General features: G+C 46.7%; 1 protein-coding gene across 2 annotated transcripts; it reads left to right on the top strand.

Annotated features, from left to right (window-relative positions):
* Nucleotides 1-49,094: 49,094 nt before the first annotated feature.
* On the top strand, nt 49,095-70,228 carry DHDH (dihydrodiol dehydrogenase). 2 transcript variants are annotated; one of them, XM_078858779.1, is made up of 7 exons: nt 49,095-49,204; nt 59,908-60,019; nt 61,895-62,058; nt 63,875-64,127; nt 66,684-66,808; nt 67,329-67,479; nt 69,520-70,228. In XM_078858779.1, the coding sequence occupies exons 1-7, from the start codon at nt 49,109-49,111 to the stop codon at nt 69,609-69,611; spliced, it is 993 nt and encodes a 330-aa protein (XP_078714905.1). In that variant the 5' UTR covers nt 49,095-49,108; the 3' UTR covers nt 69,612-70,228. The 2 variants fall into 2 exon arrangements, with proteins under 2 accessions (XP_078714905.1, XP_078714906.1); XM_078858780.1 differs by having other exon boundaries at nt 69,515-70,228.
* The last annotated feature ends 1,861 nt before the right edge of the window (nt 70,229-72,089 follow it).

Below are 72,089 nucleotides of genomic sequence, written 5' to 3'. Positions count from 1 at the left end.
CTATTCAAATGAGCTTTGAGGCAGTGCTAATCTCGTGTTTACAGCCGTGAATCAAAATTTACACAGCACAGGCATGTTGACTTCAACGAAATCTGCGACTCATTTTATCGAACCCATAGGAATTATGGGCTGAGTGAACCCTCAACCAGGATTTGAATTCGCAACCGTCTGATTGCGAGCCGCTCACTCTACCACTGTGCCCTCTGGTGGAAATCAATGTTATAACTATTAAATAAACTACAGCCATCATGGGACTGGTGGCAAAACACAAGCGTAGTTAATACTGTGTAGTCTGTATCGCACTTAATGGTTGGTGCCAGTTTCTATGCCGCTGGACACACTTTCCCAGGACAGAGTGCTGAGCTAGCATCTGCCTGTAATTAAACTGGGTCCTCAAGTGGTGTGAATTTATATTCCGCGCCCTGCCACCAATTCACGAACAATTTGATTTTCTGTAAATGTCACCAGTGGTTCATTTTTTAAAAAATGCTGTTCATCCTAAATTTATGAAGACAACTGGCTGCCAATTTGCCAGGAGGAGTGGCTGCGGTGCCATCTCGGCACCAAGTCCTGCAGTCATCTGCCAGGCAAGGAGCAAGGGTGATCTGGCATTAACAGCATCACGATGTTAGGCCCAGACACGGACTGAGCCCTCAGTCTCACACCTCTTGTATATGCATGAACAAATGTTGTTTCGGTGGCTTTTTCACCTTTGGAGATTTAGGAAACAAAGCACGAAGCCGTAGACTTGTGCACGAACAATGACAAAGATGATGATGAGATGTGCACTTAAAAGGCTCGATTCATGCTTTTGTGAAACATGGATGTTTCACAAAAGCGATTCGTCCACGTTAATTTACCGCCAGGTGGAACGGGTGAAGCTCCATTCCTCACAAAATCCCACAGCCAATCAGCAAAAGATAAAATATGCAGCTACGTTGACCACGACTCGATTTTAACGCATGACCTCGTAATTAGCTGTAATACTACCAAATGAGCTACCTAGCCATAAATTGCAACCACATTGAGGTAGAGCAGCATCAATTGCAGCGCAATACTACTGTATGATGGATTCATTTCCTATTTGCCTATAGTACAGTAGAGCGTGAGCATAGAAAACAGTAATTAACTGAGAGTCGGGCTGATATAATTCCAGAGCCAGGAGTGCAGTCAAGAGAACACCCTCACACAGGGGATGGGAAGTGTTGAAGAAAGCCCGTCCCATACAACTCGAAAGCATCGAAGAGACTTGGCAGCGATGTGATGAAGAAGGGAACCACAGTCATGTGAATACGGCCAGAATGCAATAAAGACAAAGGGGAGTGATGACTGTAATTTGGAGTGGTGCAGGACTTGTTATTGACTTAGGACATCTGGCCCAGCACTGAGGCTCGCTGCCAGAACGTTCAGCTGGTGAGAATTGACAAGGCAAAAAAATGGGTAAGTAAACGGCCACTGCTGCAGGCTCTGCTAATTAATCCATTGGGTCAATTTGCTTAATCTAATAACATAGCTCGGGCTGGCTCTTCAGACTTTCTCTTTACCGTGCATTCTGTTGAGTGCTCTACAGTTTTTTTGTACGAAATACATAACATGCCAGGAGGCACGATTGATTCGATATTATTTGTAATATACGTTACACACTGCATGAATACATCAGTGTTAAATATTCCATATTCGTGGTTTCTTATTGTTCCCTGTTTATTATTTATACAATTATTTACTCCTTGTACAGAGCACGGCGTCGAGACAATTTGAGGGCACCCTCTAGTGGGAGCTATTTCGTAATTGCAGGGAGAATTTTGGGAAAAAATATGCTCACGACACCGGTTGACTGCCTAATGCGTCGAACATTGTGGGATTTCCTTCGTCCAAACGCCAGCGGCTGAACAAACAACACTAAATGTGGACACGTGAAAATGATAAGGGTTGGGAACGCACGCTCACCATACGGATGTTCAGTAGAGGAAGGACTGGAAACACCTCCCGCGTGGAATGGAGCAACATTGACAAAGCACTATCCTGAGAACCCACAGCTGCGGGATTTCATGAACCTTGGCCATGAAAGGTTAGGTTAGCAAAGCAGACGTAAAACTCCACATCCCTCAGCCCACCCGTGCTTTTAGAATTTTATAGCTACCAATCACAAGTGATACAGTATTTGCGATCGAACACTCTACAGCGTGAATGTATATAATTGTTGAAGACCTGAAGCTGTATTTAATTTTGTGTGCTTAAGATTGAGATCTTCTGGGTTAGCACAAAGAGTAGCTGGTGAATAATTCAAGTGTCATGTTTTTGTTCCACTTATCCAGTCCCACAAGATGCAAGCATTTCAGTGGTGGGGGGGGGGGGCAGTGGGGGGGGGAGGTATTTTTTTTACAAGTGAAAATGTGTTGTGGCGTGTTTGTAGTTCATGAGCAGGTCTACATTTCACTTTTAAATGACCAATATAGTAGATGAATGTGCCCACTGGTCAATTACTCTATCGGTGAGTGCAAGGCCACGTCTGACTGATTTGCTATACTTCAATGATGAGGTCAAGACCCTTTCACCTACACTCTCGCTAATAAAGGGCTGAAATTGAATTACACCAAGGGAAGCCTTGCCCTTGCAGCAGGTATGTGGCCTGCAGCAACAATTACTGTCTTAGCACGCAGCTCTTGCTAGGAGCAGGACACATTTGCCTTGCAGTGCTCGAACGCATTGCATCTCAATGGCCCACACACGTGATAAGGGGCAAGCGGCTTGCAATATATCGCCACAAGAGAAAAAAAGGCTGGAACTGAGATGTGGGTTGCTGCCACTTATTGGATACAGATTGTGCATGCTATAATGCAAACACCTCAATGATAAATAATATTGAAGCATGTACAATCTATATTTGAGTGATAGTTCATTCCAAAACATTAGTGTCACGTGATTATGGGTATACATTTTGGAAAATCAAAGATATCCATCACATGACCATATTAAACAATCAATCATTGATAATACTATACATTTCCATTCCATAAAAGTCAATTGATATATACTCCCTTAGCACATATATTACAAATGCCTATTTCAACAGTATGTACCTGTAGAGCAGAGCATGCCTTTTTAACGCGTTGGTATCCATTAACCCATGACTGACTCCTGTACCACTTGCATCAGGTTGCAAACATAAAGCATCTTTAACATCGAGTCCGATCAGTGGTGGATCCGTGAGAGGGGAGGGGGGGATAGGAAACGACCATTACCCTTGAGACGGCGATAATTGGTATTGTATTAGTATTTTACCTGTTTGTTTATCATTAATGTAGAGCCCTATTACAAGGTTTGACGTTTCAGGACTTTCTACTCCCTTGAGAAGTTTATAGAACATTAATGTGTTCATATACAGGTCACATGAGGGCTACTCCTTAATAAAACACCATAAACAATAACAGTAGCAGGATAGCCACCACCAATTACCAGAAAGTAATCGTGATGTCACTCTGACGCCCCTGCCTGGCTTCACTCTTGAGAGCACGTGAAGTGGCAAAAAGCTCCCTGACATGAGGTCATGGAACAGACCGAGCGAGGTTTATGACTTTAGCAGGCTACAGTGCCTGGTAATTGTACCCCCCACCTACCCCCCTAACCCCCGCTGTCCTAATTTGCTGTGTTTTTCGTGCCCCGCGCTGTGCTCGTTAACGTGTCCCGCCTTCACCCCTCACGTCGTTGCTGGAGGATTGCGCTTCAACACTTCACAGAAGCATTGTTCAGGAACACAGCAGCAAAGTTTCGTGCCAATGAGTGGTAAATCAACTGCACTCCCAAGCCCTTACTTGCGCCCTGCTGCTGACTTCCCACAAAGTTATCGACCCTGCAGGGATGAACGGTTGACTCAACTGGGTTTTAAATGATTATTAAGTGCTCTTCTGCAATGTATTATAACGTATTATTTGAACGGTAGCAAAATCATTGTTCATGAACCCGCCTCCACAGTAACTGATCCTGACAAAGTGGAGTGCCAATTAGTGGTAAATCAACTACACCCCCAAGTCCTTACTGTGCCACAGAGGGTCGCGTCTCCTCTCTACTATGTACCACATATGTATGGCTCACCTATGGCTCGATATAAGCGACCGTACTTGGACAGGCGGATCAGCCGTCGATGCCTGGGAAGCCCAGTCAAGGGTTTTGCCAAAGTCTAACAATAAAGGTAGAGCAAGGCCATAATGTAGGGCCAGCACAGAGAGGTCTGCATCGAGTCATAGATTGATAATGATGGTGTGATCTTGGGATCCAGAGAGCATAACTGATTGTACTTACTTACTATCTCCTCTTTGCTCCCTGTGGAGCATAAGGCCGCAACAAGCCCACGCCATGCCGGATGGTCTTTGGCAGCTTTCTCTGCTTCTGTGGGGGCTGACATCCACCCCACCGCCCTCGCCGGGCAGGTGGGGGTGCAACGTTTGCCCCCTCCACTCCCTCCTCCGCTCCCTCCTCCACCGCGTCGATCGGTCCCCACCAGGACCCCGCCGACTGGGTGATCGGCCCCCCGTGTTAGCGCCCCCTTGAGGGACATCGCTAAATCGCTGGTTCACCGCCACGCGGGGTTATTCCACACACGCACACACGCTAACGCTAATGCTACGGCTGCAGCGAGCACGCGCGCGCCCCTGCCAGCGATCAATTTAACACACACGCACGAGCTTTGGCGAGCGGTTTTAACGCACCCCGCCCCCGCCCTAATATTCGCGTGGCACGACTGCACGGATGCGCAAGCGTCGGCAGCCATTTATGTTTTTAATACACGTGCGCCTCACACACACACACTCAAATTACCAACACCACGCCGACGTTCCACCCACACAGAAATCACACTGCACCGATATTCTGTACTAAAGTTTATTAACGGCACAAATACACACTACCTGGGGGGAATATTTCACGAGAAAAGCTTAGCCTAACTCTGCCTACGAACCCAGTCACTCAAACGTCCTACCACGTACCTCGAAGCTGTACTCACAGCGTCGCACAGATGTTGTGAGAGTCGGAGAGAGAAGGACGAGAGAAAACTTCACCTATCACTGCCTCGTAGCAGCACTCGCTGGCATCACACGGATGCTGCGAGCGGCTCGAGGAGGCAGGACGGCAGGGAGTGGGTCTTGACGGCCCGGAGGTTGAAGACAAGAGACCAAAATCGTTCCGGGCTACTTTTTTTATTCCCTTAACTTCAAAGGCCCGGGGTGCCATTGTACCGCGCGGCCAATCGTGTGCTTACCTGTGGTTACCGCCCCCCTCCCTGTTACCGTGTCCTCCCTCGAGTGCTGCGCGGCGACAGTGGCCACCCATTGTCCCTCGTTGCCCATTGTCTCGAAGGGCTCTTGTGCTTTTGCTTGTTTAATATTCTGCCCTCTGTCCTTCCCCCAATGCTGTGAGTAACTCATTGCGGTTGGCCCAGGGAACCTTTTCTTTCTGCGCCCATACAATTTTAAACCAATTTTAAGGGCATCGCAATGTAACCTGTCCTGCAAGGGTCGGCCAATCTCCTGGCACCGGGAAACTTTGGGACTTTCCCTCTAGGGGTCCTTCGGATTAAAACCCGATGTGCCAGGAAATCCCCCGCGAGGACACTACGTGGGTGCAAGTGCTACGTGTGTGCGTGTGCTTAGGGTGGGGGATAGTGGACAATCGCAGCACTTGCAGAGTTTCCCCATGGTCGTGGCACCACACTTCACCCCAAGACAGGCCCATGGTTTTTAGTTGGTTTTGAACCGTGCTTCACCAGGTGGCCTTCGGCCTGCCCCGTGGTCTTTTCCCTTGTGGTGTTCACTCTAGGGCAGTTTTCGCTATGGACTTGGGTTCCATTCTCAGCACATGTCCCAGCCACCTGAGTCTTCTCTCAGTTATGTCCCGCATTATGCATCTTGAATTAGTCTTGATGTACAGGTCCCGGTTTGAAATCTCGTTTGGCCAGAAGATGTGACAGATTTTCCTCAGGTATCGGGAGTTCATGTCTATCTTGGTGGTTCTCCAACTTTCACTATTGTACAGTGACACTGATTTTACATTGTCTTTCAACTGTATTGGCCAGACTTCCAGATGTTTCTCAGTTTGGAAGGTGTGTCTTGCCTTGTTTAGCCTGGACGTGTGGTGGAGTTTTCTTTGCTTATTACACTGCCAAGGTATGCAAAACTATCGACCTATTCCAGTGGTTTTCCCTTGATTGTTGTATTTAATGTTGTTGCTGTGTTTCTACATTTATCTGCAGACCTAGTTGGTCAGCAAACTGGCTCAACCAAGTTGTTTTCTCCTGCACATGGGTTTGTTTAGAAGAGAGCAGAGCTATGTCATCTTCAAAATCAAGATCTTTGAGCACTGAGAAGGGGGTCTACTGGATTCCCCTTGGGAAGTCTCTTGCAATGCCTCTTATAACCCAGTCATTGGCAACCAGGAAGAGAATTGGTAAAAGGATGTATCCTTGACGTACCCATGACGTGACGGGGATCCAGTCGGGGGTAATGTTGTTGACCAGGAAGGCACATTCAAATTCTTCATTTTAGCTCTTGATTAGCTCAATGAGTTTTAGAGGTATGCCATATTGTTGGTAGGATCTTCCAAATACTGTCTCTGTGTGTGTATGCTATCAAAAGCTTTCTTAAAGTCGATGAAATTGAGGTATAGTGGGGCTTTCCATTCCAGACACTGTTCTATGATATTGCGTAGAGTGAATATGTGATCCATGCAGCCTCTCCCATTTCTAAAGCGAGCTTGCTCTTTCCACATGGTCTGGTCAAGGGCACTGTTAATCCTTTTGAACAGGATTTTGCAGACGACCTTGCTAAGAAGTTAAAGGCGTGTAATTCCTCACCAGTTGTCACAATTTCCAAGATCTCCCTTTTTGGGAAGTCTCACGATTAGGCCTTTTGTCTGCTTATTGGGAATGTTGTTAATCTCCCATATGCATTGGAACAGGTCTATAAGTGCATTTGCCGCGGTCTCTGAATCAGCTTTGAACATCTCAGCATGATAGTGTAAATACATGGAGCCTTTCCTAATTTCATTGTGGATATGGCCTTGCTGACCTCTTCTTTGATTGGTGGGTCTGAATAAATCTGTAGTGGTGGTCCATTTATAACATCTTTTGATGAAGAAGTTGGTTGAGGTCTGCTTAAGACAGTGTTAAAATGCTCAACCCATATTTCTGCCTAGGCTTTCTCAGTGGTGATGGTCTTGCCTTCCTTGTCTTTGACTGGTGGAGTTTTACTTCTTGTTCTGCAAAGTTATTTAATGATGTTTTAGACTGTGCTGATTTCCCCTACAGCCTTTGCTCCTCAGGGAGTTTAGCTTTGCATTCAAGGTAAGCTCTTTTATTGGCTCTGGCTTTCTTTTTGACTGCATTGTCCAATGATTTGTATGCAAGTTTCATTTAACCGAGCAGTTTGAGTGTTGAACAGGTTTCCCTTTGCCTTAGATCTTTCTTGGATTTTATTCCAGGTGGAGTCGGTCAACCATGGCTTTGAGTTATTTTTGTAACCTATAATTTTCTTGCTTGCTAGTTTGTAGGCTTTCTTGATAATTTCCCATTTACCATCCACTAGGTTTTCTTCTGTGGCATTGAGATCTTGAAGTGCTTTGAACCGGTTCCTGAGGTCTAGCTTGAACTTCTGTTTTAGTTCCGGGTTTTTTTTATTATTCGATGTCCAATCTCTTTCGTCCTGGTTTTTGGTTTTGTGTTTTCCTCAGCTTAAGTCTGATCCTTGCGATGATGAGATGGTGGTCGCTATACACGTCTGCCCCCCCCCCCCCCCCCATGTGCTCTCATATCTAAAAGTGACTTCCTCCACTTGCCATTTATGAGAATGTGATCCATTTGATTTTGATCTCTTATATTTGGAGATGTCCATGTTAACTTGTGTATGTTTTTATGTGGAAAAATAGTCCCTCCAATCACAAGGACGTTTACTGAGCAGAAGTTGGCAAGTCTTTCGCCATTTTCATTAATTTCTCCATATACGTGTTTGCCCATCATCTGTTTATGGTTTGAGTTGCCATTCTCCACTTTGACATTTTGGTCTCCAGTAATAAGTAGCATGTCATGTTGTGGTATCCGGGAGAGCAATATTTGCAAGGTTTCATAATGTGTCCTTTGTTTGTTCTTCTGCGTCATTTGTTGGTGCATAGCACTGAATGATTGTTAGTTTGCAGAATTTAGAGTTGAAGCGTGCTCTGATGAGTCTCACGCTAACTGGTTCGCATTCTATGAGTGATTTTGCATGGTTCTTGGATATTACAATAGTCACTTCCTCTTTGTGTTTGTCGTCCTTCTTGCCAGAGTGAATGATGGTGTATCCCTCTGATGAAATTATCCTACCTCATCCAGTCCAGCGACACTCGATCACTCCTAATATGTAAATTTTGGAGCGTTTCATCTCATGGACAACTTAGGTCGTCTTGTATGTCTGGTACATAGAACGTACGTTCCAGGCTCCAACCTTGATTTTGTGCTTTGGATCCAGGAGGCCCCTTTTCACCTTTCCAACGTCCCTCTGAGGGCTTTGATTGGAGAGCGTCATCCTGCCAGTTCCGTGGCTAGGTGCCTCCTGGTGGTCTGGTATTAAATGTGTTCTGGTTGCAGTTTCCATAACAAATTAGTTTTTTTCCGGGGTGGGGTTGTTAGCCCCACGCCCAACCCTCAACCTGGAGGACCACGGGTTGTCCATTTCGTCTGTCCATTTCGTCTGTCCATTTCGTCTGTCCTCTATCTTTTGACCAGTCGGGCATGGTGGGATCTGCTGGGAGCCTAAGATTCCCGCCAACTTTGCTCTCTAGGTCATGGAGGTACACAAGCTTCTCTACCAGGACAAGGCGGCAACCCATGAGATTGTACGACTATGATAAAAAAAAAATAGTTTTTCTCGCCCATTTCCTCCGTCCCCAAGTAAAACAAATATTGTGAAAGAAAGAAATAAATACAATTAACGCATTAGGTCCAATCCCGACCCTGACCCCTAATTATTTGGAGTTTTAATGTTCTTTCCATGGTCACGTGGATTGTTTTCCGGGTCCTCCGGTTTGTCCCTCCACATTTGGAAACATGTGTTTAGAGTATTTGGCTGCTATTAATTTCCATATCATAAGCCACTTCGTTGGGCTATCATTTGTGGCAAAGTCACTTTTGAAAAAGAGCTACAGTGAGGGAAAAAGTATTTGATCCCCTGCTGAATTTGTACGTTTGCCCACTGACAAAGAAATGATCAGTCTATACTTTTAATGGTAGGTTTATTTGAACAGTGAGAGACAGAATAACAACAGCAAAATCCAGAAAAACGCATGTCAAAAATGTTATAAATTGATTTGCATTTCAATGAGGGAAATAAGTATTTGACCCCCTCGCAATCAGAAAAAAGGGAGTGCTCCTAATCTCAACTTGTTACCTGCATAAAAGACACCTGTTCACAGAAGCAATCAATCAATCAGATTCCAAACTCTCCACCATGGCCAAGACCAAAGAGCTCTCCAAGGATGTCAGGGACAAGATTGTAGACCTACACAGGGTTGGAATGGGCTACAAGACCATCGCCAAGCTTCTTAGTGAGAAGGTGACAACAGTTGGTGCGATTATTCGCAAATAGAAGACACACAAAAGAACTGTCAATCTCCCTCGGCCTGGGGCTACATGCAAGATCTCACCTCGTGGAGTTGCAATGATCATGAGGACAGTGAGGAATCAGCCCAGAACTACACGGGAGGATCTTGTCAATGATCTCAAGGCAGCTGGGACCATAGTCACCAAGAAAACAGTTGGTAACACACTACGCCGTGAAGGACTGAAATCCTGCAGCGCCCTCAAGGTCCCCCTGCTCAAGAAAGCACATATACATGCCCGTCTGAAGTTTGCCAATGAACATCTGAATGATTCAGAGGACAACTGGGTGAAAGTGTTGTGGTCAGATGAGACCAAAATGGAGCTCTTTGGCATCAACTCAAATCGCCGTGTTTGGAGGAGGAGGAATGCTGCCTATGACCCCAAGAACACCATCCCCACAGTTAAACATGGAGGTGGAAACATTATGCTTTGGGGGTGTTTTTCTGCTAAGGGGACAGGACAACTTCACCGCATCAAAGGGACGATGGACGGGGCCATGTACCGTCAAATATTGGGTGAGAACCTCCTTCCCTCATCCAGGGCATTGAAAATGGGTCGTGGATGGGTATTCCAGCATGAAAATGACCCAAAACACACGGCCAAGGCAACAAAGGAGTGGCACAAGAAGAAGCACATTAACGTCCTGGAGTGGCCTAGCCAGTCTCCAGAGCTTAATCCCATAGAAAATCTGTGGAGGGAGCTGAAGGTTCGAGTTGCCAAATGTCAGCCTCGAAATCTTAATGACTTGGAGAAGATCTGCAAAGAGGAGTGGGACAAAATCCCTCCTGAGATGTGTGCAAACCTGGTGGCCAACTACAAGAAACGTCTCACCTCTGTGGTTGCCAACAAGGGTTTTGCCATCAAGTACTAAGTCATGTTTTTCAGAGGGGTCAAATACTTATTTCCCTCATTAAAATGCAAATCAATTTATAACATTTTTGACATGCGTTTTTCTGGATTTTGTTGTTGTTATTCTGTCTCTCACTGTTCAAATAAACCTACCATTAAAATTATAGACTGATCATTTCTTTGTCAGTGGGCAAACGTACAAAATCAGCAGGGGATCAAATTCTTTTTTCCCTCACTGTATATAGCTCAGTGGGCCTTACTTGGCAAAATATTTATATATAGTTTTTTATTGTATTGAAGAAATTTGCACCTTTGTTTAAATTGCCACTCCAGAAGATGGAATCGAACCGGCGACCTCGCGATTGCTAAAGTCCAGTGCGCACTTAACCATTACACCGTGAAAGCTCCCGCAGCGTGTAACGTGTGTTTAAATGTACGTGGTTTTCCGCGGGGAGAGGCTTACGGCCTTCGCATGCACAATTTGTTCGCGCTGGCAGACACGTGTAATCACAGAGCGAGATACCATGCGCGCAATTTGTCCCAGCCCAGGGCAGCCCTATGAGCATCGCGGGTGAGGAAACATTCCATAGCTCCCCCTCTGTGTGCGCCTGGCTCAAAATGCTTTATTGGAGTCATTGCGATTGACATGTAGAATTGCAGACATTGCCTACAACGGGAGGAAAAACACTATATTCTCATGGGGACAATGGGAACAACCAATTATATATTGTGAAAGTACCACTGGTAAGGATTGGAAAATGTTTTTTTATCATAAAGCTGCAGCATCCATGTGAAGAAAAATATAAGCGCACATGCATTGCACCATGTGCGGTAAAGTGTAGTGGAATGAGAATTGGATTGTGTTTATCTCCATTGGTGGTCCACAGCAAGTGGTGAATGTTCACAATGGTATGGTGGGTAGTTGTGCATATGTGCACTGTATGCTCCATCATTTATAACAATGTTGTAATGTGGATATGCATTGTAATTCATATGGAGTTCATATTCTATGGTTCTTTCGGTAAAGTCACGTAGATAGAAAAATAATAACAATTTAATAATAAAAACAAAAATGAAGTGAATAAAAATAATAAAATAAAATGTTGTTCCTGATGATGGCCACTTGTGTTGCGATCGAAAAGTCGTGATATTTTATTCTTTTTTATTCACTTAATTTTCATTTTTATTATTTTAATCGCAGGAAGTACCCGGTGTTGCCCGGGTCTTAAAAATCTTTCAAAACTACTCTTAAAAATGTAACAGCAGTGCGTACTGACTGTGGTGGTACCTGCTATGATTACAGCAGTGCATACTGTGGTGGTACCTGCTTTCACTGCAGCAGTGCATACTGTGGTGGTACCTGCTATGATTACAGCAGTGCATACCGACTGTGGTGGTACCTGCTATGATTACAGCAGTGCATACTGACTGTGGTGGTACCTGCTATAATTACAGCAGTGCATACCGACTGTGGTGGTACCTGCTATCACTACAGTAGTACATGCTGACTCTATAGCAGTATTTATCGACTCTATTGCACAAAGTACTTACCTGACAGAGTGGCATGGTGAGGCCTAGTCCCGTGCGGTGATACCTGCTATGATTACAGCAGTGAAAACTTACTGTGGTGGTACCTGCTATGATTACAGCAGTGCATACCGACTGTGATGGTACCTGCTACATCTAGCGACTGTATAGTAGTAATAACTGCACGCATCGGGGTGGGGGGGACATGACACAGTGAAGAATTTACGTCAGCGTTTAGTGGATTTTTATAGTGTTTTTAACGCGAAAGAAAATGTCCCCCTGACTCCCACCGAAGACTTGCGACTTGGCATGGGCCGTTCCCCCGACCAAAGGCGCGTGAGTTGGTAGGGTCGTGCACGCGTCATAAAAAAATAAAAAAATAGTGAAGCGCATAAAAATTGCACTAAATCGCTAATTAAACTAATTTAGAGTTGACAAATGTGAAAAAGTATTAGCGCTTGCTGACCGCGGGGCTTAAGGCGTGGTACCTGGCTATATTTTTTTTACATAAACCCCACCATTGGAGAGCCAAGCGAGCGACCACACAAAAACCCACACACAAACACACAATCCCACAATTTTAGATTTATATATATATAAATTGTTATTATTTTTCTATCTACGTGACTTTACCGACAGAACCATAGAATATGATTTCCTGCAGTTACTAAAGTTTTAAGTAAAAATTTAATATGGAGTGTTTTTAAAATGACCCCAAATTGTGTTGGCTCGTAATAATGGCATCCAGGCAACGGGCAATTATGCAGCCAACTACTGTCTGCCTTGCTGATAGAAACTAAGCATTGACATCTGTCCAAGGGTGAAGTCTTACACAATTGGCATATACTGGAGTAAATACCTCCTTTGTTTTTTTAAAAAGAAATCACACTTGTTGCCTCTACATTATGTAATAACAAGTTAAACTACCGTATTTTTGCTCCACGGACAAATCATGATAGAATACCGTCCTGTATACATTTCCAATGAACCTCTATCCACTGCAATGTGAAGAGATTCATCAAATCTAACTCGTGTTTAAGATCCTCATTGTTATCAACTGGGTGGTTGTTGCGCACGCCTATAACCCTTCACTATGGAGGCAGCGAGGGTTGGTGGATCGCACAGATATTGCGATACTGTCGAACTGTCATACCCTGGCTTGCCAGGAGAAGAGAGTAACAGCAAAACATTGAGATTTAGTAGCGAAACTCGCGTGGGGGGTATGGGGTGCCTTGGCGCCCTCCCCCCTGGTGGCCAAAGCTACGAGTTGGGGCCGCCTGGACAACCACTGTGTGATCTAGATTTGAAGTGTTCGTGACTGCAGGGATCCATATTCTTTGGTTCTTTCGGTAAAGTCACGTAGGTATAAAATAAAATAAATTAAATAACCACTGTGAGAGCTGTAGTGGCTGCATTTTGCGAGGACGGAGCAACCGAACAGTGTTAAATGTTCGAGATCGTGAGCATAACGATGCGATTAGGCAAGAGGAGCCACGAAATAATAGCCTAGGTGTGTCCGTGAAAGACAAATGAAATATTGGGGCCCCACCTGACTGATTGCCACACCCCCTGAGCTGATAATCTATATCCACTACGCCACTGTGTAGACTCAATATCTATGCGATAATGTTTACCCTTCTCACACGTGGGTTTTGTCAGGGTGCTCCGTTTTCCTCCCACACGGAGCATTTATGAATTGGCCGATAACAACTGAATTGCCCGATAACAACTTTACTGGCCGATAATAACGTTATGTAAGAGGTTATGTAAGAGGACAACAGAGCTTGGGCTTGTCTGTACAACTCCATGCCTTTGAGTAATTCTCACTTTTTGAGAGTAATTGAATACAGTGCACGTTACAAGTTGAAATTATGTCCCCTTCATTTATCCTATCATGTATGCTTTGTCCATATACGTTTTTTACGTTTCTGGGACTAGGGCATAGGTGCCTGATGCTTATGGACAGTAGCAAATTCATTGTAATTTTTAAAAACTTGTACTACACGTTATCAACATTCGAAAGCCGAGTGAACATTTTCAAACTTAAATGGCTTTCAAGGCTGTGTTCTGCATTTGTGTGTCGTGTTATATTAACAACGTACGGATTTCCGCCTTAGGATAAAGCTCAAATTCAGTGAACCTTGCAAGAAACCTGCAGGAAACAACGGAGTTCCCTTGTAACAAATAAGCCTCGCCAACACAATGTTGTTCAGTGCATAAAAAGTAGGAGCCATGGCATTTTAGTTTACATATCTTTCCGTGGTCTCGCCCCAACGTGTTCTTGCTTCCCTCATTTCATTCTATGCTCCATCTGACCCTCTTCGTTTACAATCCCAGCTGGCTATGGCTGTGCCCAATGACGAGTCGGGTCGTTTTAGCTTCTGGCCCCCTTACACTGGAACAAACACGTCAAACAATCAGCCTCGCTGTCCATTTTTCATTCTTCCTTTAAAACTCACTTCTTTTCCCTCGCTTACCCAAACTGCCCTTCCCCCTCCCTTCCCCATCATTAACACCATCCCCTATCCCAACTTCCCGACCCTATCGTCACACCCACTCATCACTAACCACTCTTTGTCACTTTCATCATAGTTTATTTCACTCATAATCATATTCATCATGTACTACCATCCTTCTCATCGACTCATCTCATCTTATCACACTGATGCTATACAAATAGCTCATTTTTTGTTCAGCGACTTGGTCAAATAAAAGTTGAGATAAGACATTTCACTTTGGTGCGTGGCGTAAAGTTACAGACACCTGCCCTGTGTGAGTGGAAGGTGGTTCCGTTATTGTTGTTACCGGGTCACATTGCAAGTGGAGCAACCGTCACTCTTGTTGCGTGACATAGAGCGTCTGAGCATTTGTTTTTCACATGCCTTGTGATCACTTTGCAAGATGCAAAGAAATGCATTGTAATTCACAAAATAGGTTACAACAGGTATCACACATCTCTAGTAGGATGGAGGAAGGCAGTTTTCCGAGACGTGTATTTGAGTGGCCTGCAGCGGTTGGTGACCAAGTGAAAGACCAAAAGTCAGACAGTGGTGTGTCGACCTTACAATTAATGGGATCTAGCGGAAATAATTATTGGCAAGGCATGGAATCAATTCAATTTACATTCACTTATTTGGCCTTGAATTTGTACTAATTTATCACCAAGTTGACATAGGGGATGGCCAGGCCAAGTTCGGATACTCATTGTCACTTATCGTACAAGGCTTGGGGTCAAAACCAGCTTGGATTGATTGTAGCCCAGCATGCTCAACACAACATACAAAGGTCCTATTCTTAGGTTTTTTCAGTAAAGTCACGTAGGTAAACATTTTTTTATTAATATAAAAAAAATCACGACGTTTCGGAGGCAACACAAGCTTCCGTCCATAATAATAGGCTCAGTCAACCATTCTACACAACAAAGACTCATTTCCTGGTAGCGATTTAAGCCGCACCACCTCTACATAATAATAGGCTCAGTCAACCATTCTACACAACAAAGACTCATTTCCTGACAGCTATTTAAGCCGCACCACCTCTACATAATAATAGGCTCAGTCAACCATTCTACACAATAAAGACTTAGTTCCTGACAGCGATTTCAGCCGCATCATCTCTACATAACAACAAGGCTCAGTCCCTTTTACACGCACCTTTACATCATCCGCACCTAGTTTACACAACAAAGGCTCATTCCTAACAGCGTGCTTCAGCCGCATCGAACCTCACAAAAATAATATCCAGGGCCTACCTTGGCTCCTCCCACCCTCAACCAGTATATATACAAATACTGTGTTCTTGGAATTTCTCTCACTTGATACAGCTATCGTGCTGTGACAGTTCCACCTGAAGACGGAAGCTTGCGTTGCCTCCGAAACGTCGTGATTTTTATTTAATTTTTTATTTTACTTTTATTAATTTTAATTTTTTACCTACGTGACGTTACCGAAAAAATCTAAGAATATGAATCCTTGCAGTCACGAAAGCTTCAAATCTAGAACCAAAGGTCCTCATATACTCTCCATCCAAGCACACACAACTATATAACGAATGATAAGCATGCATCTCTTGCATACACGTAACTCAAATACATCATTGACACAACCCCAACTAGCAAACACAACGGGTGTACGAATAACATATAAGACTAAACACTGATAGGATAGACGTATTTGCTGCACATTGAGTTACACTGGTGCGCCAAGTAAACATACTGTGCAACATACCTGTTAACCGTATTCTTGTACAGGGAAATTGAGTTTTCAGGTCCATACAGCGTCCAGTCGTTTCAATACGGGAATTTTTTTGTCTATTTGTTTGTGTTTCTCCCTTGTGATGGGACTTTGTAGAATGAACGTTGTAATTTATTAGGGCACGGGGTGACCAATAATATCTGAATTGGTCTGGGGTTGACAGGTATGCAATGTCATGGTGTTTTTTTTATGTATTTAAACAAATATTAACCAAAGGTAATCCCTTGGTATAGAACATCTCGTTTGAAAGGGTGTATGAGGGGCTGTTCATCTCCAGTTTACAGTCCTAAGCCAGAGGTGGAAATTCCACATTCCTATAGAGTATGGATTCTTATAGTGGTGGGTGAATCTCTATCGAATAACTGCTGCTAACTTCCCACAAAGTTGTACCTATTTTATCGCTCCAGCAGCGATGAAGGGTTGAGTCGACTTACCATTATTAAGTGCTCCACTGTAATGTGTTATAATGCGTCCGTTGATCTTTAGTGGGGCGGTTGTGGTGCATGCCTGTAATCCAGCACTGCGGGGGCGAGGGTTGGTGGATCGAACAAATGTTGTGAAACTCCCTTCCCGTGGGCGGGCGTCAAGGTGCCACCCAGCAGCTGCTCAAATAGAAATCCGTATTAATGAAGTGATCGTCCGATGGATAAACCGCCCACAGCCATAGAAATGTGAAAGGTACACCACTAGCTCTGGGTCTACAACAGAGATGACCAAGGGCCATTAGGCTCAATTGAGCACAAAAAACGGTTCGTCCTGAGAAAGCAGTCCAGCTATAAAGTGTGCGTGGAATAATTTCCCTTTGCGAGTCTTTTTCCGCGGGGTACTCCGGTCTGACCGTGGATCATTCCCTAAGAGGAAGGGTTCAGCACTGCTCTGCCAGAGATCCGAATTATTAGTCTATTGTCGTGACGACGAGAGCACGATCGTGAAAAACTGCCGGAACATTACAAGTATAAAACGGAATGAAAGATAACACAAAGTGATATCTCACATCCAAGCAGGGCTCTCCTGAAAGTCTTTAAGACGCATTGACGGGTTCTTGTATAGAGGACAATACTACATTTTAGGTGTCTTAAACGTTGATGCCATTTGCAAAAATTTAAGCCAAAATATCCTTTAATTATCCACGAAGCTGTACTGTAGGTTTTTTTTCATTTAAATAAAAATAGTGAGAATTAAAATACTGTATAAGTGATTAGTATTTACAATGCTGCACTCTTTATTAAACGCAGCAGCAACGACGGTTTATTAAACACAACAATTCCTGATGAGAACGCTGTGTGCCTACGGTGGATTAAAGGTCACGTATCGCCATCTTCTGGTAATAAACTTGAATAACGTCCAAGTCATGTTGCAGCTACGTGAACTGGAAACAATGGATTTAGCGCATTAACACGATACCTATTTAAACACTAGGTTGTTGGGGGAGCCTATGGCGCGATACCTATTTAAACACTATATTATGTTGTTGGGGGGCGCAATAATATGAGGCGCCCCCGCACAACCACAGCCTGTGGCGCCCCCCAACAACCACAGCCTGCGGCGCCCCCCAACAACCACAGCCTGCGGCGCCCCCCAACAACCACAGCCTGCGACGGCCCCGAACAGGCTGGTCAAGTAAATCCTTACGATCCACTCGCACAGCGTGCGGTGGGCCTTCATCCAGCAGTGGATTTAAGCACCCCAAAAACTACAGTACTAATCTAATTAGAACCGTGTGCATTGTTTGTCAGATTACATTTTTAAAGAACTCACCTTCAACTATTCGTTTAACTTAATGGCTTGAGAGATGATCGGATGCACGGCTGATAGTGAATTACGATTAAAAAACTCAAAAACAACGCGAACTGCTTTCGCTGTACTCGAGGACTTTTAATAAGTTGAATAAAAGCAGCTTTACACGGCTTTCACTTAAAACTGTCACTCTCCATACCTTTTTTGACAATCCCGCGATGTCACTTTAATGTGAATGAATGCAAATGTATCTAAACTTTAGTTGTGATATTGACATTAACTTCTAAGAACTACCACTTATTAATCAGTGAAATAACTGTTAGTATTATTTTGAAGCTCTTAAGGGGTCTTAGGTTTTAACTTTCATTGATTAGGTATAGCCCTGTGAGCCATGTGGCTCTTGAGTCGGGTGCAACCGCAACAAACAAAATATGAACACAGAACATCTTAAAGCGACGGAGCGCACCCTGGGAGCGCGAGCCTCAGGCGGCCATCAGTGGAGAGCACGGGGCTCCCTCAGGGTAGCAGTGGACAGAGCACGGCTCCACCTCAGGGCAGCAGTAGAGAGAGCACGGCTCTCCCTCAGGGCAGCAGCGGAGAGAGCGCGACTCTGCCCCAGGGCAGCAGTGGACATAGCACGGCTCTCCCTCAGGGCAGCAGTGGAGACCACGGGGGTCCCTCAGGGCAGCAATGGATGGAGCACAGCTCTGCCACGCGTCGGGCCTCCACGGGGGGAAACTTCGGGTGGGGCCGAGCCATCCACTATTGCGGCCTCTGCGAGGCTTCCCGCCCTTCCCGACACGCGGCAGGACGCCGCCATCTTGGGAGCGGCCACGACTGAACGGCGGGATGCCACCATCTTGTCACCGCCACGTGGGGCGCCCGCTTCGGATGACAGCAGCTCGGGGACTCGCAGCCACCGTCTGACGACTATTAAAGAATGCACAATTGGAGGGGATTGGAGCGCATTCGCTTGGGGTTTTGAGTCGGCTGTCCAATCCGCCAAGTGGACGAATGCGGAGGCCTTGGAAGTTCTGCCGACGCTCCTGGACGACAAGTCCTTGAAATTTTTCCGCTCCATCGCGGCTGCGAAGAAGGCAACACTGAAAGGGGCGTTCGACGAGATGGCGGAAGCATATGAGCCACCGGGCGACGCACACCGTAGATTTGTCCAAAGACAACGGGCGGCCGGAGGAATCACCAGTGGCCTTCCGCGGCCCTGTGGTTGAGCTGGCCATGGCCACGTATCCCGAGACCGAGCCCGACTTGTTGGAGCCCTTGATACTGGGTAAGATGTTGGAGCTGTCCAAGGACCTGGGCATCCCACTGCCCGTGTGCGGCCACGAGCAGCTGACCTCCCGGTTGGCTGCCAAGTGCCTCGACGCGCAGTTCAACTTGCACCGTTGGGCACAAATGGCCGCCTGGACGGGGGGTCCGACCGTGGAGGGAGACGCCATCGGGTGGACACCGTCGAAGGCCGTCTTTGTCCCGGACGAGAGGTGGCCTGGCGATCTCATTGCGGCGGTGGCTCAAGGGGGTTCCTCGAGGGGGAGCGGTGTCACGCTCGGGGCCACCATCGACGGATCGCCGGGACGCCGGGGGAGCCGGGCGGCGGGCCGACTTGGCGTGTTACCACTGCGGACGTCTTGGACATTTTGCGCGTGACTGCCAGAGTCGCCCTTGTCCACCTCCAGGCCCGGAGTCCCCGACCAGGGACGCGCCATCCACGTCGGAGAGTCACCCGTGTCAGGCAAGTCGGTACACATCAGACACTCGGCAAGGCCTGTCATCTCATTCATCACCGTCGGAGTGCGTTCCGGGGCCTGTTCTAACGGGGGGACTCTAAGGGATTCGCGTCGGTCGATGACACAGTGGCGGAAACTGGCTCGAAGGGTGGTCGCAGCCGCTACTGGGTCTTCGACCGTGCCGGGCTCAATACAGGGGATTGACGTGCGGATTTTGGTTGATTTGGGCGCGTCCGCCACTATCATCTCAAACGTTATATTCCATCTCTTGTCCATCCCGCCATCGCAGGTATGACCGGTTTTCGATTCATCTGTTGCTGCTAACGGGGGGAGTATGGGCATCGTGGGTCAGGTGGAGGCACGTATTTCTGTTGGGGATGTGTCGGCTTCGGGGACGGTGTTGATCTCCAGGTCCCTCGCTGTGCCTTGCTTATTGGGGACTGATTTCCTGGCAAAGATGCCGATTTAGATAAGGGTCGATCAGGGTTGTATTGAGTTACCGGTGGGCCAGAAGATTTTCTTTTTGCCATCGCCGTGGGGCCGGTCCGCCCCGGACCTCCAGGTGCAGGCGCTGTCCGACGTTTCGGTCGGAAGCCCATGCCTAGGGTTGAGGGGGCGGCGGGTGTGTTATTGTCGCCATCCAACACTGTTACGGGTGGTCTGGCGCTGGTCGCGGCACGGACGATTGTTCGGCCGGGTCAGCCTCCGTTTTTGCAAGTGTTAAACGGAGGTGCAGACAATGTTGTCGTGCCGGCCGGTACGGTCCTTGCCCATGCCACGACCGCCTTCACGGCCCATGATGATCCGAGTCACCAGGGCCTCGTGGGGGGGGTTTCAGCCTCGACGTCGCAGGACGATCGATGGATCGCCAGGTTGTGTCAGGAAAACGCGTCCCTGACTACGTACCAGCGGTCCGCGCTTCGCGTGCTGCTGTCTAAATATTCTGACGTCTTTAGCAAAAACGATTTCGATCTGGGACACACCTCATTGCTCTCCCATCACAGTGATACCGGGGATGCTAGTCCCATTCGGATGAATCCGCATCGGTTGAGCCCAGCAGAGAGGGATCATGTCCGCGGCGCAGTGGATGATATGCTGGCCGCCGACATTATTTCTCCGTCCAACAGCCCATGGGGCGCTCCAGTGGTCCTGGTAAAGAAAAAGGATGGTAATCTGTGGTTTTGTGTTGATTTTCGGAGGTTAAACAAAGTGTCGGTTGCAGACGCTTACCCCCTGCCGCGTATTGGAGATTCCCTCGATGCCTTATCTGGGGCAAATTTTTTTTCGACTCTTGACCTCTCTTCGGGGTTCTGGCAGCTCCTCCTGGACGAATCGTCGAGAAAAAAGACGGATTTCCGTACGCCGCAGGGCCTGTTTCAGTTTAATTGTCTCCCCATGGGGTTGAATGTCGCCCCTGCTACGTTCCAGAGGTTGATGGAACTCGTGTTGACCGGTCTGCAGTGGGAGACGTGCCTCATATATTTGGACGACGTTATTGTTTTCAGCCGTACGTTTGAGGAGCATCTTCAGAGATTGGATGCTGTCTTTGCTAGGGTGCGTTCCACCAATTTGAAATTTAAGCCCAAGAAGTGTCACCTTTTGCAACGATCCGTGCGCTATTTGGGTCACATTGTCAGCACTGATGGTGTGGCCACGGACCCGGACAAAACGGCGTGCATTCGGGACTGGCCGACTCCGGCCACGGTGGGAGACGTACGTCGATTTGTCGGGTTCGCTTCCTATTACCGCAGATTCGTTCCAAATTTTGCTATGATCGCTAGGCCGCTGCACCTCCTTACGGCAAAGAACCAGAGGTTCAGTTGGGGGCCAGCGTTTCAGGGCCTACGCGATCGCTTGACGTCAGCGCCGATGCTGGACTACCCTGATTTCACTCTGCCTTTTATTCTGGATACCGACGCTAGTGACACGGGTATTGGTGCCGTCCTATCGCAGTTTAAGGGGGGCGTCGAACGCATTGTGGCTTACGGGAGCCGCGTTCTCTCTCCGGCGGAGACCCGCTATTGCGTCACCCACCGGGAATTGTTGGCTATTGTGCATTTTGTCCGTCAATACCGCCCGTATTTGTATGGCCACAAATTCATTGTGCGCACGGACCATGCGGCTTTGCAGTATTCCCTGAAAGTTGACCAGCAGTCTGGCCAGCTGGCACGATGGCTGGAAACTTTGCAGGAGTTCTCGTTTGATGTTCAATACCTTAAGGGCACGCGTCATGCTAATGCGGACGCGCTCTCCCGATTGCCGCAGGGATCCACCTGCGCCTGTGTCTCTGGCACGAATAGGTGCACGCGGGTTCCACAGCCGCCGCGTCCTGTCGTGTCCGCTGTGGAGATGCCCGCGGCTTCCATGTGTCCGGAACCGGCCGACAGGGTTTTGAATTTGCCGCGTTCCATGTGGGTTCGGGAGCAATTGCTCGATGACTCGCTTGGGGCCTTGCGGAGTCAGGCTGCGAAGTCGAAAGGATATCCGTCGTCTGATGGGATTCCGGGAGCGGCTCTCTGTGATGGCTTGTTGATGTGGAGGAAAGGCTTGCACGATCGCTGGCGCCTTGTTGTGTCATCATCGTTGCGATACGAGTTGATTCGGATTCTGCACGCTGAGAAGTTGTTACATCTCGGGGTGCAGAAAACCTTGTTGACGTTGCAGCGTGATTATTTTTGGCACGGCATGACGACTGACGTCGTCGGGCATATTTGGGCGTGCTTCGACTGTGCCCGGCGGAAGCCGCCTAAGCAACCGTATGTTCCCCCAGTGCAGTCGATACAAGTGACGCGGGTTAACGAGTTGGTGGCATTGGATATTCTGCGGCCCTTTCCCCCGTCCACTCAGGGGAACAAATTTTTGCTGGTCAGGGTCGAATATCTTTCCCGCTGGCCGATGGCCTGGCCTTTGCCCGACCAGTCGGCGGTGTCTATCATGGATGCATTTCTGTTCGGGTACGTGATGGACAAGGGGGCGCCGGAGAGGCTGCTTACAGACCAAGGGCAAAATGTTTCTTCAAACCTATTGCGGGATGTGTGTGACGCACTGGGGACTAAGAAATTTCGGGCCTCTCCCTACCATCCACAAACTGATGGGATGGTTGAACGGTTGAACCGGACCCTGTCAGCCATGCTCTGCCATACGGTTAGCGAGAAGCAGGCCGATTGGGATTTGCATATCCCGGGAGTGCTCTCCGCTTACTGGATGGCACCACATGCGTCGACGGGGTACTCACCTTTCTTTTTGATGTACGGTCGCGAGAATGTGCCGCCTGTGGAGGTGAAACTTGGCACGTGGGCGAAGGGTCCTGTTAAACCCCTCCCCGAGTATATTCACGATGCCGCTCGGCGCGTGGTGGAGGCACGGGAGGCGGCCCACTTGGCTACGGCCAAGACCCAGGCCCGGAACAAACGGTGCACCCGGCGCTCTCATCGGGGGTCCCCTTGGCGATTGGGGGACATGGCCTGGCTCCATGCCCACAGGTGCCGGTGGGGACCTCCCCTAAGTTGCACAAACCCTGGCAGGGGCCGGTTTTGCTCATTGAGGTCTCTAGCCCACAGTCCGCACGCATTCGGGTCGGGTCGCGACGTTGGTACGTTCACACGTCCCGATTGAAACCCTACGTGGCCCCGCGTGTGGATGCGTCATCTCCTAACGTTGCCTTGCCGATGTCTGTCGCGTCCGACGCGCCACTGCCCTTGCCTGTTCAACCTGCAAGCGCGCCTGTCGTGCCTCCTGTAGGCGGCCCGGCGGTGATCCGGCCGGACATATGGATTCCTGCACCGGGTGGGCCTACCGCGGCGACGGGGACACCTGGCCCCGCTGCCCCTCCAACCCCGCCGTGGTTGCAGTTGCAGGGGGCCCCGATTACGGACTTCTCTGGGGAACGGGGTGCTGGGACGGACAGGCCTCTACCAGCGGCGGTTCCGCCACTCCTAAAACCCTGTTGGGACTGCGACCTTCGAAGGCGCCGCCTCTCGTGAAGGACGGGCCGGCGACCCACACTCGTTTCAAATCCCTTCCCTTTCGTTAATTGTGTTCATCGTGTTGTGCTCCCTTTAAGAGTGTGCTTCTAATCTCAGCTCGTTACCTGTATAAAAGACACCTGGGAGCCAGAAATCTTTCTGATTGAGAGGGGGTCAAATATTTATTTCCCTCATTAAAATGCAAATCAATTTATAACATTTTTGACATTCGTTTTTCTGGATTTTGTTGTTGTTATTCTGTCTCTCACTGTTCAAATAAACCTACCATTAAAATTATAGACTGATCATTTTTTTTGTCAGTGGGCAAACGTACAAAATCAGCAGGGGATCAAATACTTTTTTCCCTCACTGTATAAAGGGGAAGTGAGAGAGTTCGGGATGCTTGGAGTGAAGAGAATCCTTGAAGACCATGTCTCGTGCATAAGGACATAAAGACGGCTGTGATGGGTGTCACTACAGAAGTACACGTTTCAAGTGGTGAACACTATTGCCTCCAAGTGTAAATTCCACAGATTAAGACCGCACAGATTAGGATGGGGTCATTTCGGGACAGCTGTGGCAGTTGGCAGCGGGTTGATAGGAAAGAACAAAATGTTCCAAATGTTGAGAGAGGAAGATGGGGGGGGCATTAACTAAAGATACAAAAGATTTAACGCATTCAGGAATGACAAATTCGTTAAAAGGAATAATATATTATCGCCGACGTTTCGGGTAATGACCCTTAATAGCACGTACAAGAATGACCTTTGCCAGAAATATTGTCTATTATATATATTTAAATTTTAAGGTCACAGTATTATTAACGAATGTAAGCCTTGCTAATTGTGCACCACTGCCAAAGCAGCATCAACAAATATTTGTTTTTATTCTACAGATACAACTATAGCGAGGGTTTTTTGTGGAATTTACCAAGGAGACAGAGTGTAAGGGTTGAACTACAACCGACAAAGTTCTGTAAAAAGGCGGAGTCAGGAAAATGTATAAAAATAACAGGAAACGGTAAATAGGCTCTTTCTGGGTCGTTGTGTTTAAGATAGCCATGAAGATAGCCCAATCTGCGCAGTGGAAAGGTTCCTGCCAACTAGCAACAGTGTAGCAAGAGGGGAGATGCCTGCTCGGTAGATGAGTGTGTGCATTATCAGGACAGGTGTGCCAGATAGAGGACCCAAGGAAAGGTCATATTGGCCCGAGTGTGTGTGATGAGATAACGAGTAGGGCTGAGGATATAGCGACATGAATATGGTTTGTGGCACGGCTAAGTGAGTGTAAATAACCACACGACGATGTTTTTTTTAATTATTTCTCCTAGACACTCTCACTGTTGAAATAATTCTAAAACAACCTGTTAATGTTTCTCATGGATTTATTCACTTTACCTGGAAATTTAAATATAAACCATTACTGTACCTTTAAAATCAACATCCACAGAAATCACGCCACCAAGGCACACCTGATGAAATTTTGAAAACACGTGAAGCAGTTACAGTAACCAATTTACCTGAAACTTGATTTGAAGGAATCCATACTCTTTGGTTGTTTCGGTAAAGTCACGTAGGTAGAGAAAATAATAGCTCACGACGTTTCGATTGCAACAACAAGCGACCGTCTGTTGTTGCGATCGAAACGTCGTGATCTATTATTTTTTCTACCTATGTGACTTTACCGAAAGAACCAAAGAGTATGAATACCAATTGTGGTTATGAAAAAGGTAAATTCGAACTTTAAAATTAATATCCATTTAAACTACATTGTGTATTTTTTTATCCACTAGTTTCTTAACCACTTTTTATTTGCTACGTAACATTCATCGCATGTTAAGCATATAACAAATCTCCAGAGCTCGATGTATTTCCGACCATCACCTAGCCAGTGAACTGAAACACGTACACCAAGCTATCAAGATGAATGGATATTCAGACTACACAATCCATAAAGCTATCACCCAACTGTTAGGAAAGAACCATCTGAGGACCCAATCAAAACCATCACCTTGCCATACATAGAAGGGGTCACCGAAAATATCTCCAAAATCATGAGCGAACGCAAGATCCAGGTTCGATTTAACACAGTACATAAAATTCGTGACCTGATCCCATCTGTGAAGAATGTGATGCCTGACATGCAATACCCCGGCGTCAACAAACTAAGCTGTGTCTGCAGCAGTAACATTTGGGAAACTAAGTGACATGTCTCGGACCGTGTTCGTGAACACAATTCAGATCTGAAACACGGGAGGACCAATACTTCGGTCGTGGCTGATCATTGTTTTAATGCGGTGGGCTCACACGAAATTGATTTCTCTAAGACGAAATTACTTTGCAAACCCACTGGCTATCAACAAAGATTTGTTAATGAAGCCATTCACATATACAGACACAACTTCAATCGAGAAGATGGGTATAAACTGAGCAATCATTGGAAGGACGTTATCAACCAGTTCAAGTCATAACTTGCTGTGATGTGCCCATCCTACCACCTTCCGATGTTAGTTGTTATTGTCGGCTCTCCGATTGTACATTAACAGGTTAAATTTCCCACACTTAAACAGCCACCTCGCTCGCCGAACTCAACGTTGCTGCTCTGCGATCTCCCATTAACATGCTAATCTCTCACATGAACATAGCCACCTCTGCGTGCTCGTTGTGGAGGTCGCCCTCCGATCTTACATTAACATGATAATTTCTAACATTAACATCACTAGCCCTGCCCACTTCGTTTATTACCCTTGGGATACACCCATTTTAAATCTTTAAAACAGTCTACCTCAGCAGCTTTCCCCCTCTTTTTTGCCTCCTGATGACGATCGCTTGTGTTGTGATCGAAACGTTGTAGTTTTTTGTATTTTAATTTTTTTTTATTTTATCCTATCTACGTGACTTTACCGAAAGACCCAAAGAATAGAAATATGTAGATTGAATATCCTGCTGATAACAAGTCCACAGTTCCACAGGCATGAATGCTGTATCTGGTCCACAAGAAAGATGTCGCTTGGAATTCTGCTAAGAACACAGGTGTCTCCTCTTCAACATAGGCACATACTATACTTGAGCACCAAAAGTACGTAACTTGAATCTCCAAGAACACTCTTCCTCTCTTCAATAAGGATAAAAATGTATCAAGCGTCTATATTTATGATCTGTCTCTTCCTCCAGAAAAGTCCGAGTAATGTCAGTACAGGAACTCCTCTACTTACGAACGCATTTGGTTCCAGAGGTCTGTTCGTAAGTGGATTTGTTCTAAAGTCTAATTATACTCCTGTCTATTGCAAACATGTTGCACGACATGTACACTAAACACGGGGAATGGCTTAAAAAAAATCTCCTGTAGATGCCACCGGTTCTTCATGCTCTGCAGAGGTAGATGATACTGCTCCTTTATTTTCTGCAAATGTAGATCCTAATTCGCTTTGGTATTTGCGCTTCCTTTCTACTCTCTTGAAAAGTATACCAAGAGATGTCTGCACGGTTGGTCTCTCCTTCTCTTCATAAATCTACTTATAACAGGCAAAAGCATCATGAACGGCTGTTGACACCATAGTAAACCTTTCAGTGTTTGGGTCCTGAGACTCGAAACAAGCCAGTGCTCGACACCGGGCAACCACCGCCATCTGATCCTTATGGCGGTACCCCAGGATACCATAATACCCCAGGGCTCTCGAAAAATGTATGTGATACAGTAATTTTTAGATAGTTGATGGTCGGCGATGTGGCAATCGACTCATCTCGACGAACTTTACACGATGCACGATTCAAAGTATAATTTTTTGATAACGGATTTTTTTATGCTGTTTGGCGTTTTGACATCGTGGAGTAGCACTGATTTCGGATTGATTGGTACCCCAGTCGCGGAGTTAATTACACCCCTGGAAAAAATAGTGTCTCAGAAATCAAATATTTAATTGCCTCGGCCATTTTGTATTATTTGGTACCCTGGGGTACCGCCATAAGGATCATCTATTGCGCGGCGGTTGAACTTACGACTCAGTCTGAACAGGCAACTGGACATATGGACAGTTTTGTTCGTATCTCTGAAAGTTCGTAAGTCAATCTTGATTTGAAGCTTTCGTGACTGCAGGAATCCATACTCTTTGGTTATTTCGGTAAAGTCACGTAGATAGAAAATTAATAGATCACAACGTTTCGATCGCAACACAAGCGACCGTCTTCAGGTGAGAGAGAAAAAGCTACTGAAACAAGGTATTATATAGCATCTGAGGACCCAATCAAACCCATCACCTTGCCATACAAGGCAGGGGTGACCAAAAATATTTCCAAAATCTTAAACAAACACAAGATCCAGGTTCGTTTCAACACAATACACAAAATCCGTGATTTGATCCCATCTGTAAAGGATGTGATTCCTGACATGCAATATCCTGGTGTCCATAAACTAAGTTGTGGCTGCGGCAGCAGTTACATTGGGGAAACGAAACGACATGTCGCGGACCGTGTTCACGAACACGAGGCAGATCTAAAGCACGGTAGGACCAATACCTCTGCCGTTGCGGATCATTGTTGTAATGCTGTGGGCACACGCAAAATGTATTTTTCCAAGACGAAGGTACTCTGCAAACCCACTGGCTATCATCAGAGATTTGTTCATGAAGCCATCCAGATTTATAAACATAGACACAACTTCAACCGAGAAGATGGGTACAAATTGAGCAATCATTGGAACGACGTGAGTAACCAGGTACAGTATTAACCTGCTGTAATGTTTCCATCCTTCCTGCGATTTTAGCTGAGTTGCATTATTCGGTTGGATATCTTTGTATTGACGGGCTGGATGTCCTTCTCGCTCAGTCACCGATGCTGTGACATACTATAGGCAAGTCACCGATGATGCGGCATACTAAGCTCGTGCATTGACATGCTAATCTCTCACAATACAATAGCCACTTCCACAGCCTCCAGGGAGACCATCTCTCACCCCGCCCTCTTACCCTGAGGCTGCACCCATCTCAGGCCTATATAAGACATTGTTTCAGTAGCTTTCTCTCTCTCACCTGAAGACGGTCGCTTGTGTTGCGATCGAAACGTCGTGATCTATACATTTTCTATCTACGTGACTTTACTGAAAGAACCAAAGAGTTCGTAAGTCAAATGTTCATAAGTGGAGGAGTCCCTGAAGTCTGTGACCAGAAATGGATTTCCGCCAAAAACAGTTAATTTGCGGAGTCTCCAACCCCGATCACAACGAGACACTCCACTGCCTATATCCTGAGAGCAGACTGTATGTGTAATGTAGTAACTCGGCGGGAGACGACTTCACGGGTAGCACACTCTTTTATTTCACCAACTATAGTTACACGGGTGACTAACACCAGCTATAGTTACTCGGGTGACCAACACCCACTTAGTTACACGGGTGGCTAACACCAGCCTAACCCACACGGTTCTCCTGGCTACACCAACACGGGCTCTTACGCCCCATAGCCTCTCGGAACACACCCAGCCGGGGTGTCCGTCTCGACTCTGGGTCCCACAGTCCCGACCCACATGGGCGTCGGACCACGGGTCCCACAGTCTCGCCTCCGAGCCACACAGGGCCCCGGTCCTGACAAGGACAGCGGGACTAGGGGTATCAGGGCACTACTTCTTCAACTCCGTCTTCAATCTTCAACTGGTTAACAACCCCGAGTGCTCCCGCACGTCCTCCTTTATGTCCATCCTGCGGACGTCGCTGAGAGCACCCATCCCATTTGACCAATCACTGCGCGCTGCCCACGATCCTCTTTCTCACCTCGTGTCAGCGCGCACAATCCCACACGCCGCGCCGCCCCGTACTCACTCACTCCCGGCGCGCGCGTCCACACCACGCCCACATGCGTGCCCAACCCCGCACCCCGCGCCGCCCCGTGATCCATCACTGTCGGCGCACGTCAACACCACCACTACACATGTAATCCATTCGTTCCCAACAACTACTTTGCATTTGTTTGCTCACACTTGCGAAACTCGTTGTAGACTCCTGTTCCAACACCATGGCCTCCCGCGTCTTTGCCACCATGCGGTCTTGCCACACAGATATCGCTAAACTCGGCCGCCTCTCTCTCATTGAAAACCGGGGCCCTTGGATTATCTTCCCGCAAATGACCATTGGCAATTATTTTCTAAGCTAGAGGGCACACCGTCTGAAGTGTAAGACTTTTACCTTTGCCTCTTAATAATTCACGAGAGCGCAAAACCACCACGCGCAACCATCCCTCTGACCCCTCCCCACTGGCATGAACACAGCTCTGAGGGGGCGGGAGCGAGGGGCCGGGGGGAGGGGTAGAGGGGGATGGAGGGAGTGAGAGGGGAGGGGGAAAGGAGTGGGGGGAGTGGGGGGAGGGGAACGAGTGGGTGGGGGGTGGAGGAAGCGAGAGGGGAGCGAGGGCGCGGGGGGAGGGAGCGAGGGGGGTCGGGGGGAGGGAGCGAGGGGGGCGGAGGAGGGAGCACTCATTGGGCTGCGGTGATGGCCACTGATTGGGCTGCGGTGGCGAGCATTGATTTGGCTGCGCTGGTGAGCACTGATTGAGCTGCGGCGGTGGGCACTGATTGAGCTGCGGCGGTGGGCACTCATTGGGCTGCGCTGGTGAATGGTTAAATGGGCCAATTGACTGGACTTGCCCCCCAGGCCTAAGGCTGCCAGCCCTCCCCTGGCTGCGCTTGACTGGCTCTCCCTCCCTCAGCTCCCTCACTTGCCCCTCGGCTCCACTCCCAGTGATATTCCTGTGTGCTGGGGATGTACTGCGATCTGTGAACAAAACTGCAGGTGTAATTAACTTTTAATGGCACCCGCACCAGTGTGAGCCTGGGGTAAAAGCGGAGTTCCCCCAATCAGACTGCATTGATGGGCAGTGCAGTCTGTATGTCTCTGTGTGGGCAAAGTTATTGCTGGTATATTGTTTTTGTAGCGCTGTATATATATTGGTATTTTACTAATAGTGAAGTATTGGAAATGACGGCAGGAAACTCCTTGACGGGTAACACACTTCTTTTATTAAATCTTCACTTATCTCGATACAACGTGTAGTCTCTATTCTTCCGCGTACGGTCACCAGACACCGGTACAACTCGTAACCTCTTCTCTTCTTATAACACACCGTACTGAACTCGTGTAGACTCCAAGCCTCTAGCTACACACGCCTCACTCGTCTCGTGTAGACTCGCCTCGTGTAGACCCTCTGCCTCTGGCTACACACACATCACTCGTCTCGTGTAGACTCTTCTCGTGTAGACTCTATGCCTCTGGCTACACACACATCACTCGTCTCGTGTAGACTCTTCTCGTGTAGACTCTATGCCTCTGGCTACACACACATCACTCGTCTCGGGTAGACTCTTCTTGTTTAGACTCGTCTCGTGTAGACCCTACGCCTCTGGCTACACCCATATTACTCGTCTCGTGTAGACTCTAGGCCCCGGCTACACACTCGGCATGCTGACACTGCATGCTCACACTACCCCCGCCTCTGGGTTACACAAAGTCCCGGTCCTCGCAGGACAGCGGGACTAGGTACCGCAGGGCCCTGGCTCTTCTTCCCGTCTTCAGTCTTCGCTGGTTACACTCTCCCCATGCGCCTGTGCACATCCCCTTATATAGTCGTTCCTCCCGGGAGACGGAGCGGATGCGGACCTCGATGCGAGCATCGCTTGTTAGTGAACCAATCACAACGCGTTATCTGTACGATCCTTTTTCCCCAATGCGTGTTTCCACTCACCAACCAATCACGCCGTGCTGCCACTCGATCACTCCCACACCAGCATGTCACCGGCACCCAGCCAATCAACACCACACAACCCACGATCCCGCGCTGACCCCTGATCCCTCACCGTCAGCGCGCGTCACCACCCACACATCCAATCACAACGCGCTGGCACCTGATCGCTACCCCAGCGCGTATCACCACTACATCACCCCCCCCCCACATAGCTTGCAGCCGTCCCGGCTGCTAACCAACAACCTCCCACATCGTTAACACAACAAACCCCCCCCCCCAGTGTGCCCCGTAACACAACAGCAACACAACAGCAACCTATGTACAATTTGACAATAACCGCAAGAAAAGTTAACAATACCACACACAACACCTTATATATAAAAAACTATATACAGCCCGACGAACAACATAATAAAAGCGATTTCTAGAAAACGAACGCGCTCCGCGTCTCTGCAACTAACGAAGTGACGAGGCGCTCCCACTGCCTCGACTCCTCACGTGGCAGGTCAAACAAAGTAGCGCGACCTGGCGCGAGTCCGTCTGGCCGGTCCGTCATACGGGACGGGACACTGACGACCGTCAGGCGGCTCCGGCTGCTCTAGACGGCGTGGAACAGGCCTGACAGGCCCGGCCCCGCCGCGAAGATCCGGCCGCCGGTGGTCGGCAGCTGTCAGTTCCGAGACACCTGGGAGCAGATCAGGCGGAGACATGTGAGGATCAGGCAGAGACATTTCCCCCTTTGGGTCGTCGGTCACGTCACATGCTCGGCCCTCACGACACAATGGGAGGCCATATGGAGGCGAGAACGGTTTCAGTCGGGAGGGGTGGACGTACCACCGTCGTTTTCCCCATTTTATCTGAACACACTGGGGTCGTGCAACGCGCACGATCTCCACGGGCCCCCGCCATGGCCTCAACAATTTAGGCGACGTAGCCAAGGGCGCCTGAGGGCAATGCAGCCAGGCCCTGTCACCCGGTTTCCATTCGTGCACGGACACCTTCCGTGCCCGCAGTCGTTCGTTAGCAATTTGGCGAGCCCGCGAATTAAGCCGTGCGGCCTCCCTTGCTTCTGTTAGCTTGTGAATATTGAATTTAATATGTTCCGCCAATTTAGAATTGGTTCGTGGAGCGGACAGGCCAAGCTGCGTTTCCATGGGCGGGTCGGCTTCCCGACCGTACATCAAATAGAATGGGGAAAACCCTGTCGCTGCATGGGGGGCTATTCTGTACGCGGCAAGGACCCCCGGGACCTGCAGGTCCCAATCTACAAGTGCCTCACACACCTGCTGGCACAGCATAGAAGTAAAAGTCTTGTGAAGTCTTTCCACCATCCCGTCTGTCTGCGGGTGGTACGGGGAGGTACGCACCTTTTTAGTACCCAATAAATCGCACACCTCTTGCAACAATTTACTCGAAAAATTTTTACCTTGGTCGGTCAGCAAGCGTTCGGGAGCCCCCTTATCCAGGACATAGCCCTGGACAAAGGCGTCCGTCACAGCCGCTGCCGACTGGTTGGCGAGAGGCCACGCCATAGGCCACCGGGTGAAATATTCGACCCCACCAACAGGTATTTATTCCCTCTAGGCGTGACTGGAAAAGGCCCCAAAATATCGAGTGCAACGAGCTCGTTAGTGCGCGAGACCTGAATCGATGGCAGCGGTGGATTAGCTAGCACGGGCGGTGGTTTCCGTCTGGCGCACTCAACGCACCCCTTCAGAATATTTACCACGTCACTCCCCATTCCCGGCCAATAATAGTCACGCTGAAGCAGGGCAAGCGTTTTGTTTACTCCCAAATGCAAGAGGCGTTCGTGTGCGGCCAAAACAACTTTCCCCCTTACAGCAGAAGGCACCACCAGCGCGTGCCGCCGGGACAAACTGTCCCATCTCATCAACATGCCCTGTTTAAGTACATAGGAGCCAGTTCGCTCCTGGTCCTCTTTAGGACCACCCACCCTGCGGCGCAATGCTAGCAGGGAGCTGTCCGCCATTTGGAGGCGGCCCCACTCGCCCAGCGACAATGAGAGCAGCGAGTCCCGATCCGGACAAGTAGCAGGGACCTCCCCGATTGGCGCGCCCGCAGTCGCAGCCAATGTCCCCTTATCTTCCACAACCGGCGTTTTACAGCGCGCCGATCCCGATAGACAAGCACATTTCTGACACGGCAACAATCGCGACAGGGCATCGGCATTTGTGTGTCGCAACCCCTTACGGTATGTGGTCGTGAACTGATAGTCTTGGAGGACTTCCAACCACCGTGACAATTGGCCCGAGGGTTGGGCGACCCTCAATGAATACTGTAGCGCCGCGTGGTCCGTCCGGACCATAAAGTGACGCCCATAGAGATACGGTCTGAACTGTTGTACAAAAAAAACAATGGCGAGCAGTTCACGACGGGTGACGCAGTAGCGCTGCTCAGCCGGAGACAACACCTTGCTACCATAAGCGACCACCCTTTCGACTCCCCCAACGACCTGGGACAGTACCGCCCCAATGCCCGTGTTGCTAGCATCCGTGTCTAGCAAGAAGGGACTCGCAAAATCCGGATAACGCAAGGGTGGGGCGCCCACCAAGGCGTCCCGGAGGGCGCAGAACGCGGCCTCCTCTTCCGGTCCCCATTTGAACTTCACACCCTTCGCCGTGAGAGCGTGCAAGGGTTTTGCAATAGTGGCGAAGTGCTCAACGAATCGGCGATAATACGAAGCAAACCCAATGAAACTGCGCACGTCTGCAACCGACGTGGGTGTCGGCCATGAACTGACACAGTCCGTCTTTGCGGGATCGGTAGAGATCCCCGAAAAGTCGACAATGTGACCCAAGTATCTAACGGACTTACGAAAAAGGTGGCATTTGGCCGGTTTAAATTTCAATTTAGCCGATCGCATTCGCAAGAACACCCCTCTCAATCGCTGGAGGTGTTCCTCAAATGTTTTACTGAAAACAATGACATCGTCAAGGTAAATCAAGCACGTCTCCCATTGCAAGCCTGACAAAACCAACTCATTAAGGCGCTGAAACGTCGCTGGAGAGGAGTGAAGTCCCATGGGTAACCGGTTAAACTGGAACAGGCCCCCTGGAGTCCGAAATGCTGTCTTAGGTTTAGACTCTTCGTCGAGCGGCAACTGCCAGAATCCCGATAACAAATCAAGAGTCGAAAAATATCGCGCACCAGACAATGCATCGAGGGACTCGTCCATCCTGGGGAGCGGATACGCGTCAGCCACAGAAATCTTATTCAGGCGACGGAAATCTACGCAAAATCGCAAGGAGCCGTCTTGCTTCTTAACCAGCACAATAGGTGCTCCCCACGGACTGGAGGAAGGCGAAATAATGTCGGCTTCAAGCATATCGTTAACGGCCGACTGAACATGTTCCTTTTCGGCAGGACTCAGCCGGAAGGGATTTAACCTGACCGGTGCCGCATCGCCCGTGTCAATGTGGTGGCGTAACAAATCCGTACACCCAATGTCATATTTATGCTTGCTGAACACATCAGAAAATTCCATTAGTAACTCGCGCAGCGCGCCCAACTGCACCCCTGACAAATCGTCCGAGCCCGCGCACAGCGAATGGACCCATTCAAGGTCCTCCCTCGGTTCAATATTCTGCGTGGGGCTCGGATCAACATGCGCAACCAGCCGTTCCTCCGCAGGAACCCGCGCCGCGTGAGCCAGCACGGTACCCTGCTGAATGACGGCTGGCCGCGATCCAGCGTTTAAAACCATCACAAACGGATCCTTGTCCGCCCGAACCAAAGTGTGAGCCACCGACAAATCGACCCCTCCTACAGCCCTGTTAGAAGGACCCAAAAGCATGCCTTGTTCCGAAGTCCCCTCTACCCATGGTTTCCTTAACCGGAGGGGAATTAACATCTGTGAACCCGGGGGCACGTGCACGGTCTGCGTCGCCAATGCTTGTATCGTGGCGCACGCCGTCCGAATCTCAGTAGGGCTCGTCAAAAATGAAATGCGGCGACCCGAAGGTAGTTCAATGCAACGCTGATCGATTAGAATTTTAATGGGCATCTTAGCCAAAAAATCAGTGCCCAATAGACAAGGAACCGCCAAAGAAGACGAAACAAAAACGGGTCCCGACAATTTGATATCTCCAATGCAAATGGACGCCCTAATCTGACCGATAATGCCCAACGATCCCCCATTTGCGGCGAAAAACGGCACATCCACTGGGAGCAGTGGACGGCACTGGACGGGGAGAATGTTATAAATGAGGTCAGATATAATCGTCGCCGACGCCCCCGTGTCCACCAATACCCTGACCTCTACCCCATCAAAAGAACCCGCAACGACGGATGAACCCGCTGAAGCAGCCACAATTCTATGTCCCAACTCCGACCACTCAATGTCTCTCCGGTCCCGGCCGAAACCCCCTCGCCGTACCGAATCCCCGAACCCTAACCGGCCCTCTTCCGTCGCTCCGCGACGGCCCATGCGTGTCGAGTGTGTGGGCCGAGCATGTGAGGTGCCGCGACTTGCCGGGGTTTGTAGGGATGCCTTGGGGCCTTGGTCGTCGTCCGGCCGAGATCCCCTGGCGCGCTGACGGGGCGCGCGGCAACCGGACGCCACGTGGCCCCGGAGGCCGCAGTTGTAGCACGTGATGAGGGTCGTCGGTGATCTCGGTTGCTCCAGCTTGCGGGTCGATCGCAGAGGCGACCGACCCCCCGACCTCCAGTCCCCCGGTCGTCCCGCGGTGAACGCCTCCTCTCGCGGACTGACGACTTGTAGTTTGGTGATCACCGGACCCGTAGAGGAAAAACCAGGCGTTGCAGACGACCCCCTGTTTGCGTTGAAGGGCCTCGTGCGCTTGTATACTCGTAGCGACCCGTAAGGAAGAAATGTCGATCTCGTCGGCCGTGTTGATGGGGACCCCCAGGTCCTGCGCGAACTTAAGCAGCTGCTCCAAAACCATCGCATCCTGGCCCTCCTCGTCCATCTGAGGGAATGCAGCATCGGCGAGAGCCAGCAACGCCGTGCGATAGGCGAGCGCGGTCTCCGTGTCCGCCTTCCGCCTCGCATAAAAATGATGGCGGCACGCCGAGGGAGGTCCGTAGACCCTGGCCATGAGACCCAGCGCTGCCTTAAGCGTGGATCGGTCCGACCTCCGAGCTGACATGAAGGCCGCGAGCGCGTTGTCGTCCAACATGGCAGGCAATGCCCGCAGCGCCGTAGCATCGGACCAGGCCGACATCTCCTGATGCGCCAAAAATCTGCGCTGAAACTGGCCCCAGTCCCCGCCATCCACCTTGAAGGCTGACAATGCGGGGAGGCGCTGTTGAAAAATGAAGTCGTCCTCCGCGTCGTGGTTCCTTCCTGCCGCGCCGTCGGTGTGTAAGATGGCGGCTCCAATGGCGGACGCCTGATGGCGGTCCGCAGCGCGCGTCGATGACGTAAGATGGCGTGCTTGGAGACCCGCACCCACGTGGCGGTCGCCGTTCCCGCCAAAAGTCGCCGCCGATGAAATGGCGGGAATCGCCAAGTCAATTTGGCGGGAATCTGCAGGGCGACCCTGTAGAATGTCCGCTGCCGTCTCCGCTCCTGCCGACGAGCTGATCTCCGCCAGGATGGACGCGGCGGCGAGCAGCAGCTCCGCCAGACGAGAGTGCGCCTCCCGGAGCACGGCCTCGGTCCCCCGCCGCTCCTCCGGCGCCGCCGGCGGATCTTGCAGCGTGGGCCATTCTTCGTCCACACCCCCCGACGGCAGCTGGCCCGGGTCGTCAAGGTTGTCCTCGCGGTCACTCCCGTGGGTCCGAACGGTCTTCCTCGTATCCATGCTTGGAAGACAGTTTCACTTCTGACGCCAGTTGAAGTATTGGAAATGACGGCAGGAAACTCCTTGACGGGTAACACACTTCTTTTATTAAATCTTCACTTATCTCGATACAACGTGTAGTCTCTATTCTTCCGCGTACGGTCACCAGACACCGGTACAACTCGTAACCTCTTCTCTTCTTAAAACACACCGTAATGAACTCGTGTAGACTCCAAGCCTCTAGCTACACACGCCTCACTCGTCTCGTGTAGACTCGCCTCGTGTAGACCCTCTGCCTCTGGCTACACACACATCACTCGTCTCGTGTAGACTCTCCTCGTGTAGACTTTATTCCTCTGGCTACACACACATCACTCGTCTCGGGTAGACTCTTCTTGTGTAGACTCGTCTCGTGTAGACCCTACGCCTCTGGCTACACCCATATCACTCGTCTCGTGTAGACTCTAGGCCCCGGCTACACACTCGGCATGCTGACACTGCATGCTCACACTACCCCCGCCTCTGGGTTACACAGAGTCCCGGTCCTCACAGGACAGCGGGACTAGGTACCGCAGGGCCCTGGCTCTTCTTCCCGTCTTCAGTCTTCGCTGGTTACACTCTCCCCGTGCGCCTGTGCGCATCCCCTTATATAGTCGTTCCTCCCGGGAGACGGAGCGGATGCGGACCTCGATGCGAGCATCGCTTGTTAGTGAACCAATCACAATGCGTTATCTGTACGATCCTTTTTCCCCAACGCGTGTTTCCACTCACCAACCAATCACGCCGTGCTGCCACTCGATCACTCCCACACCAGCACGTCACCGGCACCCAGCCAATCAACACCACACAACCCACGATCTCGCGCTGACCCCTGATCCCTCACCGTCAGCGCGCATCACCACCCACACATCCAATCACAACGCGCTGGCACCTGATCGCTACCCCAGCGCGTATCACCACTACAATAGCAATTTTGACTCCCTAGGAAACAATGATGTCAAGAAAGAGAAAAATTGACTCGGAGTGTAGGATATTCAAAGAACAGTGGACTTATGATTACTTTTTCATGCAGTACAAGGAAAGAGATGTGTGTCTGATATGCCAGAATATAGTATCTGTGTTCAAAGAATACAATTTACGTCGACACTATGAAACTCAACATGAAGATAAATATGATCGTTTGGTCGGAGAAGTGAGAAAATATAAAATATTAAAACTGAAAAATACATTAACAACTCAGCAAAATACTTTTGTGAAGCAGAAGCAGCTAAATATTTCATCACTGCGAGCAAGTTTTCAAGTTGCCAAGCTAATAGCGTGCACTGGCAGACCATTCGTGGAGGGAGAATTTGTTAAAGAATGCCTTCTTTCTGTTGCCAAAGAGATGTGTCCAGAGAAGGCCGATTTATTTAGTACAGTGAGTCTTTCAGGACCTACAATTACACGGAGGATTGAAGAAATGGGAGACAATTTGCATCAGCATTTGCAAAACTCCACAAAAAAACTTTCCTATTTTTCCTTGGCACTCGACGAAAGCAATGATGTTCATGATTCTGCACAACTTTTAATTTTTATTCGTGGGACGAATGACTATTTCGAAGTCACAGAAGAGCTTGCTGCACTGCAAAGCATCAAAGGAACAACTACAGGAGAGGATATCTATGAAAAAGTTTGCCAAACTGTGAATGGTTTGGAGCTGAACTGGGCTAAACTAGCCAGTGTGACAACTGATGGTGCTCCTAGCATGGTGGGGTCTAAGAAAGGAGTAATTGCTCGCATTAACCAAGAGATGGACAAACATAACCATTCTCATCCAATAGCAATACACTGCCTCATCCACCAACAAGCGCTGTGTAGTAAATCACTGAAGTGGGACTCTGTTATGAAAATTGTGGTATCTTGTGTTAAATTCATTAGAGCTCATGCACTAAACCACAGACAATTTCAGGAATTTCTGTCTGAACTAAATGTTGACTATGAAGATGTTCTGTACCACACAGAAGTCCGTTGGCTGAGTCGAGGGAGAGTTTTGAAACGTTTCTATGACTTACTTCCACAGATTACAGCTTTTCTGCTTTCAAAAAACAAAGAAGTACCAGAGCTCAATGATGCAGAATGGAAATGGCACCTTGCCTTTCTGACAGATGTAACAGAGCTACTCAACAGTTTCAATGTGCAACTTCAAGGAAAGGGGAAGCTCATCTGTGATATGCAATCACATGTCAAAACATTTGAGGTAAAATTAGGCCTCCTCATCAAACAAGTTAAGGAGGAAAACTTCTGCCATCTCCCCACAACTCAAAATATGTTAGCGGAAAAACCATTGGTTGCAATTCCCAAAAAAAACATGTGTGGATTCACTGGAAAAATTGCAAAAGGAGTTCCAATTTAGATTTAAAGAGCTTCATCTCCATGAACAGGACATACAGCTTTTCCGTAACCCATTTTCTATTGACATTGAAAATGTGGATACAATTTACCAAATGGAACTGGCTGAACTGCAGAATTGTGACTCTCTGAAAGACGCATTCAAGTCAAGCAGCCTTCATAATTTCTATGCATCTCTCCCCTCTGAGACATATCCTCATCTCAGGAACCATTCACTCAAAATGGCAACCATCTTTGGCAGCACTTATGTCTGCGAACAGACTTTTTCCAGAATGAAACATTTGAAATCTCCAACCAGATCTAGACTAACGGATGCACACTTGCATCACTTGTTACGACTAGCAGTGACAAATATGGAACCGGACATTGACCATCTCAGCCAAAAGCAGGCCCATAGTTCCCATTGAAATACTGGCAAGTTTGTTGACTTAACTTTACTTGTTCTTCATTTTAAATATTGTATTTGTTCCCGTTTAGTTTCTTCACTTCAAAATAAGATATATGCAGTGTGCATAGGAATTTGTTCATAGTTTTTTTTTAACTATAGTCCGGCCCTCCAACGGTCTGAGGGACAGTGAACTGGCCCCCTGTTTAAAAAGTTTGAGGACCCCTGGTTTAGACGGTTGGAGCAGAAAGGGCTGTCACGACTCGCACTAAAGTTGCAGTAACAAAATGTGCTGTAGAAACAAACGTTTCCTAGAGAATGGGGTCATTCACCTTCTCAACCTGTTGGCGTACAGTTCAATGCTTTTCCTGTTTGTTTCCATCTCGCTTGTATTGTTTCAGGTTTGCTCTGTCTTATTCCCACAGTTTGCTTTATTCGCCTACGATTGCAAATGCTCAACGCTCCAATAGTCAAACGAAAGCAATGCATTGAAGATAATAGCGGCAGGAGAACTCATAATCTGTCCCGAATGCCTGTTTTGTTAATCCATTGGTTCAATTGGCGATTTAGTCATATGCTGCCAAAAATACGAAATATCTGCTCCGTGGTGAGTGCAGGACTGACGGAGAGTCCCTTAATGCCTCTGGCAGAGAGCGAGCTCCTTGCTGGAATTATGGACGAGATTCTCCAGCAGTTGGCAGCAGCTTGACAGCCATCACCGTTGTCCAGGAGAACCACCGTTAACAGCTAGCGACCACAAACACCAGTTACAACCATTTATCATAGCCATGCACGAAAATATGACGAAAAAACCTCAAGACACTCATTAACAACACAGCCTTAAACGAAATATAGTAGACTCTCGATTATCCGCATTACTGACAGAGAGAACGGCCGATGATATAATTCATAATCGCGGATAATATAAAAATATAGATTTTCTGCGGTTCTCTATGCCAAACACCACTAATATATGTGTACAGTATTTTTAGGGTTCTAAGCAATCGCAGTGTCGTAAATTAAAACTCACAAAAAAAATGATTGGATAAATCACTGAAAATGAAGCAACTGCCGATTTCCATTGTGACTCGATCTAGAACGAATACTAATGAACAACCTATCGATACACATGTAATAAAGGTCGTGGAAGCGACTTCTGGAATCCGGTCTTTATTTGTCTTTCTTTTACAACACTCCTTCACGCTGCTGACAGACAGAGAGGGATAGAGACACGCGCGGCCACGTGGCAGCCTGGACCACGCTCCAGCGTGGTCTCACCCTCCGTTCATTCCAGATCTGACCACGTGTTGTTCGTCTGCACCCCTTTTAATACCCGGGTCACGTGGTACCTTTCCACCAATCCTGGTTAACCTCTATGGAATCTTCTAGACTCCATCGTACACTCCCGGGACCACGCCCCTGACTCGTCCCCCCATTGGATGGAGCTAAAGCCAGCAGAACCAATCCTCTACTTACAGATGTCACCTTCCCATTACGTCAGGGCCACGCCCCTAGACTTCCCCCCATTGGCTATGGGCCAGGACCGGCAGAGCCAATCATCGTAACGAGGTGTGATCCATCAGCAACCCGGATATATCCTCACATTACACACATGCTAAGTGATAATAACACTTTTCTGTTCCCACGCATGAAGACTCGGCCCACAAAGTGGACAGCAGCAAAGCCATGCCAATCAAAATAAAACTCAACCTACCTGTAAAGATATGCAATTATTGTACTGTAGTGGTGATCATGGAGATTTACGATTAACCAGAGAACATATTTGTTTGGTTCAAGAACGTGACTTGTAATAAACATTTCCAACAATAATGTATAACTCTTTGTAGATTATTAATTTGGGCTTAAGGGAAAATCCATGATTTATGAATTTATGTCAATCTCATTGTGCACGGTTAATCCGCAAATCGGATAAACCGCACGCGGATAATCGATAATCTATTGTCCAGGAGAACCCTGGGTATCGCGGGGGTGCTGTGAAAGCCAAAACCGCGATATTAAATTCTAACGCAGGATCTCAGCGGTGCCAGATCAAGCACCCTGATATCTGAGCCACCCAGATGCTTTTTTGGTATTTACATATTCATATTTGTTAATCACTTCATTTAGTTAATTTCATTGTTTAATTAATTAATCCAAATGTAATACTGTATTCGATTGCAAACAATAGCATGGCCAATAATTTTGCGACTATGTGCCTACACGCCACCAGAGGGCATGTGTTGCCAGTTCCTGTGCAGAAGACTGCAGTTCATCTCGACGTGCATTACTCTAACCACCACCCTTTCCAATATTAGCAATTAGTATTGCATATTCATCATCAGCCATTATCAATCTACTGCTGGAAGCCCTTCCCCAAAAAATGGTGTCATATCACGATCCTTTGTGGCTACTATTCTATAATTATCATTGACCATGGGACACAAAAACGAAATTGAAATTTCATACCATAGGGCATATGTTGTTATTCCATGCTTCTGATGTACAAGCACGTAGGTGTGTATGATTTAAATGACCTGTAAGTAAGCTCAGGCTTTTTTTTACCTTTCGCTAAACAGCCTGCAGCTGTGTTGGCAGTGAGGTACAATGATGCGTGCCTTCTCAGTATTTCATGAGCATGTCAAATTAAGGGTTTTGTGGAACATCTAGAGGAACCGGAGCCTGAGGGTGTAGCCACCCTTGCTGGGGCTGGTTCTGATGCTATCAAGGGACTAACAAGTTGTCGGGAAGAAGTTTGGAAACCATAGGAGGCTCTAACCGATCATCCAGGGGCAGGAGTGTCCGGATTTAAAATGGGGAATGTTGAGTCTGCTGGTGGGGTGTCCTGGGGTGGAGCGGATTCTGTCGGTGGCAATGGCGGGTTGCCCGGGAACATGATGGAGGCTGGGAGCCTAAACAACGGTGCAGGGCCCGGTCTGGCATTCCTGGCCTGCTGCCGCCACCATACCCATTGCTCCACTCTTCTCCACTTGTTACCTGCTGGGGGAACAAACTCGCATGCCAGAGGGTTAAGTCCCCCATCCCCCTTTTCCCCTGCTTTGTGCTGCCCTGCCAGGACACTGCTATTCGTGGATCGTCACTCCGTGCACTCCCCATCAGGTGTTGTAGACCTTCAGGAATGAACAGAATATCGGACTGCCGCTGGAGATTGTATCTGGGGTTCCTGGCCGAACATCACACAGAATGGCGTTTGCTGGGTTGAGGTATGTGGAGTGGTGTAGTATGTGAACAGTGCAGAGCTGCAAAACGCACCTTCCCAGGAGGATGTAAAGGGGAGATGTTTACTCTGGTCTTTGGAGACTGCTAGCCATTGCAGGTTAAAACAATGTCGTATGCCATGGTATGAAAAGAAGTCACAAATAAGTCACTAAATCCCAAAGGATGTAGAAAATAAACATATACTCATTGAAAACTTAATATATATTGAAACGATATTATAATTTCAACTTGCAACCCGCACAGTATCCACTCACATTTGACGCAAGATAAGGTCTCGGTCGCCCAAGGAACCACAAAAGGCAGCCAAGAGGTGAACCAACACAAACAATTGTCCAAGCTCTGCGGGCCCCTCATAAAGATCTGTTCAGCCAATTAATGAGTGTTTTACATGTGGAAGGTAACAAACAAAAAAACAGGAGCACCTTGAGAAAACCCAAGGATGCGAGAGGTCAATAATGCGTCTTCCACATTTCTGCTCTACTGCCATCTCCTTGCAAGCTACGGTATGGCAGCTCAACCTCCACGCAAAAAGCGAGTTTCACAACCAACCCTAATTACACTAGCAACATACAAGCAAGTGTGGTTGAAACATTTCATCTCACAGGCCAATCAGGTACTTGTTGATGTTTCTCTGATATTCCACTGGTGCTGAACTTAGTACAAATTGGATTCCCACCCATTCATAATGTCCCCAGGGAGTGATACAAGCAGTTTTGGGTCGACTCTTCTTACTCTTAGTTCTTTGGTAACGTCACGTAGGTAAAAAATGAAATTAAAAATAAAACAATAAAATCACGACGTTTCGGAGGCAACACAAGTCTCCGTCATCAGGTGGGACCGTCACAGCCAGATTTGCTGCATCAAGTGAGGCAGGGATTCAAGATGCAAGCCCTTAAATACAAGTTTGGGGGGAGGACAGGGGGGGAGGAGCTTATCAGAATGTGCTAGCCAATGAATGGAACGTATCGGGAGGGGGGCGGGGCTAAAAGAGTGTGCGAGGTACTCGTGGGCGTCCTCGGCGTGGACGTCTTTGTGAGCAAGTCACTGTGGATGTACATGATAGAAAAGAAACGGAAATGCCCATGTTTATACCAGTGTTGGCTGACAATAAAGAGAGTACTGTTGAACGCTGGGGATGTTAACACTCGGTAAAGTAAAATAGTGCCTGTCAGATAAGATGGTCCAAAAAATGTGTAGTTAAATCTTTTTTGCATGGTTGATAACATATTTCCAATGATTACTAAGTTTGTACCCATCATCACGATTGAAATTATGTCTGTGTTTGTATATCGACTCTTCTTGTCCAGAAACCCTTGATGATATGCCGTTACCCTATATCGAGTCCAACATGTCCTGAATCCTTGGAATTGGGTGGCAATCTGGTACTGGGTTTCTGTTTGATTCCCAGTAGTTGCAGTACAGCCTCAGGCTTCCATCCTTCTTCCAGATGCATAACACTGGTGTGGAGTTTGGTGATTATGATGGGGTTACCCATCCTCTGTTGATCAGGTCCTGTAAGTACTCATTCACTTCTTGGTGTATTGACTTGGAATGAACATGTCAGCCCTCTGAACTGGTGTTGCATCATTCAGTGTAATGTGCATGTTCAGAGATGGGATGCATCTGATATCATTGTCGTCATAGGCGAACGCATTACATTCCTTCCTCATCTGTCTCACTACCTGCTGCTGATTCTCGCTGAAGTGGTCCAAGGTCACGGGGAAATCCCACTGCCATTCGCCTTTGACGTTTTCCTTGGCTTGCATAATTTCTCCTGCAGTCTACCTCCGGTCATTCTGCTTATGGCAGTCTTGTTTCTAAATTACTGCAGGTCTCACCTCAGCCGCGTATACTGTTTTTATTGTCGGGAGGTGGCCCACGATGTTCCGTTGGTCTAAGACAATATCATGCTTCATTGTATTTGCAATCTAGATTGTTGTCTTGGTCGAATTCCTTTTTTGTGCTTTCGCTAGTCCCTCGTCAATGACCAAACCCTCCGGCAGTGAATCCTGGTCATTTGAGACGAAGAGTACCTCTTTGTCTTGGTACAGGAGATCTACCACATGGGTACAGCCATGGGTGGTGGTGATCTAATCTGTCCTCACTGTACCCACATCACCCCGAGTATCCTGTATCCATATGAGATTCAGCAGAGCATCCACTGTTTTGGTCTTATGGAGAAGGAGCACTCACTGTCTCCATGGTGCTCTTTTGGAAACAGTGGCCTGTGCTGTTTTCACCATGCTCATCACCTCCTTGGTGACATTAAATCCAATGATTGGGTCTTTTGCGATGTTTGGGGTGCTTAAAACCAAAATGATTCTACTGTGTCCTCGTCACAACACAGCTGGAACATCACTGAAGGGAATCACTGTTTGGTTCGCCGTGAACCCTGCCAAGGTCCCAGCAGCTCTATCAGTCGTGGTATGGGGGATGTATTGCCTCCTCCACTCTTCATTTATTACACTAGTTTGGGCTCTGGTGTCACACAAACCCTGTACTATTCCATTCATGAGGCATCGAATGAGACACTGCTGTTCAATCAAGTTCAGTAGCCTCGACTGGCATCCTGGTGGAAGGTAGATGACTATTGTAGTCCATATCAGAGTCTGTTTTGGGAGTCTCTGGCTCGATTCCATGGCTGTCTGTGGATGGCCAGGGTCATTGTAGGCCCCTTCCGGTTTGTCGATCACCCTTTTCCATGGTGGTTGGTACCCCTGTTGGTGGGACACTTGGTGGAAGGCTACTGCGGGTCCAGACGGTGGTTATTCCACTTGGCAGCCCCTGGACAGGAGCCCTGCCTGCCCACACTTGCAGCAGTGGTTGCATACCTACCCTGTCCTGGCCTCCTGACATCCCCTACAACCCTTCAGTGTTCTTCACACCTGTGGTTCCAAACTGTCTACATATTGGCCTATCTTTGCCTCTTATCACTGCGCAGAACATTTTCTTCAGCTCCGACACCTCAGCCATCCACTTCTGAGTATCTGGAAGTGGGTGCTCCTACTGTTGAGGCACCTTCCAGGAAATCCCAAAAGTCTCAGCCCCAGCTTGTTTTGTCGTGGTTGTCTTGTTCGACTCAACTAAGTCTCCACAGTTTCATTGATGACCTCTCACGAATCTTCCATGTGCCGTCCGCTCATCCATGGACTCTTTCCCTCAGCTAACTTCCTGAGCTTGTGTTGCCTTTTGGCTTTCAATTTTGCAGCTTCAATTATATTTTCAAAATAACGTACATGGTGTTCATAATTGACAAGTCAATAACAATACAGTACATGTTGCTTTAATGTTTGTTGTAGAATGATTTATGGTACTGTATCTGATTACAATGGTTCATATTAAAGAGTGTATCAAGTGTATCTAGTTCACAAAGGTGGTCATGTTGAGTTATTGTTATGATAATTAACATAGTGAAGAATGTTAACATTGGTTGATACGGTTAATAATATTTTGTATCTTTATAGTACATAAGTGGATAAATTGGGGGCTGTAAAATGGACAATCGTATTTTGGCGTGAAATAACTTGTTTAAATTAACTATAACCACTAGGGGCGCTAAGTGAAGGCTGTTTCAGAGGGGAGGAATGGCGACGCACATGTGCTGTGACGTGCGCTGAGAGCTGAGCGTGGCATTCTCTGGACAGATTTCAAGTTAGAGTTGGAGAATAAAAGTGAATCTACCCTGGAGAAGTCTTCACGTACATCGTTGCGTGCATGTCAACCTCTGAGATAATTTACAAACTCATTGTAAAATAATGAAAGTGCAGCCACCGAGCTGGACTTAAATACTCTTGCAGTTTGAAAGTGCTACATATTCACTAAGGATACAAGAGGTGAGAGAGCAGCAGAGAGTGACACCAGAATAGAAGATGTGGTAGTATTTGAGTGTCGACAAGATTCTAGTTGCTGAAAGGCTGTAGGGCAAACTAAAGTGTGGACGATGTAAAAGAGTTTATGTAACTACATTTGTTTACCTATGCAGAAGGAAGGTGAATACATGGAAAGTGTCTTGTATTTGTATTGCTTAATACATTAATCAGTTGTATTACTCACATGTTTGCTTGTGCACACATGATTATTTGGCCCATGACAAGTATTTCAACTAATAATTAACTCAGCGCATTACTATAGATTTCCAAAGGTTTATCTGCAAACAGTTTAGTCTACCCATGGGTAGTCAGAGCTAACTTGTCTCGTTTATAAAATTGTCTCCTGTGCATGAAGATCTTTCTCTCAATTGAGTGCAGGGCTGACGGAGAGCTCAGTAATGCTTTCGGAGAGAGCAAACTCTTGGCCGAGATCACTGACAATATTCTGGAGTAGCTGGCAGCTGTTTGACAGCGCCACCAGAGCCTGTGGGGAAACAACAATTATCTACACTGTTCGCAAACACAAATTACAGCCGTGAACAAAAACCACAACATTTAGCACAATCCAAGACTGAAACCACCAAATGCAATGCCACGAAGAGACAACAACCATTAATCCCAAAACTAACCATATCCATCCATATCCAACCATGACCACAACTGCCGAGTACAACTGCAACCAACAATCACGGAGACATCATAAAACACAAACACCAACTACAATAACGACAACATGTATCAACTTGAGGGACTTATCCCAAATTTAAATTACTTAATTGGGAAACACCTGGTAAATATCACCCTCTACAATTAAAACTTAGCAGGGCCTTCCTGAAAAGTAGTTTAGACTCGTTGTCGCTCCGCTGGGTAAAGAAGCGAAATACAGTTTAACACGTAGGCTTTCGCGACCAATAGCATCCATAATCCAGCTTTTTTTGGTTAGATCGCGTAAATATATATTTAAGCGTAATACAATTGTTCAAATTGTGAGCAGCATTCCATGTGAAGGTTGGCTGGGGTTGTTGCCTCTGGAAGGTGAAATTTGAGAGCTTGCAAAAAGGCCCAGACAAAATTTCCTGTAAAAGGGGTCCATGAGCGCAGATGGTCAAACACTCACGGAATTGCACGAGTCCAGTCACAGCTTGTATGCCTGACAATCGATTATCAGCATTAACTCATAACTCGCTCCAATATGTAATTCTTTCTGAGGGTCACAAGGCGATTATAAACACAATATAAAAGTTAATGGTAGTTAGGATATAGCAAGATCAATGCAGTACTGTACTACAATTCAACGTTTCAAAAAGGAAATTCAATGTATGAAGTTAATTGTCAAAAGTATTCAAAGGTAAGATGTAATCAAGTCAAAGGCAAAACTCGTAAAATACATAATCCATTTCCAGCTAACCGAAGGCAGTCTCGAGCTTGAGAGAATGTATAAAAGTCTACAATCATTGCCAAACTACAGTCTATATAATTACATGGCTAGATCATTTAAGGTACTCATGATATAGGAATCAAGGAGGGTGGATAACCCTCCATACTCAGGTTCAAGTTACTCTTTCTTGTACTTGCTGGGTGGGTGGTCCGGCACTTAGTGACATCGCTTCTAATGAAACGTGGTTAGAAAAAGATCAAAACAGACTCCGTGCACAGGTAGTGGGAGAGAATATCATTCAAATTAATTGAACTATATACACTAAGCTAATATATGTGTTACAACTGGTGTCATTTTAAGACGACCATGAATACATTTTACGTGATTCTGACAGATTGATGTAAATTCCTTGTAGCTTTATTAGAAACCACTCACAAATGCAGTTAACAGCCCAATGTGTTTTGTGCCAACATTTGAATGCAGTGTATGCATTACTCCCTCTGTGTGTCCAGAGAGAGAGCCACTCCCCCTTGCTTTTGATTGCTCAGTGGCTGATGAGGTTTTTGCCTGGCTTTCATTTTGGGTGCTATAATACCAGAGGTCTTGCGCTGGAATGTAAGCCAGTACTTTTACAACGCTGGGCTGACTGAACGCAAGGTACAATGGCTCCAGCTACCAGATGGGCGATCTGTTCAGCTGGAAAGATCAGCCACGACTTTGTGGTCGCATTGAGAACCCTGCCTGCTGATGAGCATGAGGTACATTTGCTTTTTACGAAAAAGTACTTATATATTGCCTTGGTATTCTAAATGTAGCGTTGGAGTCTATGGTACGTATCCCTCGTGATTGCAAGCTGCTTGTTTAAACACAAATTGTTTCTAACATTGCAAATTCAATGTCATAATGGCAATGGCGTGAACAATGCAAGATCAACGCCAGTTTAGTGTATAACTCTAGGGTACGTGTAGAGTATATCTGTAGAGTTTTGTGTTGAACTATTGTTTTGCATGCAAATATGTTCTGTACATGTGGCGGAATACACAAAAGCATATGCATGTAATCAGGGTTCTTTTTTTTATAATGCTGAGAACAGAGTTCATATAAGCATGAGTTTTGGTACTCGCATTTTGCATTTCATATTAAATAATTTGTTCATGCTGCTGCTGCGTTTGCAATGGTGCACAGCAGAAACTCAACATAACCGTCAGCAACACTGTGACCTAAAAAAAAAATATTTCCTAGGTGACGTTTCGGGCAATGGCTCTTCATAGCACGTACAATATTTGTTTAAATGCATTTTAAAAGGTGTCAATGTGTTTAAGGGTAAGGATGTTTAACGTGTTAACAACATGTGGTCGGAATGCAGTGTTGGAGAAACATAACTTTTGCAAACTCGACTTGTTTATGAAAGGAATGTTGGAGGAAGAAAATGATTAACAGCGTGAGGTATAGACTAAAGGCGAGCTCAGAAACAATGGTAGCAATAGTTAACTTTCGGACATTGTGTGAGGATAAACATGAGGCACATGAATAGGGTTAACCCGGGAGCACGTTTATTTATGATTCATGACCAGGAAATAACGTTGACTAAAATCATTTACATGCAGTGCAAAGGCGGGTTGAAGTGACGATGTGTATTGTCATCGAGTATAAAAGATGTGTTGCAAGGCTGAGTTACACAATGGTGACCGTTAGTCGGGGCATTTGTGCGTACACATGTTTTCATATACATTTACATTTGTCGAACGTTATTGTTTTGCGTGAACGTTTGGAGAATGCGCAGTCGCCTATAATCCTGCGCTTACACCGGGACCCGAGTACCGAACGGCCTTCGCAAATCCATACATTGCGGAGGGCACGACCCGTAAACTTACGCACGGCCATCACGTTGACACACACACAAATAAGTAATATTTAAAAAACTTTTTTTTAAACACGCTTTAATGAAATGTACCATACTAGCAATGTAAGAATTCCACGACTCTAGGAAGTGGCCCCGAAGCTTGCCATAACATAAGGGAGCGTGGTCAATTACAGCCAACGTTAGTTGAGCGTGGACAATTAGACCCAAGCCGAAACATAACATGTAAAAAAAAGAATGTTAAATTTTTTTTTTATTATATAATATAGTATTGTCATCAGTATGACATAAGTATATAAAGTTTGCAGTCGATACCACATTGGGAAGTGGGTTAAAATTGAGTTACAAGATTTGAGGATACAACAACAACAGAGTGAATTTCGATTTAAAGCTTTCGTGACTGCAGGGATTCATCTTCTTGGTTCTTTCGGTAAAGTCACGTAGAAGGGAAGTAATAAAATAATAAAAATAAAACATAATAAAATAATATAATAATATAATAAAATAAAATAATAAAATAATATAATAATATAATAAAATAGAATATAAAATAATATAATATATTATGTTTTATTTTTATTATTTTATTACTTCCCTTCTACGTGACTTTACCGAAAGAACCAAGAAAAAACAACAGAGTGAGTTAAATAAAATCGTGTAATAATAAAAAGAGACAAAGATCCTCCCCATAGCCCCCTCTTTGTTTTACTGATTCAGTTGCGTACGGCGCGTGCAGCTAAGAAAGGGGAAGAGAGGGGGAGAACGAGGGCGCCGGGCAAAGGGTTGAGATAACTCGGTCAGAGTCCGGATCCGAGGAAGGCGAGAGGGGGTAAGTGGACATGCGCCACATTGTGCCTCTGAAAGAGGCGCGCAAGTCGGGGTGGAGGGAATCATCGGACACGTTGGGTTCCCTGACACGTGCGGGGGGGGGGGTCTTATCCGGGTCTCCTCGCGGGTCCGTGGCTGGAGGTGTAAAGGTCGGTGGGGTGGCGAGGGAGGGGAGGGGCTTTAACTCTGTGGGAGAAGGAGGAGGCGGGGTCATGAAGGGGGTCGCGGATGAGTCGGGGTGCGAGTAAGTAGAGAGGGCGGCCACTCTGGGTCACGGGGTGCCCAGTGTTCTCCGCTTGGAGTGTCCTCTCCACCAAGCTCAATGTTGGGTAGCCCCTGGACCGCACAACCACGCCGAGCCATTAATGCCTTCTCTGCTGGCTGGCCGAAGGGATTCTAACCCCCCCCCCCATTTTCGCGGGTCTGATAATCGTCCCCATTTCCCCCGTATAGCCTTTAACAGACTGTTGGGGCGAGTGCTGTTAGCGAGCACCTATGAAGGCCTGCAGGGCACACAAGGTGGTGGGTGGCCAGCACCACGCCAGCTTGCTTTGTCTACCCAGTGGCGATGTTTACACACCGCACTAGGTACTCATTTTAAGCTGAGTCAACCTAGGGGAGGCCCAAGATCGGTTCTGACAATCGTCACTCATGTTGGCCGTGAGCGAGAATAGAATTCGAGTCGCCGGTTTAGTAGCACAGCGCGCTAACCGCTCCCCACACTTTCATAAACACATGCATCCAGCCCCCTATTGTCCCCCTCCTGCAGTTAAAATGTACTCTGTCTATTGTCATTGATATGACAAAATTGATACTCCACTTGAAAAGTTGCAATGGAAGTACAAGTTTCGAGTGGTGGGAGCACTGTTTCCTCCAAGCATACATTCCACACATTAAGACCGCACATATTTGGATGGGGTCAGTTCAGGACAGCTGCGGCACTTGGCAGGGGGTTTATAGGAGAGGACAAAATGTTCCAAACGCTGATAGAGGGAGGTGGGGGGGCTTTAACTAAATATACAAAACAGTCAACACATTCAGCAATGACATTCAACAAATTCGTAAAAAGAAATTATAATAGCCAGCGTTTCGGGCAATGGCCTTTCAGAGCACGTGCATGAATTATCATTGCCAGAAACGTTGCCTATTATACATTTTTTACATTTAAGGTCACAGTGTTATTGACAAATGTGAGCTTTGTTATTTGTGCTTTGCCCACCGCTGCCAACCCAGTATTACCAATGTTTTATTATTCTACAGATACAACTATAGCGAGGGTTTTGGCAGTATTTACCAAGGAGACAGTGTAAGGGTTAGTTGAGGATCTACAAGGTTATGGAAGAAAGGCGGAGTCAGGAGAAATAAAAAAACAGGAAACTGTAAAGAGGCTCTGTCCTGGGTCGTTGTGTTGAAGATAGCCATGAAGATAGCCCAATCTGTGCAGTGGGAAGGCGCCTGTCAACTAGCAACAGTGTAGCAGAGGGGAGATGCCTGCTCGGTAGAGGAGTGTGTGCATTATCAGGAGATGTTTGCAGACAGAGGACTCAAGGAAAGGTCATATCGGCTCGAGTGTGTGTGTGATGAGATAACGAATCAGGCTGAGGATAGAGCAGTATGGGTCATGGCACAGATAAGTATGTGTAAATATGCCAATAACCACACGACGATGTTTATGTAAAACAGTGATTTATTTAACAGTATGCAATGTTATATTGGCTATCGATAAAATCAATTTTTAATAGAATGTCCTGTGGCGACCTTTAGTCACGACACAATATTCGGGTGTACATTCATCCCCCAATTCTTATGTATTTCTTTTCAGCCCCCCCCCCCGCAAATAAACCCGTCGCGACTTGTATAAGTAGTCGATATATCAGGCCACGTTGTTTTGAAGACAGAATGTACATTCAAAATGGAACAAAAGGTCAAGGCATGTACTTTGGCATCGTGCCTGAGGGGGGGGGGCAAATAAATCGCCACATTCGTTTTTACAAAAAACAATTGGCAATGACCATACTGCACAGCAGAGGGTTACTTAAGGACAGCATTAGCAGCAGTGATGCACTTAACCCTTTTGTTGTTACCACTGCCTTGTGACAGAAAATACTTTGTATAGGACCATTGTTCTGAACCTCAGAGGTATATTTTAGTTTTGTTTAAGTCAGTGATAATAATACTGTTCATGGATTGAGTTTATATGGAAAATAAGACTTCAGGGCAGACGAAATCCGAAAACAAACTGCTCTTGTGGATACATAATTAGGCTGTACGTTTTGGGCTGTCTGACAAGTATTTGAAGCAAAAGTAATTTCCATAACGACTTCAGTCACTGCTTTATTTGTCCTCAACGTGTAGCCACTCGCTTTTGTTCAGCTGACTTGTAAAATGCAAGTGGCTCAAAACGTTTCCCGAAAATCGACAGAACTGGGACATGGGCAATCCCACGTGAGAGCGACAAGCATAGCTGTTGCTTGTGGTGTAGCATTGTTGAAATACTAAACGTATGTTCTAAAACTGTTATCTAGTACTAGCCTTTTTCCCGTCCAAGGACGGGTGTATTGCAGTAAATCTGAAACTTGCGAAAAGCAGACTGCGACGTGATATTCATTGCATTAATGCGTGTGTAATTTGTAAGGGCGTAGTGACACAGACCTATTTGATTTTAAGGTTATAATCCCATGTTCATCATGACGTTCTGGGGGGGGGGGGTATCCATTTGGAGGACATCACCTGTTAATGATTATTAATGAGGGTGGGGGTCCATGTGGAGAACGTAACCTGTTCAAGATTATTAATGAGGGGGGCTGGTCGATGTGGCACGAGCGTTAAGAACATTCCTGGGTGATTATAGTAGGTATACGATATATTTTACCGTGTAAAGTTGCATAAAGTTCAGGAGTCCAGTCTTCAGGAGGAGCCCAGTCAGTGTTCTATTACAAAATAGCATAAGCTCCGTGTATCTCGAGCCAATTTTCCGATGCCTAAAACACAGAGGTGTGTTAATATGTAATTACCAATCTATCTCATAGTGCTGTTGTGTTAAATTAGTTCATGTAATTGTCACTGCAGTTTGAACAGGGTGTAAATGTGGCTGCCAGTTTAGGGGTCTTGAGAAAAATACTGAGTTGTAGCTTTCATTATATAATCAAGCATAGCAGACAAATTGCGTCAGTTATGGGCATGCCAACCGATAAAACAAACAGAACAAGTTATCTCATAGCCTTCAAGTTTATTTCAGCGTAAAGGTCACGAGACTTTTATGGTTGATACTTTGCCCTGTTTATTGGGAAATTTTGCTTTTGCAAACCCATTGCAAATTTTCCTACCATAATTCTTGGCTTTTTACATGCTCTCGTTTGGGAACATAATCTTCCAGAATGATGCACGTTTGCACTTCTACACTGATCATTCCCAGATCCTTTTGCTCTGAAGCCTGGCTGTACCAATATAAGCATGTTTCACCAACACAAACATTTGGACGTAGCAAAATTCATCTCTGATAAATGCTAATGAAACTGAAGCTTTCGTTGTTTTTTGTCTGTGCTTGTTAAAATAAAAAATGTATATTAATGGACTAAAGCTTTACGGACAGTTTACTTCTACTCTCAAGTAAAATATTTTAGTATCATTATTGATGCAGAACTATCCATTATGGCCTCTGAATTGCTAAGAAGTGCTGTACTGGGTATGGATGAGATATTTCTAATTGCTGTGACCCTGGACTATATTGGAAAGGCACCGGAATGGTAAAGATGATGATGATGGTGTTGAAAATATGTTGACCGTTGCCTCTTCGAGCATCTTGTGGCGTTCCAGAGGTAGCAACAGTTTGTAGATAATCCGGGGTGGTCTGCAGTTGGTGTCAATTTGCTTCATTGCAACATCAGCGATAACCAACGTCCGTTCCATCACAACACAGTCGCTACTCAATCTTGATTTGAAGCTTTCGTGACTGTAGGAATCCATACTCTTTGGTTCTTTCGGTAAAGTCACGTAGGTATAAAATAAAATTAATTACGACGTTTCGATCGCAACACAAGCGGTCGTCCTCAGGCGGAAAAAATATAAACCAGTAGTGGAACTGCTGAACTAGCGAGAGAGCAGTTACAACAAGACGTTATATATGTGGCGATGGGCAAACAAGCGGGGTCTGAGCTGGAAAGGAATTCCACCCCCCGCACGCAAGTACATCAGTTGTGTTAATGGGGGAGATTAGGGAGAGAGGGATTAGGGAGGGAGATTAGCAGAAATGAGCTTCCGTCAACACATAAGAGTATCATGCCCGCATATGCGCACAACAGCAGTGTTAATGAGAGATTAGCACCATGAGAGTGCAATCCAAAGAACGTGAACATGACAGTGCCATCCAAAGGGCATGTGAGCCTGAGAGGTGCAATCCAAAGGACATGTGAGCATGAGAGTAAAATCCAATGGACATGTGAGCATGAGAGGCAATCCAAAGGACATGTGAGCATGAGAGTGCAATCCAAAGGACATGTGGGCATGAGAGTGCAATCCAAAGGACATGTGAGAGATCTAATAGAGAGGCATAGAGAGAGAGAGATACAGAGAGTCGGAAATAACAGCTGACATAGGCAGGTAGGATGAAAACATCACAGTCAGTTAAGACTTTACCTGGTTAATAACGTCCTTCCAATGATTGCTCAGTTTGCACCCATCTTCTCGGTTGAAGTTGTATCTGTTTATATTTCTGGATGGCTTCATGAACAAATCTCTGAAGGTAGCTGGTAGGTGTGCAGAGTACCTCCGTCTTAGAAAAATCTATTTCGGCGACGGAAGCTCATTCATGCTAATCTCCCTCCCTAATCCCTCTCTCCCTAATCTCCCCCATTAACACAACTGACATGCTTGCGTCCGGGGGGTGGAATTCCTTTCTAGCTCAGTCACTACTCATTCAACTGTAAAAGTACCTCACCTAGCTGCAATGGATGGTGTCTTAGCTTGAGCTATAAAAGCACACACCACGTGTCACTGGCACCGATCTTTTCTTTTCACACCTCTGCTCTCCCGCTCTCTCCTCTGGCTCTGCTCCCTCATCGTCACATCATCGCATGGTATACGTTATACATCTCTATTTTCTTACAAGACAACTTAATCGTAATGAACAACACAGTTACATTTCAAGAATTACCAACAAACTACTTTAAACATTGCACCCCTAAGTAACCGAGTTTTGACGAGGAAATGCCATTGTATTGCTTCTATTTATGAAATTTTACTTTACATTTAAAACTGTATTCCAGTTCTTGAGGGAGTGTGAGTGTGTGCTGTAAGCAACACGTGAATGTCAGTGTGGAAGAATAGGGGTGGACTACTCTGTAATGCCGCTGGTACCTTAAAAGGGGGGATTATTTTGCCCCCCATACGTATCAAGGTACGTCGTGCCTTAGGTGACGAGGCCTGTTCACTGGCCGTCCAGCTCTTGTCCTTGGTCATGGGAGCCTCGCTGGTTTGGGGGCCGAGGCAATTCTGCTGGTATCACCTCTGCTGACGGGCTGGATTCCTGCTGACCATTGGGACCTGTCTCACAGGACGGCCATCGTGGTAAACACCCGCCTGGGCTTCTAACAGGTCGAGTGTCCTTAACCGGGGTCTGGTGTTCAACTGGCAGGGTTGGTGCAGATGAGCTGCCGAGTGCCATCACCACTCGTGGATCACTTGGGGTTGAGGCTACCCAAGGGCTAGTGGTGCAGTTGAGGGCCAGTGGTGCAGTAGAGGACCAGTCAGCCTTGTACGTGGATAGTCACAGGTCCCGTCTATTTTGGCGGAAGTTTTGTTCATGTTCCACAATGCAGGACCTTGGAGACGCATGGTGTCCTACCACGGTTGCCTGCATCCAACGCTTGTCTCTGGGCAACGGTGCCATGGAGGAGAACCTGCATATCCTTCCCGCTCCTCCGGTCATAATGCATTCTCCATTTTTCTTTTGCTCAGTCAGGCCTGTGGCGCAAGTCTGCTAAGTCACAGACTTAGCAGACTTTTTGGCTGTTCAATTCAGCTTTCAGAGCATTGATGGTGGCAGTTGACGTGAGGCTGTCTAGGTGGTCCACCTCTATGAACTTTGAGCAGTTGTTGACGGTTACGAGGTCATGCTGGCCTTCCCACTCAAAAAGGTATGTTGCTACTTTCAACCATGGCAGATCAGGTGTCTTTGTCAGTCATGGTGTTTCATGCTGCTGCTCAGTGGAACTCAGTGAACTCTGGGCAATCGCTGACACCGGCCTCTCTCTGGGCCATCATCCCGGGCCAAAACAGAGTTTCTCTGGCCTGTAACTTGCACTTTACTGTCCTTAGGTGCGAGGCATATATCTGCTTTCACATGGGTATCGTTACTGAGGGTGGCACTCCAATTCTCATGCCCTTATAGATTATTCTGTCATAGATAGACAGCTTGTCATGGAAGGGCCAGAATTCTCAGATGTTGTGGGACATTTCCGACTTCGTGTCAGGCCACCCCCTTGAGTTAGCTCATTCATCTCCTGGGCTGTGCTTTGTTGGGAAATGGGTGTAGTAGGATGGGGTTACTGTGACATAGTAAATCATGTTGATGTGCGCTATCTCAATGTCTGCCACTGCTCCTGGTAGGTCTGCCCAACTGAGCGCATCACTGATTGAAAGCTCTGTCCCTGGCTTGTAGGTCACTGACAAATTGTAAGGCTGCAGTTGGAGCAGCCTTAACTGTAGCATCATTGGGACCAAGAGTGAGGGCTTCTTGAAAATAGACTTCATCGGTTTGTGGTCACTTTCCACTGTGACTGCTCTGCCGAAGATATAGTCATGAAACTTGTTGCGGCAGTCAGTGATGGCAAAAGTCTCCTCTCTAATTGGGATTATCTCTGCTCAGTGTCCATCACGGCACGCAATGTATATGCAACGGGGACCACCAAGGATAAATACTCTCACAGGGGTGAAAGCAGTGGTGGAGCCAGTGGGGGGGGGGGGACATGGTAAATCCAAGTCCCGGGCGAAGTCGGGTAGTAAAGCTAGTTAGTAATAAATCGGCATTTTACGACCCCCACTGCCACTGTGTAGAATATTATTACATGTCAGAGACATGTGATAGGACAATAGTCTGAGTCCATAATTGTCAATAAGTACCGACAAAGCAGTTATAAGTGACTCACAAAATTGTGTGCAGTTGTGTATACAGTACACGACTTCCCTGAAGGCATTCACCGTTAGCGAGCGCGATGCCGATCACACATGGTTCGAATTCGACCTTCGATCGCTGGCTGCGCCATCGCCGCACACGCGTTGAATAAAAAGCAAGGGACAAGTCCTTACGTACTAACAACTCCTCTATCATTTTTCATTGCTGGAGAGGTTGCCCCCCCTACCTGAAAATCCTGGCTCCGCCATTGGGTGAAAGTACATTTTCCATGGCTCTTCTTCACCTCTTCAATCACTGGAGAATCCTTCTGCCTAGCTTAATGCGCCCGATCCCCTCGTATATACAAGGACCTGGAACTTGAAGAGCAAAAAGTGGAAATCGGGCTGACATTGTGCAAAATCGGCCTTTTGTTCTCCCAAAATGTGGCAGAATAATGGTCGAAATGTAGTATAATGATGACTAGAAACCTTTCTTCAATGCAAGAAAGGTACAGGTGAAGTAGTGTATGCATTCTATATCACGCATAATCAAGTGCATTTGTTTTCACTACACCAGTGTGATTTCAACATTAATAAAAAAAATGTTAACATCTTATCTATGACTGCCTGGGAAGACTGTTCAGACAAGTAACATTCATGGATGAGAGAACTTTTCAATTGTTTTATGTTATCCTTTCAAAACATTTATATCAAAGTCTTTTTATCATTACAATAAAGTGAAACTGAATAATTTTCTAATCAATTCGTCATGTGCACAAAAATCCATGGACAGTCGGAAGATGCAGAAGTGGTGGTGTAATTTTCGATTGAAAGTTTCGTGACTGCAGGGATTCATCTTCTTGGTTCTTTATTATTTTATTATTTCCCTTCTATGTGACTTTACCGAAAGTGGTGTAGTGTGGGTAAACGTTAGTGTCCAAAAATAGCTATTGATGTACTAGAAATGTCCATTTTACTCGACAGTTCTGAGAAACTGACGTAAATACGTTATCTTCTGAACTCTGAAAGCAGGTGCATGTCGAGGATACTATATAATTAATAGGATAGGGTAAGCAATTTTGAAGTTCTTGGTAGAATGTGAAAATAAATGCGGTGTACATGTAAATCTGGAAGGGGAGGTTGGAATAGGAGCCACATGTGCAGGACAGAATTGGGACTGTTACCAAGACAAGCTAGTATGGGATCACCCAGAGGTTAGAGTCCAAGTGGCAGTTGTTGAGGTACTGTAAGAGCAGACCTTGGATGGCAAGTGTCAACTTTGCATCAACAGGGGTCTATTATTATTGATGGCGAGGTGTGTTATTATCAGCTGCTTTGGCTGTGATGAGCTCTTGATATTTTCACTCTGAACATAGGTAATGATGACCCAAGTTGAAACTGAATGCACATTACGGTGCCTATGGCGACGGGTTACTAATTCAACATGCAATGCTGAATGTATGCATTATATAACAAACACATTGTATAAAATATAAAATATGGACTACATTAGCTTCAAATCACAAACCATCAGTATAATATTGACTCAAAACTCCAAAGTCAGAAGCAATTAAGAAAAAATTAAGCCCCTTTCCCAAACACAAGCATGACAATAACCCCCAACGCTATCACTGCTGCCCTGTCACCCCCATCTCTCTGCAGGTGGTGGCTGTGGCTGCTCGTGACAAGGAGCGTGCGCAGGAGTTTGCGACACGGCATGGCATAGCACGCGCATATGGCTCCTATGAAGAGCTGGCAGCCGACCCCGACATGGGTAAGCAGACGAGGAGCTTTGGGTGAACCTTTGTCTCTCCAGTACAGGGATTTACACATGACAGCAGGCACTCGGTTAATGGCGAGTTTATCTCAGTGAGGCGCAAGATAGGTTGATACCATGTACCACTCGAGATAATTCCTTGCTGGATATCAATCTTCGGTCATTAATTTAATAATACATGTGGCACATTATGAAGGGACCACTCTTTTAATTATTTCCTTGTGCAGCAAGGGAGTAAAGTGTGGTTCTGTGAAAGTCCTGATGTGCTGTACAGTGCATCAATGCATGTGTAGTGCCATAAGAGGGGAGGGGCTGCTGGGGGCTCTGGGACCCTAGACAGATAAGCCTCGGCGCCAGGCGCTAGGATCCCAGGCAACCCAGACGCTTAAGCCCCTTGGCGCCACCAACGGGGGGGGCTGTGTGTGCTCTGTGGGATACCTGGGGGCGCACACAACCCCACCCCTCGTTGGGGACGAGGCATAAAAGGGCAGCTCCCTGGCCGATCGAGGCCAGTCGCAGCTCAAGACCCAAGACCCAAGACCAGCCAGCTTAGGGACCCTGGACCCCCTCGTCCCGCTTGTCCTTGTAAGGGCTGGGACGCTGTGAGGGCCAGTGGTGGGACTCTGGGACTCCCGGCTCTACGTCCTTGTAAGGGCGAGTTCCGAGGAAGCCAGAGTCCAGACCCGCACCTTGGCTCGGTCGGGTCAGATAGCCTCCCCTAGGGTAATTGTAGCCGGAGGACCCCAGAGCGTAGCCAGAGCAGTGTATCTAGGCTGTGTACCTAGGCTGTGTACCTAGGCTATAACAGAGTATCAGGACTGTTGGAGTGTTGTATTGTAATAAAGAAGTTACCTCTACAAGTGTCTCCGGAACCCATTACACATGTGTGTGCAGCAGCATGTGATGACTGAGTTGGGCCTGTAGGTGGCTGGCAGGGTTATTGATTAACCGCACTTGTACACCAGTCACATGGTTAATGGCGACTCGGTTCATGAATTGCTGTGTGTGACACCACGTGCTGTTGCATTTTACAGGTAAATGACCCAAAGGTTGTTTTTTTATCGTTATAGAAATGTTCTAGACTTGTTCTAGACTTGTCCTAGACTTCAAGCTTGGCTTTGAATTGTTAGTTTGTGATATATTCAATTGGAGGGGTTTTAGCACTGTGCATTGTATAGGATGATGTACTGTAATTAATACTTGTAATTCTTAATTCTCTAACCCTAATACTGTTTATTCTATAACCACGCCCATGCACCCAGAGTATGACAACTTGCAATGCTATTGAGAATCGAACACATGTAGAGTAGTAAGTTGTACAATGGTGACAAATACAGTACGTATACTGTACACATACAGTACAGATAATGGGTGTAAGATACCGATATAAGTGGATGGTATAGATAGACATACAGCTTTGGATTAAAGTAATATTCGAATAGTGAAGTACAAATTTTATTGTCAAAAACACAGATGGTTTATCAGTAGTAGAAGTGGGTTTAAGAGAAAACTGTTAATGATTAACCGGACTTGGACACCAGTCACATGGTTAATGGCGACTCGGTTGAGGATTGCTGTGTGACACACGTGCTATTACATTTTACAGATTGACCACAATAAATGTGTTTGCCCTCGATTTAGAGCACCTGCCCACGTCCTTCATTTCGAGCGTGCAACATACAGTAAAGCATTCGCTATGCCACTGGTCTGGACGCAGATACACGTAGTGTACAGTGCTTTTCTCTACATCTTCACTGCTGGACAGATTAAAGGATAGATTTACCTTTATCCAAACAACTTGAACGGAAGCTGCACTCACCTGAATCCGTGTGCCATGTGTGACCAGTGTGCTGTGTCCAATGCCTCCTGCAGATGTAGTGTACGTGGGCGCCATCCACCCACAGCACTCCCCTCTGACCTTGATGATGCTGCGTGCGGGAAAACATGTGATGTGTGAGAAACCGCTCACCATGACCCTGGCGCAGACGAAGGAACTCACCGCTACGGCACGCAGCACTCGCCGCTTCCTCATGGAGGTGCTAAACACCAACTGCTCCCACCTCATCATTGCTTATCCTCGCTCGCTCATAAATGCCAACTTCCTGCCACTGACGATGTTCGTGGGTACAGCAACAAATGCTGTCTTTTGCTGTTTTGAAATTTTACATGACACTTTGAAGATACATTTAAAACAGCAGTCCCTCACCAACCACGATTTTCGCATCTGCGGTATTTATGTATACATGGTTTTCCTTCGGCATACCAATTTTCTAACCGCGGTATGGGTTTTGTGTGTCCGCAGTTTAGCACGGCGACCGGCACTTATGATTTTAAATTACCCGCATATGCGTTGCCTCCGTGCATCATCTCATCTCCCAGCTCCCACCACCGCTCTCTTCCCACCAACAACACTCTCTCTCACATAGTGATTCTTGTAGTGTGTGGACGTCTTATTGCTATGCATTATTCCAGGTTTCTTGACCTTTAATTATTATTTCTTTGCATTAATATCGCCCTTAATCATGACCTCTAAGCCTGAATCCACGAGGGTGGGCAAAGCCCCTCTTCCTTGTGTCATGAGGTGGTGAGGCTCAAGAGTTCACTGGAGCAGCCACAGCAGGTTCGATATTCATAAGGTATTATTTATTTTAAATAATGTACACGTTTTCCTAAAAACAGACTTCAAGCTTTCGTGATTGCAGGAATTCATATATATTCCCAGCAGCTCTCCCGCTATATTTTTCACCTGATGACGATTGCTTGTGTTGCGATCGAAACGTCGAGATATTGTTATTATTTTTATTTTTTATTATGTGTTCTATCTACGTGGCTTTACCGAAAGACCCAAAGAATATCCTAAAAACAGCTTAAAATATAGCAGAGAGCTACTCACCCATCCCCCAAGAGCTTTTTTGAGCTCTGACTCAGCCCTCTTTATGTAGTCAGAGAGTACTCCTTTAATTATAACACTGGTCAACACACTTTTTCTGGCATAAGGTATTCCAACGGTTTTAAGGTAATTTTGGGGTGCTGATTCCAAATCTGGCATCAGTTTTGTCTATCACATCAGGTTTTTGAGATATCAAATATTGCATTTTCAATAAAAACTGCAGGAGAAAAATATTAAATAAATGTGGATATCTACATAATATGAACACACTATCCTAAAAATACAGCACCATATTTTAACACTAAAGCAGTCACTGACTCGCAACAACTTGCAATCATAAGTGACAGAGTTAATTTCGGGTAAAATCAATGAAAATGGGGTATGCCGATAGCATAAAAATGAGATGTGATAGAGCAAATCTGAGATCAGATTTGGAATCAGCACCCTGAAATTAGTCTAAAACAGCTGCAAAAGTCCAGGCCAGAATTTTTTTTGTTGACCAGTGAATTATGCCATTATTAAAACCAGTTGTTACTCAATGACCTCACTCCCTGTTGGGTATGTGGGTGTGCGTCCACATACACAACAAACCGGCTCGCCCCTCCAATCCCACACAAAGGACCCAACCAATAGCCATCTCAACACAGGCGTGGGCACAGATCACAGCACTTAACCACCATTACCTCATCCTCATCCATGTCATCGTAGTGAAGGAATAGGGAATTTGGTTAGGCTTAGATGAGTGTGACCATGGCCGAGGTTGTTCTCAAGCCCTATTTCCCAAAAGGCCTTAGTATTGCCAACCGCGGTTTTCAGGAATGTTACCCCCGCGGTTTCCGAGGTATTGTTGTATTTGTAATGTGGCGATAATAATACCATTTCATACTTTTCCGTGGCTCCCTGACCGTATTCTCCATTCTACTCTCCTTCCTGCACCCCCCTCCATGATTCTGTCCGCCCAGGCCTTCTGGTCGCGCTTCTTCCCCGCGTACGATGAGGTGCGAGCAGCGTTGGCGGAGGGCCAGGTGGGAGACGTGCAAGTGGTACGCACGGAGTTCGGGGTCAGGATGTTGAACGTGCGTCGCGTGGTGGAACCTGAGCTGGGTGGAGGAGCCCTGCTCGACATCGGCTGCTACTGCCTGCAGTTCATCTCCATGGCGTTCGGTGCCGAGCGCCCACTGTCCATACATGCCTCTGGATTTCTCAACGCAAACGGTTTGTGCCGCTTACTGTAAATAAGATTTGTACACAATGCATCACGTGTGAGACACTCACCTGCAGGACACCGAAGTGTGCGCAAAAAAACCAACACACAGGATTCTGAAATATCCGTGTGAAGTTTTGTGTGTGCGTGTTCTCTGTTTAAAAAAAGACATCTTCTCTGGGGCACTGATAGCCAGATTTTCCAATCAGGATCTAATTCACACTTTTTATTATTACAGATTCATTGTCATTGTAAAACTATTTACAGACATCACAATACGGTATTAATGGTTATGCCTCTTACACAAAATGATCATTGAAAAAAGCTTACAATTCATAATCAATTCATTTGCTAAAATAAAGTGTAAACTGCATTTTATCACCACCTCCCCGAATGATAGTTAAACTAATCCTGGGCTCCAGGCACAAATACTGTAAACACACAGTCTACTTCAGGCCCGAACAATAATATATTCTTGAAAAAATATATATCTATGCCACTAAAGCTCCCAATAGGTGCTTGGCTCTATAAGAACAACCGCCGATTGCCACTAAGTGCCGGTGATGTCATCACGGCGCTTGTGCCATGCTAGGTACACTTTCATGCCACATGAAGTGTCGAAATCCCGCTGGCAGGAAGTCACGGAACGGACCCAGGTGCCACGGGTGGGCTAACTGAGATGACTGGCAGATCCACTAACTGTGCTTCCCACTATGCCAACTTTCTGCGTTTTAGCCACCCAGCGCTCTGCTCGTTGTTGTGAGCGCGGCTCTTCTGTCCTCCGTTGTTGCTGGAGAGCGACCGCCTCCAACTTCCCCAGTAGTGTGCTTCACGAACCTCTTCCAGAGAGGCCGATCTTGACAATGCTGATACCAGTCATCGGCAAGTCCAATGAACTCAACATTATTCTATACCATATCAGTCGATCTCTTGTTTAGCCCGTGCCACGCCAGCTGAGCACCATCTATCCGGCCAAAAGAGAAGCTGTTTGGGAATGTGGTGGTTGGGCTTGCAGGCTACATGATCCAGCCAACGCAGTCTCACTTGCCAAATAAGCTCATTGATGGGACTTTGTCGATATCTTTCAAGGACCTGTGAGTGCCTCACACAATCCATCTGGTTAAACCCAAGATGGATTGTAGGCAGGCTTGCCTGAATGTTTCAAACTTGATGCAGATGTTGCTTTAGAGGGCTCCGCATCTTACAAGCATAAATACGGGAGGGCATAACTGTGGCCGAGAAGAGCTGGAGCTTTGTATGATGTGACAGGCCAGGTAGCTTCCACACAGGGTTACGCAGCCAATGAAACGATAATACCGCTTGACTGAAGACCTGGAGCTTTGTATGAAGCAACAGGCCAGGTAGCTTCTGCACAAGGTTAACGCAGCCAATTAAAAGATAATGCTGATCGACTGATTCAGAGTAAGACCTGGGCTACCAAACCTGAGCTTATCATAAGCATGCTGCCCATGAATGGAAACTTCTCCAATCTCTTCACAACTGTCCCATCACACAATGGGAGTTGAGGGAGGCGAGCGTTTAATGACATAAAATACCCAGGCAGATACTTTGTTTTTGTGGGGCTGATCGTGGGGCCCCATATCTTAGTAGCATGCTCCAAGTTTAGCAGTAGAAGGTTCAACTCCTTCTCAGAGTGGGCATCAATCACCAGATCATCCGCATACATATGGTTGACCAATAGAGAGCCGTCCTTGGACCGCACTCAGGCATCGATCAGCTATCACACCTGGTAGCGAGTTTCACCCGAACAGGTCATCTTGGCAGCTGTCTGACCTGCATGCATTACTTGAGAATGGAATATCAAATGTGGATTTTATTGTCTCCTCAAATTCGTCACAAGCCTCCAAAGACTACAATTTAGTCTTTTCTTTCACGGATGTGCACTGTGTAATGTGTTGGACATTGTTATTCTAGTGTAGAGGTGTTACGGAGGGGGTGTTATAGAGTTGATACGGATGGGAAACAAACACACTGGGCGTGGCTATGTCTGTACGCGAACAGGTGCTTACATCAACGTCCGCGCCGTTTAGCCTGGGGGGCTAATACGGCGCTGGGATCCCCCACGGCCCCACCCCTCAGGGGGGAATTGCTATATAAGGCGGTGAGCCAGAGGGCTCGGGGTTGAGTGTTCAGCTTTAACCAGAGAAGCAAGAAGACCTGCTAGATAAGCCCTGGGACTCCCTTGGATCGCTGTCCTTCTCAGGACCGACCAAGGCCAGCCAGTGGCGTGGCCCCAAGAGCCTAGAGCCGATGCTCTTGTAAGAGCCGGTCTGGGAACTCAGGGTGCCGTAATCCCAGCTTAACCAGGGCTGGGTTAGCTAGCCTCCCCTAGCCCGATAGTGGAGGACCTAGGAATAGGCTAGCTGTAACATAGGTTGTCGATCTCCCAGTTAGACGGGTGGAGGGGCCGATACCCCTCCGAGTGTTGTATATCTCGGCCTGTAGATACACCTGTGTTGAATAAATAAGTGTGCCTCCGACTACGTCGTCCAAGCCTCCTTGAACCACACTACACTAGTTTAAACAGGTTGTGCGTGGTCTGGCAGGTGTTGATGAGACTGTGACGGTGGTGCTTAAGTACTCACGAAAGCGCATGGGCATCTTCACCTGCAGCTCCGCATACAAGCTAGCCAATGAGGCCTGCATCTTTGGCACCAAGGGTTCAATCAAGGTACCAGTCCTGCATAGAGCATTACAGTTGGGAATGCAACCAACACGTAACCCATTGCTGTGGATATTTAGGTTTATTAACTCAGTCTATTGTATTATAGCTTATGAGCAAGATATACTGTACTGTTGGGTGCCATTTTTGTTCAGCACTTAAAATGGAATTGAAAAGGTTGCATATTCAAATACAGTCAGGGTTTTACTCAGCCCATTGCCCTTACAAAATTAATAAAACACTCAATGGGAAGATTAAAAGTGGGTTTGCAGTTGAGGGACTGATCCCCACAATATGAATGTGGAATTTCCTTCGCTGGCTCAGGGCCATCTGCCCAATGCCCGGTTGATCAGAGATGCCTCTTAATTTGAATTTTGAAAAATCTAAATCATATCAGAGTTGACCCATTCTAGACAGATGGACAAAGCTTATGAATGCAAAGCTAATGCATCGATGTTTTTAACCGAAATCGGAAAGTGATCAAAATTAACCGCATTAACATAGTGGTGTGTGCTTGCTGTGTCTTTAGATCCCCGATACGATGTGGAGTCCATCGAAAGTGATAATCAATGGAGAGGAGAAGGAATTTGTGCTGCCCCCACCGTCCATACCACTCAACTTCATAACTAGCACCGGCATGAGATACGAGGCTGCTGAGGTCCGCCGCTGCCTCCTGCAGGGTACGTGCTCGCTCCAGAATCACAGCCTCGAACTCCAAGCATGAGGCCCCAACTTGATCCGGCTTCAGTATCACATTCTTTTTTCTATTCTTGTGCATGATGGAAATATGTTCAGGAGCTTAATGCCAATGTCGAGGTCTGCTAGCCATGACAAGAGGGCTTCAGGAGAGAGTTGTGTAGTTGAGCTATTTCTCCTTTGAAGGAACGAATGCATCTGATGATTTTGGCCTATTTCAGCAGCAGGCCATGATGCCAAGCAGCGTCATGGCTCTGCCGTTTTCTGCCGACATTATAAAGCAGCTTCTATGAGGGTGGCGAAGGCAAAGGTCTGTTCGCAGCAGCTACAGCCAGTTTGAAATCGGGACTGTTTGGGAGTTGATAATGGGGGAAATCAAGTAAGGCTTGGAGGTGCAGGACAAGAGAGATATTGGCCCGGTAGCTGGAGGGCGAGTCTTGCAGATTTTGGAGGGTTTTAGGATGGCAATGACTTTGGCTTCCATGCTTTTGGGATTTTCCCCATTCAGTGTATGACGGTGAAGAGGTTTGCCAGCCATTGTTGTCCATATAGTCGCAGGTACTTTGGCAACTCAGAACATAGGCCATCATATATAGGTGCCTTCTTTGATTTTGTGGCCCTGGGGGCAGCTTCTTATTCAGCGTATGGTCTTGCTAGGTCTGTTTTTGTGGTAGTTGGACCAATGTGTTGTTTCTCTGAACAAGATAGCAGGGTGTGAAAAGCCACATTCTTTTTTGGGGATTTCTGGCAGTCTGTGTTCTGTTGGTTTTGAAGCAATTAGGTTCCAGTGTAGCCAACATGGCTTGAGGCTAGAGTGAGTGATGTACAATTCTTTAGTAACGTCTTCCCAATACTTTCTTCATGCAGAGTGCAAGGACTCCAACAGTACAGTACCCTTATATTGGTCAACAGTTCTGACGAACTATTTCAAGAGTTGCTCTATTTCTGGTTGCCAACGTGGTGTATAGACATTCCTGCAGTGACCCCCTTGGGATTTTTTTCTGCAGCAGATGTAAAAAATTCAAATAAGTTACCAAAGTTTTCGGGCTTCTATTGGGCCTCAATTTATTTTCATAGTCAGGCTTCAGTTGGCCTTCTGAAAGTTCCAAGGCAGCTGAGTAACACATCAGACACAGGTATCCACGATTATAGTTTCAGGTGTGATGTTGATAAGTGTGAAGGCTTTCGCGACCAATATTATTCATAATAAAGGTTTTTGGGTTAGATTGCCTAAGTATAAATGTGTCGAAACCTTCCACCACCCGACACGGCCAATCAGTAAGAGATTTGCTACGTAAACAAAACGCCAAAAAGTTACTACTTCAGCCCACCGGTGTGTTGAAGAGTGATTACACAACATTTGCAATCTGAGTACAAAGTTTCGCTGGTAATTACATCCAGCATCATCGGGTGATTTACCAGAATAGTGAAGCCATCCACCTGCTTCCGGTCTTAATTAGAGCAGCAGCAGGACGACGTCATCACTGAACCCAATCAGGCGCAGAGATCAGAGGCGGAGGAGGGGGGGTGTATTGTAATTATATAATAGATTAGTAATCAGTCAATTAGTATGATTCCTCTATAAAAAAAAAGTAATCACTGAAGGGCATGCATTGTATGACCCAGTCCATGTCACATTCACACTAAAGTTTTAGTAACAGAATGGGCGAATATGTGCTGTAGAAAAAAAAGTTTCTGAGAGATTGGGTCATTCACCTTCTCAGCCTGTGAGTGTACGGGTTGTTTTGCCTGTCTTTCCATCTAGTTATATTGCTTCAGGTGGGTTCTGTCTTGTATTCACAATTCTGTTTGCTTTACTGTACTGTACCTTTAGAACCAGTGTATTTGAGGATTTCTGAAAGTTTCCTAAGTCAACCCAGATCTTGCTTCTGATGCTCATAACAAGCAGGAGAACTCTCAATCTGTCCTAAATGTCTGCTTTGTTAATCCCTTGGTTGTTAGAATGGCGATTTCCAGTCATATGGTACCTCTAATAGTGAATGTCTGCTCCGTGGTGAGTGCAGGTCTTACGGAGAGTCGCGTAATGCCTCTGGAAGAGAGCGAGCTCCTGGCTGGAATTATGGACGAGATTCTGCAGCAGCTGGCAGCAGTTTGACATTACTGGTGTCCAGGGGAGAACCACCGTTAGCAGCTACAAACCGCAAACACCAATTACAACCATTTACCACAGCCATACGTGATAATACAACAAAAACTCAACACACTCACCAAAAAATCGGTGACGTTTCGGACAATGACCCTTCTTCATTGGACATACAGAGGCAGTGTTGACAGCATCAGCAAATACATTTTTTTATGACACTATCAGCAAAAATCTCCAACAACAGTCACAAAAAACTACACCACCAACCCTATCCATCAACCAAAACAACTATTGCAAACAGAACCCTCAGTCAGCAATTCTGTACTGGTCTTGTGCCTTTTAAAGGTTTGTTTTCCTCTCGGTGCTTTACATGAGCAAATAACTTACGTCTGTGAAATGCAGTTAATGCATGCACAATAGGGCTCGTGCAACTATACTTTGGATGTGTGCTATAAGGTATGTTTTTTTGTAACACAAAATTGCAAGGGAGAGTTCACTCATACCTCACTTGTTTGGCCTACACAGCAGAGGGCAGCACTTTCTCACCCGCTCCGCATAGTTTGTCCCATAGCAATCAAACATATACAGGGTGCTTGAAAAATATTGACCCGATTTGAACCGCCTATGACCCTGCAACACAAGGCATTTTGCGTTCTGCAGTTCAGCAAGACTGAATCCATAATTGCGGTGCAGCGTGCGTTTCAACGGCGTTTTGGCATTGATCCGCCAATCTCAAAGAGCATACCTCATTGGTACCAACAATTTAAGGAAACAGGTTGTTTTTGTAAGGGGAAGAGCACAGGGCGACCATGCACCTCAGAGGAAAACGTGAGAAGAGAGGCGTTTGGGACGAATTCAACTATCGTCTCGATGTTGTCCGTACAGCAGGTGGAGGGCACATAGAGCATTTATAAAATGGTTAGAAAAACTTGATAACTCATTAGACTGTAACTTTTTGTGTAATTGTAACATGTTTCCATCGTGAAATATGCTGCTTTGAAATTGGGTCCATCATTTAAAACACCCTGTATTTTAATTCTCAAAGGTGGAATTCATCCAAGTTAAGTGCAGAAGCAAATTCATTCTAATGGTTTTATGTGCAGTCAATGGTGACCGGGATGAGACCATAAACTCGCTACACTTGAGGAACCAGTTGAATCCCAGGTGACTACCTGAGTTTGAACCCAAGATCTTAGCGGTACCAGATCAAGCTCCTTGATGTTAATGTTAAATACATTAAGGAATTATTATCATGACTTAAAGCTTTCGTGACTGCAGGAATAACCTATCTACGTGACTTTACCGAAAGACCAAAAGAATATGATTTTTTATCAGTTAATGTAATACATTTCAGAGTATTAGTATGCATTAATCAGAATTAAAGATTTCATAGCAAACAAAATGGCATAGCCAATAATTTTGTAACAGTAAAGCAAAACTGCACTTCAGTACGGCATAATTAGGCATATTTATTGCTATGGGATTATGGAAAATTTCTCCCCACCACTGCAGGACCTCTGAAAGTAGGAATTGTCATCTCTCAATGCATGTATATAAATACAACCTGCCCCGTTCATGAACATTCCTAACTGGTAATGTGCATCAACTGAGACAAAATATGACGTTTAATAGTATGATGATACAGGACACATCCACCATTCTGCTTTACAGTGTTACCTTTTGAAAGGCCACCTTCGTCCAAGGATGGTGGTGGCTGAGATTGCGGCTACGTGCCACCAGAGGGCATGTGTTACCAGGTTTCTGTGAGGAAGGCAGTTCAGCATCTCAACGTGCATTCCCGTAACCACCCATTTCTTCCAACATAAGTTAGTATGGACATTCACCATCACCAGCCATTGTCAATCTACTGCTGGATGAAGCCCTTCCCCAAACTGGTGTCTTTTTACGATCCTGCCTGGCTGCCAATCCATAATTATTTTTGACCATGGGACAAACAAACAAAATGAAAATGTAATTCCATACTATAGGCAAATCCGTCACGAGGGTACAGCGAATTTGGGCGACCGCCCAAGGCCTGCGCTTCGATGTCACGGGTGTCAGATGTAATACTTCAGGTTTAGCTTTTAAAGCGTCGGGGGACCCACGTGGGATTTGCCCTGGGTCTTTCACCCCCCTATGAACTGCCCTGACCATAGGGCATTTGTGCTCATGATATACAAGCACGTATCAATTCAATGAACTGTAGGTAAGCTCATTTGTTTTTGTTTACTTGTACACAAAAGAGCCTGCAGCTTAGTAGGTAGTAAGATTTACTGTTGCGCGCCTAATAAATATTTCATGAGCATGTCAACGTATCCTCGAGGAATCAGTATTTGAATGAACACATCCGCGTATATGGTGGAAATATACAACCTTACAATTCTGAAAGCAATAGAAAGCAGTTTTGTGATTTATTATATTCCTGATTAACTGACTGTTGCCTGTACTACTTAAAAGGTGAAATGTACTTGATTGGATTTCAATAAACTC

Source organism: Lampetra fluviatilis, chromosome 8 (assembly GCF_964198595.1).
Source record: "Lampetra fluviatilis chromosome 8, kcLamFluv1.1, whole genome shotgun sequence".
In the NCBI taxonomy this organism is placed as follows: domain Eukaryota; kingdom Metazoa; phylum Chordata; class Hyperoartia; order Petromyzontiformes; family Petromyzontidae; genus Lampetra; species Lampetra fluviatilis.
This window is presented reverse-complemented; position numbering and strand designations above follow the sequence as displayed.

Coding starts and splice junctions, on each gene's coding strand:
- DHDH (XM_078858779.1), top strand. CDS start 49,109: ATGGCTCCAGCTACCAGATGGGCGATCTGTTCAGCTGGAAAGATCAGC. Junction 62,059..63,874: donor CTCGCCGCTTCCTCATGGAG/GTGCTAAACACC, acceptor CTGTCCGCCCAG/GCCTTCTGGTCGCGCTTCTT. Junction 64,128..66,683: donor TGGATTTCTCAACGCAAACG/GTTTGTGCCGCT, acceptor GTGGTCTGGCAG/GTGTTGATGAGACTGTGACG.